The sequence below is a fragment of the Rattus norvegicus genome, chromosome 6 (assembly GCF_036323735.1).
Source record: "Rattus norvegicus strain BN/NHsdMcwi chromosome 6, GRCr8, whole genome shotgun sequence".
In the NCBI taxonomy this organism is placed as follows: Eukaryota; Metazoa; Chordata; class Mammalia; order Rodentia; family Muridae; genus Rattus; species Rattus norvegicus.
The window spans coordinates 137841886-137902833 of NC_086024.1; the positions used below are offsets into that span (position 1 = coordinate 137841886).

The 60948-nt window shown below is 50.6% G+C and overlaps 2 protein-coding genes across 7 annotated transcripts; one reads left to right on the top strand and one right to left on the bottom strand.

Moving 5' to 3' along the window:
- Positions 1–12169: 12169 nt before the first annotated feature.
- Brf1 (BRF1, RNA polymerase III transcription initiation factor subunit) lies at positions 12170–60744 on the bottom strand. Of its 6 annotated transcripts, none has more exons than XM_039112104.2 (18): positions 60239–60737; positions 54333–54413; positions 49333–49506; positions 44059–44090; positions 40675–40747; positions 33612–33761; positions 32323–32416; positions 30281–30407; positions 29659–29698; positions 29482–29574; positions 25305–25568; positions 23956–24014; positions 23251–23332; positions 23118–23173; positions 22101–22357; positions 17898–17949; positions 17291–17462; positions 12170–16770 (listed from the first exon to the last, which is right to left on the bottom strand). In XM_039112104.2, the coding sequence occupies exons 1-18, from the start codon at positions 60420–60422 to the stop codon at positions 16733–16735; spliced, it is 2028 nt and encodes a 675-aa protein (XP_038968032.1). In that variant the 5' UTR covers positions 60423–60737; the 3' UTR covers positions 12170–16732. The 6 variants fall into 6 exon arrangements, with proteins under 6 accessions (XP_038968032.1, XP_017449601.1, XP_008763153.1 ...); NM_001399505.1 differs by having other exon boundaries at positions 13564–16770; positions 23956–24017; positions 60239–60501; XM_017594112.3 differs by lacking the exons at positions 44059–44090; positions 49333–49506; positions 54333–54413; positions 60239–60737 and adding exons at positions 47700–47784; positions 47899–49318 and having other exon boundaries at positions 23956–24017.
- Btbd6 (BTB domain containing 6) lies at positions 37317–39777 on the top strand. The gene is made up of 4 exons (NM_001077683.2): positions 37317–37780; positions 37857–37947; positions 38051–38169; positions 38318–39777. The coding sequence occupies exons 1-4, from the start codon at positions 37404–37406 to the stop codon at positions 39348–39350; spliced, it is 1620 nt and encodes a 539-aa protein (NP_001071151.2). The 5' UTR covers positions 37317–37403; the 3' UTR covers positions 39351–39777.
- Positions 60745–60948: the final 204 nt, after the last annotated feature.

Below are 60948 nucleotides of genomic sequence, written 5' to 3' on the forward strand. Positions count from 1 at the left end.
CTCTTCTGGTGTGTCTGAAGACAGCTACAGTGCACTCACAGACATAAAATAAATAAATGAATAAATAAATCTTAAAAGTTGCTCTCTAGGGGTTGGGGATTTAGCTCAGTGGTAGAGCACTTGCCTAGCAAGCACAAGGCCCTGGGTTCGGTCCCCAGCTCCGAAAAGAAAAAAAAAAAAAGAAAAAAAAAAGTTGCTCTCTGACCCCCACAGGCTGTATGACACCACCTCACCCCACCATCACACACATACCTGTGTGTATGGCCACGCATGCCCTCATAGTTGCTGGGGTCTTCCTATGGTCTATCTACCTTTTTTTTTTATCTTCCCTCCCACCCCAAGAGCTGCTGAGATTATAGATGTGTACCTGGCTGCTGTGTGGGTGCTGGGATCTGAACTCATGCTCGTGTAGGGAGCACTTTACCCACTGAGCCATCTCTTTAACCCCTCAGACAGGTTTTCAAGGGGGAGTAGACAGGCCCCTTACTACCAGCCTTGGCCTCAGCCTCCCTGAGCACGTCTCGGGTATGCGTGCATACTCTCAGACAGGCTTTATGAAGACTTGCAGCAAGCTTCCGAGAGTTAAGAGTGGAGGACGGAGAATCAGGATATTACACAGGTTTTCTGGCCCAAACAGCTGGTCGGAGGCCAGCGGAGCAAAAGCAGGTTGTGCCCTTCTACTCTGGGGTGGAGTCTGGGGCTTTGGCCTCTTCTGACTGTGAGGCATCTCAAGGGACATGGGTGTCTACGGCAAAAGAATGGAGTTGGAGCCTTCCCAGGCACCAAACACAAAATTGATTCAAATGGCTCAGAGGCTTGGACAAAAGAGCCGAGGTTAAAACTCAGGGGTGGGGGGAGGGTGGCGGGGAAGGACAGAAATTCATGACGTTTAACTTGTCAGTGACAACCGAAAGGAAAACAGGCGGACTGGACTTCATGAAAATGTAAACTGTTGGTGCACTGGGACGTGACCGTGAGTGGACGAGTGGGTAGACAGACGGGTGCTGGGTGCCACGGTCTATCGCTAGGCCTCACTGGGATGGCAACATAGGCAGTGCCATGTAGGAGGAGAATGAAATAAGCAGGCAGCAGAGCCATGCGCCTCCATCCATGGGAGGTCCCTGGAGTAGTAGCTTGGTAGATGCAGGAGACAGAATGGGGGAGGGGAGGTGCCTGGGGGAGGTGCTGGGAAGTCACAGATTGGGACGGTATTTTAGTTTGGGATGATTGCAGGGTTCTGGGAGTGAACACAATGACACCGAGCTTAATGCCACCGAACTGCACACTTATAAGTGTCTACAATGCCCAGGTCGGGTGGCACACCCCTTTCGTCCCAGCCCTTGGAGGCAGAGGCAGGCAAGTCTACAGGAAGGAGTTCAAGGTCAGCCTGCTCTTCATACCGAGTTCCAGGACAGCCAGGACTACACAGAGAAGCCCCGTCTTGAACCACCCCACCCCCAAAAGGGGGATTTAGGATGGAACCTGTAGTCCCACCCAGGAGGTGCAGCAGTTCAAAGCTAACACCTGCTATGTGAGACACTGTCTTAAAACAAACTTAAAAAGTGACTGTAATCGATGTTGGGTGTGCTTTAAAAAAAAAATAGTCTACAGTCCCAAGGAAACTCAGACCCTTGAATTTTCAGCAGTCCTCCTCCCTCTGAGTCCCAGGTTAAAGTGCTGGGGTAACAGGCGTGTGTCGCACAGGTGCCACCCATCAACGGTGAATGAGCCATGGAAGAAGTCGCCAGCTGTGTTTTTTTTACTGAGGACATAAAGCACTGCTTTTAGTTTTGCCGTGGCATGTATTACTTTCTCGATTAGAAAGAATCATTCTGAAACACTAAGACGACGAGCGCTGACTGGTGCGGCGTACGGCCATGGAGACATTGTGAGGCCGTGAGAGGTCCGTGGCTATTGTGTGGCAGGGTGGATTTTGTGTCAGAGGTGAAGCAGAAGATGGCAGGTGGCGGGGATCCCAGGGAGACCTAGGAGCGAGGTAGCAGGGAAGGGACGGAGCAACATGTTGGACCCCGGACACCTTAGCTGTGCCCTCCACTCCTAAGAGGTAAGATGAGGCCTCCCCATCATATCCCCCGGGGCATCGTAGCTGCTCTCACCCCTCCTAGTGTGTTCTAGAAGGCTCTCGTTGAACAAGTGCCCAGCTCTGGGCTCCTCCTTAGAGCCACCTCTCTTGGTGAATCTGTCCCAAAATGTCTAGTCTTCTAACCCATGCTGCTGCCCCCGGGTCCCTTTCAGGCCCCCCTCCAGCACACAGGGCATGGTCCTGCATTCGGCACTTGGCCCTGGCTCCCTCCAGCTGGCCACCTGTTTCCGTGAGCTGACCCCCCCCCCCACATGTCACAGTAGACTCTGGGTCTCCAGGAGACAGCTGTGTTGTGGACTCTGGAACCAGGAGCCCCACGTCTCTCTGCGTGCTCTCACCTGTCCTCATTGACGCTGTCTAAGGAAGTCTGGTGACACCAGAGGGGCCTGAGAGTGCAGGGGGTGCACCCATGTCGCATACACCGGCTGGGCCAAGCCTGGTGGTGCAAATGAACATGAGACCTGGGGGTACTGAAAGCTTTTTTTTTTTTTTAAAGATTTATTCATTTATTATATATAAGTACACTGTAGCTGTCTTCAGATACACCAGAAGAGGGCATCGGCTCTCTTTACAGGTGGTTGTGAGCCACCATGTGGTTGCTGGGAATTGAACTCAGGACCTCTGGAAGAGTAGTCGGGTACTCTTAACCGCTGAGCCATCTCTCCAGCCTGCTACTGATAGCTTTAACCTGCGGCTGAAGCAGGCCCAGGTTCTCCCTGGCCAGCTTCGGAGAGTCTACTGGTGGACCTCGGTGGTGTGGATATTGTAGACAGGTGGCCAGGATCTGGGCTTTACATGAAGCTTGGAGGATAGAGCTTGGAGAGGTGAAAACAGGGGTGTCCCTTTCCCTGCTGGGATGCCCAGACAGCCTGGGGCATACCCAGACAGAGTAGAGGTGCTGGGGGCAAGGGACCAGCCCACCTGGATCACTACTTAACTTCTACCCTGCACTGCTCTATGGGTGTTGACAGGGGGCGCCAGCATCCCCAACTTCCTTTGAGGCCTTGAGTCTTCTGCCGTCTGTAAGTTATCTCAGTCACAGGTGAGCATCCGAGGGCCAGGTGACAGCTACTCTACTCTGCCCCTCTCCACGTTAAGTTCCCTCCCCCATTCCACAGCTGTTTCAGGGTTACCCCTTGCCACAGGGACAGACGCAGAGCCCAAGTAAACAGAGGGCTGGGGTCTGCAAGACTTCCTGCAGCTACTGGACAAACCGCACAGTGTGGGGAACAGCTCCTGCTTCTCCTTCAATCCTGAGCTCCACTCCTGTGTGTAGGCAGCAAAGAGACCTAGGTGATCTAGCCCCCATCCCACAGGGCACCCTCCTTGTGGATGTGCTCCTGTTACCTCAGACTAGTGGCTGGACCAGGGCCCCACATTCCTAACCTCAAGGCGCCCCTGGGTCTCAAAGGGAAGCAGTTCAGCCCTGAGCGCTGGCCTGCTGGGTTCTGCAGGAGCCCACCCGGAAAGCACTGGTCGTGAACAATGCCTGTCTGAGACGGGCTTTCCCTCTGTGAGAGAAAATAGTTCCATAGAATGGCAGTTTCCTGCATTTGTGCCTGGGCCTGAAGGGGTGACTCATGCTGAGGCCTCCCAGAAAGAGATGGCCCCAGAGCCCCTCCCCACCCCCAGCTCCTAGGCAAAGCTAGGGCTCATTTCCCCCCTCCCCCCCCCCCGTAGTCCCTGCCTTCTTGGACTTTGACTCCCACCTCAGCACCATGAATGGGCCAGGCTAGCAGATGACATAGGGGCTTCCTAGTGGAAGCCTAGCTTCAAGTGCCAAGAGCTGGGTGAGGGTTGGTTTAGGGAGAGAGGCCAGTGACTCCAGCTCCTGGTTCTGATAAGGCCACTGGTTTTTGGACAGGGCCCTGGGATGAGGACTGGCTGTGTGGTCTGCATGGAAGAGAACAGGGCTCTAGGGGACACCCCTTGACGTGAGAAGGGTGAGCAGTGGCAGCCAATTAAGACTTCATGAAGGGTCAGGTCGAGCCACCCTGAGTGGCACTATACCCTGAGATGGTTTTCTGGAACACTGTGGGCAGCTTGAGAAGGGCTGACAGCTACTCTAGTTTAGGGTGACACAGGGGAGTCTTTCCAGACCAGATACCTGGCTCTTCTGGCCCACAGCTGTCACGTGGGCAGCAGGCTTCCTCTCCTGGCATACCATGTGCTCTAGGAGACCACTAGCTCTGGTTCAGTCCTCAACCCATCAGGCTGCCTTACCAGGTCTATTTCTAGTTTAGTGTAGTCTGTGGGAGAGCAAGGGGCTCATGCTACCCACCTCTAGCCCACTGTCTGGCCAGTTCTCCTTGATCACCTATCTCCCAGGTTCTCTGAAACCTCACCTTAGCCTTCCCTTTCTTCTTGCCCCTCTCCTAGGGGCACCATGGTACTCAGAATGGACGACTCCAATCTTTCCTGGGCTGACAGTGATCCTATGTCATGCTGCCTTTCCTCTCATTTCCAAGGTCCCTGGCTCTCCTCTCCTTCCCCCTCACCCCCTCTCCCTCTGACCTTTGACCCCCAGATGTTCACATTAAAAGTTTCTGTGCTCTATTTACAGGTAGGGCTTCCCTCCCCAGAGGGTCCAGGCCTTTGGGAGTACCAGCTGTTTGTGAAGGACCACCAGACACTGTTCTGTGGGGTACTGTGCCTTCTGTCAGTGCAAACTTCATATCAAGGCTAGAGATTCAGAGATGTAGACGAGACACGCCCGAGGGATAGAGAGATGGTTGGGTATGGTGAGGAGCTGTTTGGATAATTGTCAGCTCCCCTTGAGCATTCGCAGTCTCTGCACTGAGGTAAGTAGGGAGTCTCTTCTCATCCCTGGGAAGCCCGCCATCCCCAGCCATTTGCCGTCGTCTCTTGATATCCTGATGTCCAGGAGACTCCAGGACAAGGCAGTTGGACAGTCTGGCTTTCTGGACAGTAGGGCTCCACCCACTTGCCTCAGCCCGGTTGATGCCAACTCCTTGTATATTCGTGTGAGATCCTGACTTCCGACTGGGGACTGAGAAGAGAAATGCTTGGAGGGGAGGGTGAGAACTGTCTTGCTCTATAGTAGGTGGTCATGGGCAGCTGAGTCAGGACCACAGTGGACTGTGGACCAGAGAGCAGATGCCCCTCTTCCACCTGACTCATAGTCCAGGTGTGGGCCCTCGAAAGAAATGAGCTGTCTTGTCTGGCAGGCAGGACCAAGCCAGCCTAAGGATCCCCACAAGGCCCAGTAGAGGGAGCGACAAGAGGACTCAGTCCATGTCACAGTCCCTTTTCTAGTTGAGTCCCAGTGGTGTTTTCTTGCAGGGAAGGCAGTGGAAGTGGAGCTTCCACGCCTGGATATCTGAGTTCCATCCGAAACAGCGGTTCTTAACTTCTCTGAGCTGGTGACTCTGTGCCCTGAAAGAGCAGGAGGCAGCAGACTTGGAAGGGGCACCCAGTCTGGGGTCCTTCCTCGGCCCCTCCCCCAGCTCTATAGGCTCTGATCTCACGAACCCATCCTCCACTACCGCTTCTCCAGGAGGAGACATTCCGGCTCTCCCATCCACCTAACAGGCTGCGGACGGAGCCGAGCCCCCAAGACAGGACCCCAGGCAAGGCTGGCCTCCGCATTTCGGTTTCCTGCTGCCCGCCCCCTTCTCCGTCCTGCAGGAAGTGGCCGCCTCCTGAACAAAGGGGCCGGCGGACAATGGCCATTGAATTGGGCTGGGGCGCTCGTGCGGGGACAGGCCGCCAGATGCCCACGCTGATAAGAGCCTACGCGCCGGGCCCAGTACGACACGGAACCGTGCGCGCGTCTCTTCCCACCATGCGCTTCCACGATAGCCCCCAGAAACGCGGTGCGGCGGGAAGACCAAGGCTCACCGAGGCCTGAGCGTGGGTGGTTGGGGACCAATGGGGAGTCGGCGCGCCCCGCTTTCGGACCAATCTCGGGAGCGTACGGAGGAGCTGCCCCGCCCAAAGCCTGGCTTGGCTCGCAGCTTCGGTACCACCTCTGCTCGCTCCGCCCCTAGGGCCCGTAGTGACAGAATCCTCCGGTGCTGCCTGTTACCGCTGACCAACCCCTGGCTCCTGTGTGGTTCTTAATAGCTGGTGTGATGTTTTGAAATTTTTTTCTCCAAAAGTCGCAGACATCATCAGTGATGATGCGGGGAAACGTCCTCTCAGGGCTGCGCTCCTCACGTATTGTTTTGGGTGGTATGGGTGCCTGCGTGGCAGGCAGTATCATCTGGTTTTCCTCAAAGGTTGAGGAGTCATGCTGGCTGCAGAGACTCCAGGGATATGCGCAGCAGGCGCTATGCTGGAACAGCATCGGCCCCAGACAGACACTTCCTTTCCTTGCCACCTTTTACCCTTAACGTGAAACCAGGACCATCAGAAGCCAGGCCAGATTCCTGTTCCCAGTGACATTGAGGACTATCCAACATAGATGCTGTGAACTAGGTGACCGTATCTGGAAATCTCACCTCCTTGGTCCTTCTGCTTCGGAGGCCTCGACAGCTCACACTGGAGCCAACTCCAGAGGGGAGGCTCGGTTGAAACTGCGTTTGTCCAAGCCCCCAAACCCCATCCTAACCTAAGGTGGCTCTGAATGAGCCCAGAGAGCTGTGATTAGTATAAGTGGCAGGCATCTGTTGTAGTTGTCAGGAAGAGCTCAGCTGTCCCAGAGTTGACAGAACCATGGGGGAGGGACAGAGATGGCAGCTGTAGGGGCAAAGGCTGTAAATCTGGGGAAACTGAGAAATGACAGACCTCCATTTCTGAGTAGAATGAGATGGGATAATTTTCAGTCTTGGCAGACCTCGGGCAGATGGGACAGAGAAGGGGCTGCTTCCCTTGGCACTGTCCGGCCCACGGCATTTCCTGCTTCCCCTCCGAGAGTAAGCAGCCCCTCCCCTAACAAGTTCAAGCCTCTGGCTGCTTTACCCCTACACACACACACACACACACACACACACACACACACACACACACACACACACACATACACACACAGACACAAGACAAAAAAACTAGAGTGTGGGATGCAGTGGGTGGGGACACAGGGACCCTCAGAGTCTACTGAGACCTGAGAGGGCTTTAATTCAGCTCTGGTGATCAAGGAAGGTGTCCTGTCCAGCAGATGCAGCAGATGTAGCAGATGCAGCAGCAGATGCAGCAGCAGATGCAGCAGCAGCAGCAGCAACAGCAGAGACTGGGGTCAAGGAAGAGCCAGTGCTGGGGAAAGGGCAGCACACAGGAATGGCACGAGAGTGTTGGAGTGCTAGGGGTCTGACGAGACACTCTTAGCCCATCTGCTCTACTTTTTGTATTGTTTGAAGCCACTTTGTTGGCAACCCTGGGAGAAGGCCAGCCCGGTCACATGCCCATGTGACCACCTGCGAGGGCCCCCAGGAGCTGGGTAGGAGTGACTTAAGATATGCTGCCTATCAGACAGTGCTGGATGTGTGGCCCTGGTGATTTAAGGATCAGGCTAAGCAGTCCCTCTCTGGTTCTATCTGTGGGCATGGCAGAGTGCTGAGAATTCAGGGGTTACACTCATTGGCAGCTCTGAGAAGTCAGAATAGATAGGACTTTGGGTGGGGCTCAGGAGGCCTCGTCTGGAGTCACACCAAAGACTGGGTTACTGTACCCTTCTTGGGAGTGCCCCATCTCCTGGGTGCCTGAAGTAGCCTGGCTAGTTGAACACACCTGCTATAGTCTTTGTTTCCTTGGCCCAGCATTAGCTACTTCAATGCTGCCCCCGACTAGGACTCTTCTCCTGGCAGCTGTCTGAGATACCTCCCACCCATGAGTTCCTCTCGTCACACTATTCAAAGGTATAGCCAGGCAAGTCATAGAACAAATGTGTCCTGTTCTGTGAGACGTCTAGGCCAGGCTGTAAACACCTGGATCTGCAAAGGCAGATGCCCACAGGTCTCCTGGCCCTACTGCTCAGTCTGCAGGAAGTGGGAAGCCCTTGGCTTCCACCCCTGCCCTTTATCAGCCTTTGTGGCTTCCTGCCATAAAAGTGGCCTGCTCCCCCACCTTGGCGCCAGGACGTCGGGTCAGTGGTGACTCAGCCACTGCCCAGCATGAGGACGCCTTGGCCCCACGTCCTCCTACCCACCTTCACAGCACTTGTGCCTGACCATCAGGTCTCACATCAGCCTGGCTTCTCCAAGGCCCTCATAGCAGGGTACACCTCTGATTCTGGGCCATGAGCTTGCCTCTGCTAGTCTGTCCCATTCTGCACCTCCTACCCACAGAGATCCTTGCCACCCCTTGTCATGGGGTCTTGCCCACACACCCTACAGCTCCATTAGCCATATCCTCACGCGCTTTCTACTGTACCCGAGTCCCAGTATGTGGAGACCTGTCTCTTCTGGGTAAGACCTCTGTGCCCTGTTTTGCCTTGGCTCAATGTAACTCCTACATATATTCCACTCTAGGGCCTCAGGGAGTCTCTCTGAACCCTTTTCCACCCTGCGTGCTCCCATTCTATGGGCTTGTCTCTGAGCATTAGTGGACTGTTAGCAGTACCCTGAGGTATGCTGCCCCTGGGAAAACTGATCCTCCCCCTTCACTGAGGTACACCCTTTGCTCAGAATAGCTCAGGATTGTAAGGACCGTGTGTAAAGTTGGGAGATGCAGTTGGGAAGAAGACAGAGGTCCTTGGCCCCTACATCTAGAAGAAGGCTGTTGGCAAAGTGGGGAAGGACAGGATGTTTGAGTGGGCTTTTGCCTACAAGGGAAAGAAACATCTCTCTCCTTTGCACAGTACTTACATTCACCATAAAGCTCCTTGTTTATAAGAGGCACAATCCAGCTCTCGGGGCTTCCTGCCTCTGCCTGCTGAGCTGGAGTAGAGAAGGTGTGATGGCTGGTTGCTAACCTGACACAACCAGTCACCTAGGAAGAAGCAGTCTCCTCGGGTTTGGCCTGTTGGCATGTCTACTGGGCATCTTCCTGATTGATGTTTAATGTGGGAGGGCCCAGCCCATGGCAGGCCATGCCATCGTGGGAAAGCAGTACTGGATTATCTAAGGAAGAAGCTCAACAAGCTTTGGAGATACAATGGTGAGCAGGGGTCCTCCATGGTCCCTGCCCTAATCTCTTTCAGTGATGGACTGGACATGTAAGCCAAAAGAACCTTTTTCTCCCCCTCCCCACCCCCAAGGTTGGTTTGCTCAGCATTTTAGAATCACAGCCACAGGCTGGAGAGATGGCTCAAGGCTGAGATCACTTATTGCTCTTGCAGAGGACCCAGGTTCACTCCCCTGAACCCACATGGTGGTTCACAGTGATCTGCAACTCTTGTTCCAGGGACCTAATGCCCTCTTCTAACCTCTGCAGGCACCGGCACCGAGTACACACGTAGTACTCATGTATGCAGGCAAAACACATAAAAGTTAATAAATCTAAAAATTAAGTCACGTGAGAGCAAACTGCGGCAGATAGGGCATGTATGACACCCATGTCCCACCCTGCCTGAGCATGGCTCTATACCTCGTGAGCTTGTGGAAATTCTCCACGTTCTCAAGAGTCACTGTCAGTGGGCTGGCAAATCCTGTTCTTGAACAGCAAATTGTCCAGGACCAGGCACATTTGCCAGGAATATCCCCCCAGAAGCCTCCTTCCATAGTCTATAAGCCCCATTCCACCTCATCAGCCTAAATATTTGGTTTTTCAAGATGGCTTTTCTGTGTAGCCTTGGCTGTTCTGGAACTTGGTGTGTAGACCAGGCTGGTCTTGAACTCAGAAATCCATCTGCCTCTGACTCCCGAGTGCTAGAATTAGAGGCACAGGGCTCCATCCTGGGCTTTTCTGTTCAGAGACCCCTGTCCACCTTGCAGGCCCCTAAACATAACCCTAGCAGAACCCATTTCTCCACGTCCCCATGAACCTCTGTCCAGATCCTTACGTGGGAGCAGTCCTTGCTTTCTCCACCCCACATCCTGTGCTTGTGCAGGGTACCTCCCAGCTCTCTGGTCTATTCAATTATTCCCAGAGGAGGGCCAGCATGCTGGCACTCGGGTGCTGCCTGGCTGTCTAACATGGCCTCATTTCTCCCTCACTGGCCTCTGCAGAACTCCCCCCTTTTAGCTCTGTTTCAAACAGTCTCACTCTATAGCCTACACTGGCCTTGAATCTGATCCTCCTACCTCTGCTTCTAGCACCGTGCTGGCACCACAGACATATGCCACCACACCAGCTTGCTTGCTAGATTTCTCTGTGTCAGTGGATACATCTTGTGCGAATCTCTTCCATGAGCAGCCTGGAAGAGAAGGCTGTCTTCTGCTGTATCCCTGGCTTTACTCTGAGGCATCGCCAGTGTGTGCATCACTCAGGAATGGTTGAGAAACACACATCTTTGAGTCTTTTTTGTGGCGAGTGGGAGATGGAGGTGATTGGGGCCTCAGGTGATCTGAGTAGCCAATCCAGCCTCTCAGCTGAAGGGAGTGGGATGGACTTCGGCTTTTCTGTCACTGTCATTGAAGCCTCTGTGTATGCTGACAGGGAGACTGGAGAAAACCCTCTGAGGAACCTATTATTGTTTTTGGTTTGTTTGTTTTTGAGACAGGATTTCTCTGTTGTAGCCCCGGCCTTCCCAGATCTCACTGTAGACTAGGATGGGCTCAAACACAGAGATCCACCTGCCTTTGTCTCCCAACTACTAGCCCACTGCCCATTTACTTCTAGTGGGAGTACATGCCCTGCTGTGTAGGGCACTTCTCTCTGTGGGTACTGAGGGTAGTGGTGACTTGCTTCCCGGGAATTGGAAGGTAGCTCAGATCAGTTTCCGGAATCACCAACAAGCACTCCTTAGATGACTGCTTATTGGTGATGAAAGAAGCCTAAGCCACTTCTCAACACTCCCCCTGAAGAGAGTGCTGACCCTGCTTAACCTCTGTCTCACGGCCTGCACTCCATCCACTGAAGTATGACCCTTGCTCCTACCAACGCTAGGGCGTTTCTGCAAGGGTCTGCTCAGCTCATTCCCCAAGACATGCTGTGTGATCAGGCCGTGATGACGGCCCCAGGCTCTGCTGAGGCAGGCACCTGGCAGATAGCTAGCCTCAACTTTCATACTGGGGGACAGGAGTTCTACCTGCCCTCAGCTCACCAGGCTTAACTAGCCTTCTCTCCAGACTTCAACCTTGGATTATACTGGGGCCTCCTGGGCCTGCCAGGCCTCAACCTAAGCAGCAGGGCCAGGCTGGGAGCTCAGCTTTGCTGTTCAGGGGCCAGTGACACTCTCTGCTCTGCTGGGCACACAAGGTGCATTGTGCACTGCAGCCCTTGGAGAGGCCTGGGAGTTCCTCTATGCTCCTCCCTGGCCAGGGTCAGCAGGGAGGAGAGTATGGCAGGCAGGATGTGGCTCAGGACAGGCTAACTCCAAGGTCAGGTTGAGAACTTAAAAAGCGGGTGATGCTGGAGTTGGTTTGGGTCTCACCCTTTGGGGCCACTACCCCCAGGGGTCTTAGCCAGGCCCATTGTTTGGGGACAATAGCTCCCCTTAACTAGGTTCCTCTCCCAACAGGAAAACCATAAAAATCTGCCCATTAGCACTGCCCACGGCCACTTTGAAGGCTTGGGCAGGCCTCAGGTGCCAAATGCAGCTTGGAACCTGGCCCCAACCATTTGCCAACCTCCCCAAGCCCAGGCACCCTAGGGACTAGTTAGGCCTTCAGGCATGCAGCTCAGGGTGTAGACACAGGTTCTGACCGCCAGGGAAATGTGGCCCAGCTTACTAGGTAGAGCTCAGAAACATGTAGAGGGCTTAACCCCCTGTCCAAGAATCCTTCCAGAAACCCACAATGGGCTGGAGACCCTTATCTGCAGAGCTTACTCTCCACTGAATGGAGACCCCCCCTCCCCACAACCATTGTACCTAAAGCTGACTTGATACCTCAGTGTCCCCTGAGAGGCAAGGACACTCTGGAGAGTGGCTGAATCCTGTGAATAGGGTAGATAAGGGTTAGGGTTAGAGAATTGGTTCTCAACCTTCCTCATGCTGCAACCCTTTTATACAGCTCCTCATGTTCTGGTGACCCCCAGACATAAATTACACTCATTGATACTATATAGCTGTAACTTTGTAATGGTGTAATTTTGTAAATGTAAATTTTATAATTATGAATTGTAAACATCTCCATTTTCCGATGGTTTTAGGAGACCTGTGTGAAAGGTTCATTTCTTTCACCCCATAGTTCTGACCCACAGATTGAGAACCACTGGGTTAGAGGATGCTGACTGCAGGGTAAGAACCTAGGACTAGGGGTTGGGGATTTAGCTCAGTGGTAGAGCACTTGCCTAGAAAGCGCAAGGCCCTGGGTTCGATCCTCAGCTCCGGAAAAAAAAAGAAAGAAAAAGGGGTTGGGGATTTAGCTCAGTGGTAGAGCACTTGCCTAGAAAGCGCAAGGCCCTGGGTTCGATCCTCAGCTCCGGAAAAAAAAAGAAAGAAAAAGGGGTTGGGGATTTAGCTCAGTGGTAGAGCGCTTGCCTAGGAAGCGCAAGGCCCTGGGTTCGGTCCCCAGCTCCAAAAAAAAAGAACCCAAAAAAAAAAAAAAAAAAAAAAAAAAGCTAGGACTAGAGGAGCCTTAAAGATGTGTTGCTCCAGGAGTTGTGTACCAGCCCACATCTCTGCCAGTCCTCTCACTAAGCTTGGCTGGCTCAGGGGCACCCCCTATTTATGAGACTGCAGGGTAGGAGTGGGGTCAGTGATGGGGCCAATTTGCTGTACCACCCAAGCAGTGAAGCACCCAAGGTATGTCCAGCAAGGTCCTTCAGAAAGCAGTGCTGCATGCAGCCACCAGAGGGTGCAGCCCAAGTCAATCACTCAGGCTTGTGCCAAGCACACCAATTTGCTGCATGTAACTGATGTATCTATCGGTAAGTCCTGTACTGCTGAGGTTCAGTCCCAGTGTCTGGCTTCTCCTCCACTTCTCTGTGCCCCACCCACTTCAGCCCAGCTGCCACTCCCACCCCCAGTGGGGTTTACTGGCCTGAGGCAGTATAAGCTAAAGGCTTGTTAGCTGTGGGCTCTGGTCTATGACTCACAGAGCAATGGTATTGAATATTAAACTCCACCTAGGTCAAGACCACCAGGGGAGGCTCTGGCAGCCACTGTCTTAAGTGTACACTCTCTCACGAGTGACTAAACTCATGCTTGCCTGCCTCCAGGGAACACAACCTTATAGGTCATGTGAAAGCCCAGCCCTGACAGGGATAAGCAGATTTCCAGGACCTCAGGCAGCAGGCTACCTCCTCCAATGTGCTCCCAGCAGGGTTATCCAAGGCTTTTTTGAGTAAGCCTGTTGCCCTTGGCTGGGCCCCTGCACTCGTGGAGGATGCGGATATGGGTGCTGAGGGCCACACAAGCTTCAGAGGAGGCTTGTATCAGGTGCAGAGGAGGAGGACAGGGAGGAAGCCCCAACAGGTAAAAGTGGGGACACCCTCAACAGACAACGCAACAGGCATATGCAACACTAACCTGTACTGCATGTATGCCGCCACACTCCGGTGCAGCCACCCTCACTCATGGGGTACAGACTTCCTTGGTGCCATCCACCCCAGCAGCCACAGAAACTGGCTGGGCTGGGGAAAGCCAGGCAGGGGTTTGGTGCCAGGAATCATAAAGCTTCCTCTGTGCCCAAAAAAGGCCCAAGATTTGGGTTCCACCTCAAGGCTTGGGCAAATGAAGTCAGAAACTCCCCTCTACACTGACTGAGATAAGATGCTGGGGTAGGCCCAGAGCTTATAAGGATTGTGGAGGGGCTGCGGGCCTGCAGGGTGGTAGCCTGCAGCAAGTTCTGACCGCAGCAATCCAGTGGGGTCTAGGAGCTGATGCATCTCTTCACTGAAGTCAGGCTTTCCAGGGGCTGGCCCAGGCTTGGCTCCCTAGACTGGAAGGACTCCCACAAAACCACCCTAGACCCAGGTCCAGCTACTGTCTCAAACCCTTGGATCCTGCATTCTAGGCTGGCACCCTGTCTGGCGTGCACACCTGAGCACTCAGAGATCTACTGCTCTCTGCTGAGAAGAGAGCAATCAGAACCCAGGTTATCCATCATGCAGAAGCAACCTCCAGGGGGTACCCACCAGTCTCCTCCAATCCCCGTTCTTTACTTAACTCCTGTTCTATACCTCTTAGAAGGGAGGCCAGAGAGAAACGCTGGGTCTAACAGGTATTCTAAGATGCACATACCCCACTACTCTACTCCCTCATTAACACCCATGGAGGCCCTGCTTCTTTGGTCTCTGGAGTTTCTTGTAGGGTACCTGCCATCTAGCTAAACGTGGTGACAGGTACTTCAAACAGGCAAACATCTACCCAGCTGGACCCATACCCATCCCATGTATCCTCTCCCACTGCCAAGGTGTATCCGTCCCCTGGGTCCTCGACAGGTACTGAGCGAAGGACATGGCCAAACCTTGGTCTCCGCAGTCTAACTAGGCATAGGGAAGGGCTTACTTCACCCGTAGTATATGGCAGGAGAGAGCACCTGAATCAGAAAACCGGGGCCCAGGGTTGGCTGGAGAAGCTTCTCAATGGGCACAATTGCTCAGGAGGAACAGCTAAAGCGGAAACAGTGCCTGACAGCCTTGCATGGCTATAACCTCATTCTGTGGTCCAGCTCCTGAAAGCATCCCCTGGTTACCTCTAAAGCCAGGCACACACTCTGCCAAGCCTCAAATGTCTAGGTTTATCAGGAACCTTGCTGACTGCTACTGTATTCCCCAGTGATCACCCAGTTTGCAGAGGATGGTGGCAACCACTAAGTATTAGGTTCCTCAGTTTAGATGGCTGGCAAGAAACTTGGATGGTGCATCCTGCATGTAGTGTCCCTGGACCTCCCTCTCCCTGGCAGGAAGACAGAAGGCAGAGGAGACTGAAGTGTGCTATCCTGTCTGCTCAGCATGCAAGTGTGCATACCACACAGGGTCTCAGTCTAAAATGCAGGATCCAGTGGACTCCCTCGTCCCCTCCTTCCCTTTCCTAAGGTCCAGTGTGGTGAGGGCTGGTTCTGCTGCTCTACCCTCTGAGAAGACCCCAGGCAGGCAGATTCTGCTGTGATAATCCCAGTCAGAAAAAAGCGCATAGAAACGGACTAATTACAAGCACAGCGGGGTCATACAGACCCAGTGCCTCTTTGAGCCTCACACTAGTGCTGCTGGTAGCTCAGACACAAGGCTGTGAGCTCAGCTCAGAAGCATCTTGCCCACTTCACGGCTGCCCCCTACTGGGACCATCCTCCTCAGCACCTGGGTCTCCAACCATGTGACCCACATTTCAAGACAACCCCTCACCCTGACTTGGCTACTTCCCTATCTTCTAGGGATCATCCTCACTCAGTACTGTCCACCGCCCTCCACCTCAGCTTTCTACAGCCATCCTATCCTGCTTTCCTATCCGCTACCTGCTATCCACGGTAGTGAGCAACTAACTCAATTACCTCACAGGAGCACTCCAGCCTTCCTGGCCCCTGCTCATTTCCCAGCACTGGGCTCTCCTCCTGGGCAGACAAGACACACAGCTAGGGAGCAGGTCACAGTCCTCCTCTTCTCACCCTTCACTCTGTACTCTCTCCACGACACAGGCAAGTCTTGCTGTATAAAAACATCCTAAAATACTTTCCCTTCCATGCTCTGACCATGGTTCCACACTCCCCTTTGGGACATAGAGTCCCAAAGCATCTTGCAGTCTTTCATCAAATCACTTCCTACCTGTCCGACTCATTCCCTCATCTGTAGCTGCCCCAACTCATCACCCCAAGCCTGGCCCCCACCTCTTGATCTGAAAGCCAAGTAGTCTGCATCCAGGGTTGCATCCAGGGAGGCTGGAGTTAAATGAACGGAGGGAACTCTGTGGGCCCTCTCATGAAGAGGCCAGGAGATAGCTTGCAGGCTTCTTTGCAGAGGGTTCTGTTCAGGAGTACGAAAGGTCCATTTTAAGTGATGGAGCACATGGTCTGCTGGTCTTCGCTTTCTGGGTGCTGCAGATAAATCTGACTAACAAGCTACTGGGTGCCTCAAGGACGAGTCCTAGGCAGGAGGCTGAGGCCTACGATGCTCCTGGTGGTCCAAGACAGGGAGTGGACACTGGAATGGTGGGGAGCATCCTGCCCGCAGGAAGCTGGTGTTGAGGTTAAAGGCAGAGACTGCAGACTGTGGTGGCCTAGTATAGAGCAATGACTGACACGTCTCAGGCAAGGACAGGGCAGAGAACAAACAGCAGGTTCAGAGCAGGGCTCTTCTACACTGAGGCTCTTGTGCTTCAATCTCCCTATGACTAGAGGGCACAGGGTCTGCCTGAGGATCCCTGGTAAACAGTGACTAGTAGGTGAGGCATGACGTGGTTCCAGACCCGGCTACTCTCTGACCATGTTTCATTACACATAACACACAGCTCGTTTCCCTTGCAGGGCAAAAAATATCCCTTGCATTGCTCAAAACATGATTCCCAATAGTAAGTACAATGGTCCACAGTGCGGCCATGGGAAGAGAGCTTCAAATAAGTGGGGCAGTGCTTGACTGGTCGAGTCTCAGAAATCATGCCTGTGAGCCGTGGCCCAAGGCCCATCTGACACCTATAAACAGATACACTTGGAGTCCAGCACCGGGATGCTGCCTGGTCTTGAGTTCCACTCAGTAGCCATCATCCTCGTCACCATCACAGCCATAATCTGCAAAACAGAGGACAGTGGTGGTTGTTCAGCCACCAGCTCCCAGCTCCAACCCCACTGCTCACCTCACAGGCCCCACCAACTGAAAACACTTCAATCTATCCCAGATGCCTTTAGGGATGGTGGACTGGCGTGTGCCCTGTGGGGAGGCCTTGGCTCCTTGCTGGGCACTACAAATAGCATGGCTAACCATAACACTTCTCTACTGGCTGAGCAGCTCCCTGCTGACTCCCAACAAGCCCAGAAAGCATGGCCTGATTCACAGCTGATGCCTCACTTCCCTGTGAGCTGGTCCCTGGCCTTTGCCTAGTTCCTCCTAGCATATTCAAGGGCCTCGGAATCAGGGTGGCCAATTTGCAGTTCCTAGTTAATCAAATTCCTTCTTTTGCAGAGAGAAACTTAAGTTTGTAGCCAATAGGCTCATATTTAGAAATTACTCAGGTAAATGGCTATGTCTTTTTGTCTCAGATACCCCTTCAAAGTTCCTCCACCCGGCCCAAACCATGTGGGCCCTACCCACCATTGCCTCCCATCATCTGCAGAGCACTGACGCAGGGCTCTCCATCCTCTTCCTCGGCGTCCTCCTCATCTGCATCCTCCTCAGGATGGTATGACACAGGGCCACTCTCCACCAAGACTGCCGATGGCTTGACAGGCTCAGCTCCCAAGGCAGGGGAATTTAAGAGCAAGGCCTGAGAGAGAGGGCAGGACTCTGGGATAAAAGCAGAGTGGGTGCCACCCTCCTGACTATAAAGGACTCTCAGGTTCTCTCAGTCTGGGCATGGGTACTCTTCAAAGTACCTAACCACATCGGAGCTAGGCTATGAAGTCCCCACCCTCCTTTCCCCAAAGTTATCAACAGAGGGAGTGAGCTGTGGTATGGAATCTAGCCTTTGCCCACTCTAGTCCACAGTGGGGATCAGCCTCAGAACAGCAGTGTATAACTGGCCCTTACCATCTGCCTGTTCCATTTCTGTGACCCAGAAGCCCTCACCCTCTGACCTTCGGGATTCTGTCCTGGAGCCTGGCCAGCACTGGAGCAACAACCAGATGGGCCTCTCTCCCTGCCAAGCTTGATGGCAGCCTGTGATCTGGAGACCCTGCTCTAGGTGTGCAGGACAACATACCTCTCCCACAGCTGCCTTCTTAGCGGGCTGAGCAGACACCAAAGGCCTCAACCTGAGAGAAAGTATAGAAGCAGCTTCAGGTCAGTCTGGTATGGAAGTGAGAGACTGTGTCTCTGTGTGTGTATGTGCGTGTGCACGCATGTACATACCACAGGGGACTGAGGAGCTGTCCAGGCAAGCTCACAGTCTATAGCCTCAGTTCATGCCTGCTTCCTGACCATCGCTGACTGGCAGGACTGAGGGCCTTGACCAGGCAGTTATACAATGGGACCGTGCCACTCTAGAGGAATACCTTCCCAGAGACACAGAAGTCTCATGTTCTGCTAGCTTCTCACCATGGTAGCTTGGCATCTATTCAGGGCGCACAAAGAAGACCTCAGTGTACTTACTATCCACGTACCTAACAGTGCAGCTTCGTGCAGTGTGCCCTGAGGAGCCCCGAGGAGCACGGCTCATCTCTCCTGACTGGGTCTTTGTCCACTCCAACACATCTACCATGGCACCTTACCCCAGTCTCTCTTCCTACCCTCAGGCCTCCTGCTGGCCTTGGGTCTCACCTGTTTCTCAGTTTGCGACCTGGAACCCCATTACTGCTGTGTCCATCCTGACCTACCCTGCTGTATTTGCATTCATCAGTGCCTGCCATCATTCTGTCATAGGTGGGAGCTATATAAACAATATAAAAAGGCAAGCTCTACCAGGCCATATGGCGGGTACCCCAAGGTCAGGGCTCTGGACTGCCTTCCCTCCCTCTTTAGAAAGACATGTGAGGCCATGGGATGTGACCTTGAGCAGAACTCCATGGCACCTCTTACTGGTCAGCCTGTAGCCCCTGAGAAAACTGAGGACAAGGCATAGACAGTTATGAAGAGGAGAAAAGCGGTGGACAAACCCACACCTGCCCCCACCTACTACACACGGCCACCTTATTACTTTGACCAGCAGGAACTCCACCCTGAGCCTGCCGTCCACATCTTCTAGGCTTCCTGAACACAAAACCACCTTTGACATCTATGTTAACAAGAAACAGAAAGGAAGACAAGTCACCCACACCAGAGGAAAGAGGAACAGTGTCATCCAGGCCAGTTTAAGTAGGCTCTGGGTGTGGTGAGGGTCAAGACTCCTTCCTTCTAGGGCACAAACGATGGAGGTAGGCAATGGCCTCGAGTCATGTTCTGCTGCTGGGTCCTCTGAGGCCCAGTCCTGCCCAGCTGTGAAGTACTAGGTAGCCTCTGATGACACCAGGATGGGAATCTCAGAGCGGGCAGACAGTACCAAACACCTCAGCTAGGAAGCTGAAGCCTTCATGCAGGTGCTCATGGCCTTTCTAGGACCATGCAGACCCACAGCCAGTTGGTCAGGCCTCACTGAAGGTCTGTGACTGCCGGGAGAATATGTTCAGCACCATGGCACTCAGATCACAGTTTTCAGGCTAGTCCCTACCAGCCACAGGCCCAGGGAAGCTCACTGATGCCAATCTCCCAGCCGCGACCATAAGTGTTACATTTTTACAGATGCCATGGCTGCTGATCTCTAACCAGGACACTTCCTGAAGGACAGCCACATGGCAGGTGGGGGATCCATGTGGGGTCTGGGCACTGCCTCTACTAAACTGAACAGTCTGAGCCTGACCTGGGAAACCCAGGAGCCTTTGAGCATACCTGGAGACACGAGGTCCACTAGAGTAACATCTTCCCAGAGGGAGATGCTGAGCGCTATGGCACCCTCTACAGCCGCACTGTGCTAGAAGGGGCTGCCTCAGGCAGTGCATGACATCTCAGATCCTAGAGCCACATGGTCTTTCTCCTGTCCCTGGAGTTGCCCGAGCTGGCCATTCTGAGTAAGGATGTAAACACGACTGCATGGAACAGAGGCCCTCCAGCCCTGAGGCCTTCATAACCCTGTCAGGACATTAGAGATTTACAAACTCCAACTCCATCAGGCGTCCCATCTAGCTGGCCACATGACTACCAAGGATTGATCCTGAGTCACTCACTAGGACATGACACTCCAGAACTGACAGCAGTGGCCTAGTTGAGCTTCAACTTGAACCCATGAGTGCTCAGAGCCATCAGACTCTCTGTGTCTGCTTCTGGCTGCAGTTAGACAGATAAAGATAGGGATACAGTAAGCAGGATAATAAGCAGAACTGAGAATGCCTTCTGGGCAACCAAGACAGGACAGGAGGTTAGGGAGGGCCAAGCCCTGGTTTCTGCTCCATCTGGTCTACCATATGTGCAAGGAAGAGCTACAGTGGGATTCTCCCCACATCTCTCTACTTAGTAATCTCAAAAAGAGAGGTTCTATGACCACACAGGGACCAAGGGCAGCTGAAAAAGTCAACTCCCTCCTGAGGAAGCTACCTCATGCTGACTCTCCTAGTACATAGTATAAGCCAGCGCTGATGAGTGACAGAATAGCCAACCTAGGGCACCAGGAGGTCAAGGGAAGGGCTTGTAAACAAGAGGTGGCGCCCCACGGGTTCTGGGAACACAGCGGACAGAGGGAAATTAAGGGCCTACCCATATACGGAAACAGCTGAGGGAGTGAGAGAAAGACCCTACAGAGGACAAGACGATGACAACTGTCCCCAGCACCCGAGGACAGCTAGGGAAGAAGTGCAAGGACATCCCTGCACCCATAAAGTGGTGAGAGTGGCAGATATCTCATTCTTGGTTCATGGAAAAAAAGCAGGCCTCATACAAAAATGTTCTCACAAGTTGGCCCCAGCAAACATCACCGGGCTACACAGAGTACAGCAAATAAGTGCCTGGTGATGGCTGAGGTCACCTGAGTCAACTGTAGATCAGCGTCAGGGACAGACACTGTTAGGAACTTGAGAGTGGCCTTCATTTTACTCCTTTGCCAAAGTAAGTTCCAGCTGGATCGGACTTATGATGTAAAAAGGTCAGAGCTGGAGTGGTGGGGCATGCCTATAATTCTAGCACTCACGAGGGGAGGGGTCAACACACATGTGTGCACATATCACTTAGAGTGGCTCCTCTTCTTCTTCCTCCTCTCCCTCCCCTCCCCTTCTCCTCCTCTTTTTTTGGGTGGATGTTAGGCTTAAAAGCCCTGTTTCATCCTCTTCTTAAGACATGGTCTCATCACATGGCCTAACTGGCCTAGAATTCACTATGTAAACAAGGCTGGTCTTGAACTCACAGATCCATCTGCCTCTGCCCTCTATGTGTGAAGATTAAAGGTGTGAGCCACCATTCCCTGGTGCTCTCTTGCCCTCCCCCCATACTTACTTTTATGTGTGTGTGTGTGGGGGTGAGGTTGGGAGGGGAAGTTATGCCAAGCATGTATGGGTGCTTGTGAAGCCCAAGAGAACATCAGAGCTCCTGGAGTTACAGGAGCTGACTGACGTGGGGGGTAGGAGCAGAACTTGGGTATCTCTTAACCACTGAGCCAGCTTTTGATGATCTGGGAACTGGGGATGTCTCACTATGTAGCTATGGTTGGTCTTGACTCCACCATCTTCCTGCAATGACCATATCACTAAGTAAACAGGATCCTACCAACAGCAAAAGGGAAGTGACAGTACAGAGACAGACAGATAATTGCTCCACCAGGATACATGAAAGCTTTTAGGCTTTCCTCCTTGGACAAACTATGGCGAATTCAAACATGAAGGCATGGAGCAGGCAGCACCTCACAGCAGGCTCAGGGCAGGGAGATGCTAACCACACTGGGTATGTAGCCCATCTCTGGAGCTCAGGAGATGAGCTATCCTGGGACTTTATAGGGAAAGCTGGCAGCTTCCACCCAAGATTAAGTCATAAGGAGCTGAACACGAAGATGAACAGCCCCAAACACCCCCTGGTCAAGCTGCAGAGCAACACTGACCCAGCCCACTGAGGCTGCTCTATGCTGGCCCCACAGGGGGGTCACTGTGGCTGCTTCTTCCCTCCCAGCAGAGACAATGTGCAGCACGTAGGGTGTAAAAGCCATTCCACTCAGTGTCCAACTGCTCTCTGGGGATGGGGGAGGCCCTGCAGCCACCAAAAGCCTGGCAACACTGGCACCCAGTATTGGGGGTTGAGGGAGTCCAGACACCCACATCCGGAGACGGCTTGTTAGCCTTCAGCACACAGTGGGCCAAGTGTGGCTCTTGAAGCTCTGGCTGGAAAACAACAGCCCAGATGGGAGCCTAGTGTTGACAGCAGACACCTCCTAGTCCAAGGGGCAGGACAGTACCTCTTCCCCATGCTTGTCCCAGGATCAGCACTGTTCCTGGTAGCTGCTCTTTTCCTCCGTGACAGCTTCTTGGTGCTGGTGTGCTCTGGAGGCTGTGAGTCGTCCCTGGGCGGGCTGCCCCCACCCTTGCTGTTAAGGTCCCGCAGCACACTGTAGTTGATCTTGCTGGAGATTTTCTTCTGTTCCAGCATCTTCTCAATGGCCTCCCCGGCTGTGCTGGCTAGGATTGGCTCCCGGCGTTTGCAAGACTTCTTGGGCTGAATGAAACACAAAAGTAACTTCTCCTGTCATGTGCTAGCTTCACAACTATAGTCAATTCTTGAGCCACAGCTGTGACCCATTGAGGGGCACAGGAAGCTAGCTTGCTCACCTTGGCAGCAACAGCCATGGCACCTGCTAACCTCACTTTCTGTGTATGTACCTTCCAGCTAAGCCTTTTTTGTGGAGAGAAAAGGAAAGTGTCTCACACAGCATAGAACATGATGCCTGGTTGCATGGACTTTTGGGACCCACTTCCCTGCCCAAGTTTCTGGTCCTCCTTTGAGGCAGGTACCACTTATTCTCTGGGCCTCCATCCTGGACCCCAAGAAGTTTTGCTAGCATCATGCCTTTTTCTCATTGGCTCCTAAAAGGTTTAGCCCCTTCCTAATAGGATAACACTTGGAGGATGAAACCCCAAAGGGAGCAACGGAGCCAAGTAACCAAATCGACGTGCCTGTTATCATAGAATACAGGCACAGGATAAGGGCTTTCCTGTGTTCAACAAGGAACTCAAGTGCAAGGTCCCGAGTCCAGCCCTGTATCTCATTTCCATCTGCCTTAACACCTGTGCTGGATACCTCACTCCAAAGCTGGGTGGCACAAACTATCAGTGAGGGAGCATGAAACCAACATAGCAAGCTGCAGTCAGGGATAGGAGTCCTATGGCTTCCACTGCCTGTCCCAGGCAGGCTCCTATGGACACAGGGGAGAGGTGTTCCCACAATTCTTTCTCCTAGGCTGTCAAGAAGTACCCACCTTGTGCTCCTTATAGATGCCAAGCTCCTTCTCCTTCGCTATTCTTGCTTCTTTCTCTGTAAGGTGAACAAAATGGCTGGTCTTAGCAAGGGCCATGTCCTGGGACCTGGGCAGGTGGATGGATGGTCCTTACCTTTCTGTTCCCGCAGGTACTCAGCATTCTCCCGCATCCACAACTCAGCCTTTACCCGGGCTTCTGACTCGTTCAGGATGTACTGTGGGAAGCACAGTGAGGTGACTTCAGCTCTGAGGTTGAGCTCTCAAGTATTCCAAGATCTCTCAGCAACTAGCTTCCTATTTATAAGCTTAAACTGCTAAAGAAAGGATGTGGGAGGCCTCCCTTCAGCATAGTAACCTGTCACTCCTTCGTCCCTCTCTGCCAACTTCCCTCTGCAGCCTGAGCCAGTATTGATAGGTCCTGGGCCTTGGTAGGCAGAGCCCTGAGATACACAGGCAGGTGTTAGTGTACAGTTTGGTACCCCTGATATTTGGCAATTTAGAGATGTACCACATACTTGTGATACAATGGGAACCAAGGCCAGGTGCAGAACTCAGGGCCTTTCCAACATGGTCCTGGTGGGGTTGCTTGGGGTTCCAGAAGAAAGGCCCCTCAACGCTGAGGCTACCTTGGAGTGGAGTTTGGAGGAGGAAGCCCAGTGGATGTCTGAACTACAGGCACTATGCCTGGAGACCACTCATTCATCAGGGATGTCTAAGGGAGCACAAGGCTCAGAGAGGCCGAAGGTGAGTGACAGGCTTGAAGCTATCAGTCCAGCCCCACTTTAGCCTCCTTAAATCCCAACCACCACTGGGGACAAGGGAGCCCACGCTTACTTACTCTGTCAATCTCAAGGTCATCGATGCCGCTGAGGTCCAGCTCCCCATCCCCTGAAGAGTCTTCTAGAGAGAAGAATCCCAATCAATGTCACCGAGGCTGCCCCAGCAGACACTGCAATCAGTGTCACTGAGGCTACCTAGCGGATACTGCTCACCATAGGCTGGAGCAAAGGGGCAGCCCACACAGCTAGGATGTCTGAGGTGTCTTTTTCAGGTCTTAAGGCTGAGTCCTCGGGTTGTCAGACCAGCTCTCAAGGCTCTCTGAAGTCTGCCCCACTCTCCTTGCTTTCTGCCCTGGGCTGCCTGGGCTCAGATGCCAAGTTCCTTTGTATTGCTTTGAGGCAGCTGCTCCCTCAAAAGCAGATACCCAACTGCCTTCTGTGTACTTGGCCCATTCTGCTTCCCCAACTGAGAGGTCTAACCTCATACAAGGCCCCAGCTTTCAACAGTTCCACCCATATGAGAGGCCCCACCCTCTTGAGAAGGCCAAATCCTTACCTGGTCAGGGTCCAGAAACACATTACAGAGATGGGACCAGTTACCCTTCCAGAACCATTGGTGTCCTAGCCCTTCTTCAAAATGACTTATTTTACTTATTTATTTAATTTTGTGTGTATGCCTGTGCAACACATGTGTGCAGTGCCCCCAGAAGCCAGAAAAGAGCATCAGATCTGGAATTAGAGTCATCATGTGGGTGCTGGATATCAAACTCATGGTTTGAAACCATGGCTCCAGCCTATGCCAGACTCCTTCTTAGTCATTCAGTTGGACTAGAGGGAGCTCACAATGGTAACAGGCCAGCGGCACCTCAGTATGCTGGCATACACCCAACTCTCTACCCTGTGTGATGTGACTTTTAGACTCAACTTGCCACCATTTACAGTCTCCTGGGAAGGGTCTCAGTGGAACAAGTATCTTTCTCAGGTTTGCCTGAGGGCAAGTATGTCGGGTGCCAGGTTGAATACTAATTGATACAGACAGACCCAGCTCATCGTGGTGGCATGGTGCCCTAATAGGGAGTCAGTCATGCACTAGGTAAGACGGGATGAAGCTACGTGGGAGCAAGCGAGCAGTGACGTGCTCCTTTCCTTGTGGCTTCTGTCTGCATGTGAGTCATTTTACGCCTCTATGTCCTGCCTTGGCTCCCTGGAATGAGGGACCGTGACCTGGGACTGTGAGCCAGAGCTTTGCCCACAGCTGCCTCTGACAGGGGCTTTACCACAGTAAGATAATGGACACTTGACTCTTGTACAGAGGCCTAGCAGTGCCTCACCCCAGCCCATCGTACTTCTGGTCCAATCCACGAGAGAAACCATTCAGACTGTAACTTCCCTGGTCCCGGGCACTCACTGGGGTCTCCACTGGGGGAGGAGATGCACTCTCGGATGGAGTCTGAGATACCCAGGCTGGCTGCTGTGGGCAGGGGACCAAGCAGGGACTCCAGGGCGAGGGGTCTGCTGCCCCCATCAGCGTCTTCTGCTGCCTCCGAGCCGCCATCAGCCCCCAGGAGCTCTCGGTAAAAGTCCTTGTTCATGTGGCTGGCAGCAGCCTCGAGCTCCTCATCCTCAGTGTCTTCCTCACAGAACGGGCTGGATGTGGCGTCCTCACCGGAGCCTAGGGACACACGATTCGCACACCACCTGTCAACCAGGCAGAAAGCCAGAGAGAACCCACTTTTGTAACAGAAACATTTCTGCAAAGCTGCAAAATAACCAAGAACACAAAAACTACCAAAAAGCCTTTTTATGCAGCAGAGAAAGCAGGGTCCTGCCAGCAAACGGTGTTGGCTGCCCACGTGCAAGAATAGCCTGGCTTATTCCTCGTGCTCTGTGCAAAAGCTGGCTTAAACATGGTATCTGAGAGTGTAAGAATATTCAGGAAAGACAAATAAAATGTTTGTGATCCAGAGTTAGGCAAAAAACAGCTCAACAACACTAAAACAGAACCCATAAAGCACAGATAAATAGATTTTGAAAGAATCATGATTTTAGAAAAAAAAAAAAAAAAAGAATTACAATGCCCGCCTTGTGAAAGACAAAGATGAGCCACAGCTTCTGAGCCACAGGTAATGTCTGAGAGGACAGTGTGACACGGAAAAGTGCCTACGCTCAGCAAACCCAGAGCCCAAATAAAACAGGAGCAAAAAAAAAAAAAAACTAACACAGAGAAGGCTCGAAACGCCTTCTAAAGGGCAGAAGAGTGAGAGTCGGTACAGCCATGCTCCAAGTAGACCAAGTCAGAGCACGAGCGCTGCTTCTACTGTGTCAGGCTGCTGGGAACTTACACCACACATACTGGTGACATCATCAGAGAGGAAGGAGAGAAAACAGGGACTGGCTGCATACGTGCTGACGGTGGGAGAACAGTGCTGGCTGCATACGTGCAGACTATTTGCCGACATCACCTCCACCCAGACCCCACAATTCCATCTGCCCAATACCTAGGAATGTGTCTCCAATGAGAGGTATGGAGGATTATCTGGGACTGATGCAGATGAGGTAACAGGAGTGCTACGCTCCTCACCACGCTTACAGCAACTGCCAAAACAAAGGGCCACGCTGCCAACGGACAGCATAAAAATCACGCTGGGGAAAGCCAAGGGAATACACTGTGTGTCTACAAAAGATTTCTGCACACACACAGTCTAAAAAAGACCACTAATTCAGTGACAGAAAGCAGCCAGTGGCAGCCTGGAGTGGGGAGGAAAAGGGGGTGTCATTACACAAAGACAGTGGCAGGGACAGATCTGCAACACAGTCACTGTGGTGCTGGCCTCACCTGACACCAGGGATGTCCACGGTCAATGCTCAAAAGCCAAAGGTGCTTTAGACCCATACACAGCCCACAGCGTGTACCTCCTGCCTTCTGGGATTTGCTCTGAAAGGCACAGCTGCCCCCAGCCTGTGTGACCTGACCCAGAATGCCCAGCTAGTTGTTTTATGGTGTGCTCCAAAACCATGATGTGTGCAAGAGGAACACAGTATGGTTCAAGAAAAAGAGGAATAAAAAAAATTATACGAAGGATGTTAGAACAGATGGCTAAGACCAAGAGAACGCCGCTCGAAAGGCTTATTGAGTAGAGGAGCTTACTTCAAATCGCTAAAGAAAAAGAATGCTTCGGATTGAGTCAAGACACCAAACACGTTCTCTATGGTGTTGGAGAAGTCCCCCAGTGGACATAAAGTGAAAGAGAAGGACAAGCAGAGACTTGGTGACACCCTGCCTGTGGGTGCCCCGAGGGATAGTGAAAGATAAGCCTTAGGAATCATAACAAGGCAGTGGCTATCTCTCTATGTGAGGAGGAAGTGAGGGAGGACCAGAGCTCTGAAGGAGAGCCACTATGTGACAGGTTCTCTAAATCTATCAATAGTGATAATGGGCCAGCCTCACCTCTGGGCCCATAACACAAGGTAGCCCTGTGCAGTGTCCACAGATCAGCAACACTGCCTGATCACTGTACAACACAAGCAGCAGCAGTTAGTAACCGTATTGGAACACACCTTACCCCAAGAATTTCCAGCTCCCTCACATGTGGAAGAGAGACTAAGAAACTGTAAACAGGGGCTGGAAGGATGGCTCAGTGGTTAAGAGCACCCGACTGCTCTTCAGAGGTCATGAGTTCAATTCCCAGCAACCACATGGTGGCTCACAACCATCTGTAAAGAGATCCGATGCCCTCTTCTGGTGTATCTGAAGACAGCAACAGTGTACTTATATATAATAAATAAATAAATCTTTAAAAAAAAAAAAAAAAAGAAACTGTAAACAGGACAGTTCCCAGCAGACTCAGAACAGAGAAGTCAGGCAGGTGACCTGGAAGGTGGAGTAAGATTGGAAGGATGAAGCCAGGCAGAAGTGAAGCCAAGTAAACAGAAGGAATGGACATGCAAAAGATGCTATTTAACAATCAATAATCTAGGTACAAAACAAGACTACAGTAAGTCAAGAGAAGAGCACAAAGGAAACAGTACACAGAGAAATTCAAAGTAGTAACCAACTCTGCAACAGAACCAAAGCCCTGGATGGGTGTGAGTGTGGCAGCTACCGAGGCCCAAATGATGCCTTCCAGGAATGACGGGGAACCCAATGGTGTGACTGTCAGGACAATGGGTCATATTCACCCACTGCAGGATCTCCTGTGGTATCCAGAGATACCGTGGCCCTCTGAAACCCTCATTTTCACAGAGATAAAAACAAACTCTTGACAGCAATGTGTGGGTGGGCATTAACTCACCATGGCAGATGAACAGATGAAGGGACAATGTGCCCAGTGCCTGCATCGTAGTCCATAGGAGCTCAAGGGAGGATAAACTACTGCCCCAGATCAGCAAGACGCTGTGGGGTCAGGCAGACTTAAGAGAGGAATTAAGAGCAGGTAGAGGGGCTGGGGATTTAGCTCAGTGGTAGAGCGCTTACCTAGGAAGCGCAAGGCCCTGGGTTCGGTCCCCAGCTCCGAAAAAAAAAAAAAAAAAAAAAAAGAGCAGGTAGAGAAGAGCAGTAGGATCACTATGTGTAGATGACAGAATTGAGTACATGGAAAACCTAATGGCAAAATGACAGAAAACTAGCACAGGTGACGAGAGAGTTCACACTGCACAGGAGCAGTCAGTACACAGAAGTCAACACCATTGTCAAGCTCTAAGTTGCCATGGGAACCATGGGAGGAAAGATGCTACTTACAACAGCCACATGGAAGGCAGCAGCATGGTACTAGCACAGGAGCAAAGCCTAGGCAGAACAGAAACTAGAGAAGGACAGAAAGACAAGCCCCATAGCTTCCCCCACGCTGGCAAGTGAGGCAGCGTGTGGGCTGGAGTGGTGTAGACAAGGTGATCCTAATGTAGACATGGAACATAAGCACATGTCTGCAAACACTGAAGGGACACAAAAAGGACATTTGCATTTGCCTGGCGTGGCTCAGGACGTTAGCACAATGCCAGTGTGATGGGCAGAGAGCACAGGAGAACCATCATAGGAATGCCCAGTGAAGGAGGCAAGGTGCCAAGGAAGGAGGCAGGCACTTAAGCCTTCATTCTGCACAGTCCAGAGGAGAGCTATGTGGCAACACAAACGGTTATAGCACCTCTGAAGAGCCACACTGAAAAGCCCCCAGCAAACAGCACAGGGCACAGTAAGAGCTTCCCTACAAGGGGCTGGGGATTTAGCTCAGTGGTAGAGCGCTTACCTAGGAAGCGCAAGGCCCTGGGTTCGGTCCCCAGCTCCGAAAAAAAAGAACCAAAAAAAAAAAAAAAAAAAAAAAAGAGCTTCCCTACAGCCATGGCCTTGCACCTTGAACAGCTTGAATGGACAGCAGGCTTCCCTGTGCGGCTCATGCGAGGCTGAAGCTCCTCCACAGCCAGTGAATGGCTAGGCGGGGAAAGGTGTCCCAGGAGTAACTCCATATGCAAGTCAGTGCTTCAGTGTAAGGAGTGACAGCAGCCAGGGGTGAGGCCATGGATCGGTGAGTAGGGAAGGTCAGGGGTGCTGGCCTAGGGCCCTCACGGCCAGAATGGCAGGGAGGACTTACCATCCTTTGACAAGTTGGCGAGAGCCCCTTTAGCCTTTGGCCGACTGTTTTCTAGCTCAATTTCAATGGCATCTTGGTAAGTGGATATCTCACCTACAGCAACACATGAAAGCAGCAGTGAGTGAGCCCTTCCTTTTCTGACCGAGAAGGAAGCATGTGTGAGGACTGGTTACTTACCTTCAACTTCTTCTAGCTTTTTGGACAGGACCTGTTCCAGCTGAAAGACAAAGGGGTCCTTGGTAAGGAGTCAAATATTCAACGTCTCACTGTTGACAGGCTGGGGGATGCCAGAGCTCATCAGAATAGAGTTGTAGGCCTGGCTCTCTCCTTCCAAACAACATGAATGTTGCTCTGGACAGAAGCAGCCTTTCTAAAGGCCCAAGACCTTAAAAACTAACCCTCCCAACCAAGCCGACTTGACTGGGCAGGGTCAAGTTTGTCCTATCTCCAGAACATACCCCCTATAGTCCCCAAAACTCAGCTGCAACCCCCCTCTGGCCCTCTGCCTTCCCCTGCTGAGTGCAGTTTTGTATGAGAGCAAAGTCATGATGATGAAAGGCTGGCTGGCTGCAGTGGCAGCTGCCTCAGATGGTAAGGAACAAAGCCTGGCTGTGGGATGGCTCAATGGGCAGTGAGCCTCATGTGGACAGTACTAGGAGGTTCCACATGTAGCACATCCCCAAGTCTCATCCTCAAGGCCCAAGGAAGACCAAGCTAGCAGCCCAGAGAGCTCACAATGTGAGGGGTTCGAGAGCAAATGCTCCTAGAAACCAGAGTGCTAATGGAGGTACGCAGCCACCTGCTTCATGCGCAGCTTCCTCTGTCCAGCGGTGTATGAGGGCGGGTCACACTCCTCCTCCAGGTCAATCTTCATAAACTCGTCAATAGTGAGCTGACTGGTTGGAGTGTCTTCAAATTCTGTGAGCCTAAGACAGAAAAGCAGAAGAGCCTGACGCCCTCACTGCTTGCACAACTCGGGGTCCTAGTGGAAGAGTCTCAGGAGATCCTACAGGAAGGTCCAGCTCTACCTGACCAACAACTTGAGCAAGAGGTACTTCTGTGACAGCCAACACATTTAAATCTTTTTTTTTTTTTTTTTTTTGGTTCTTTTTTCGGAGCTGGGGACCGAACCCAGGGCCTTGCGCTTCCTAGGTAAGCGCTCTACCACTGAGCTAAATCCCCAGCCCCAACACATTTAAATCTCATCAACTTGTCTGTGTTTTCTTTAAAAAGTTTAGTGCAGATTGAACTCAGGCCTGGCAGTAAAGGCGAGAGGGTTGACCTGCTGAGCATTCTCATGGCCCAGCCTTGGATTCTCACCTTCACAATCACCATGAGTATGAGCGCATACTAGTGGATAACATGTTTGCTTTGGGTTTTTTTCTTTTAGAGTCTCATGTAGCCCAGGCTGGCTTTGAAGTCACCATGTAGCTGAGGATGACTTGAACTCTTGATCCTCCTGCCTTAAAGTCTCTAGAGCTGGAGTTACGAAAGTGCTTGGCTGCAATTAGTAATAAAATAATAAAATGGAAGTTTAAGTTTAACAAGACAGACCAGCAGGTAAGAGTGCTAGCTGACGCCTGCCAGCTGAGTTTGAACCCTGGCCTCCACAGTCAGTGAAGGGGAGCGACACTGGCAGGTTGTCTCTGACCCCCACAGCCACACCTGCATACACTATTTTTTTTAAATGTATTAATTTAAAAAAGAGAGGGAGGTGCTAGAGAGATGGCTTAATAGTTAAGAACACTGGCTGCTCTTCCAGAAGACCTGAGTTCAATTCTCAGCACCACAGGACAGCTCCCAACTGCCTATAACTCCAGTTCCAGCGGTCTGATGCCCAGACACAGACATATATGCAGTCAAAACACCAATGCAGGGCTGGGGATTTAGCTCAGTGGTAGAGCGCTTACCTAGGAAGCGCAAGGCCCTGGGTTCGGTCCCCAGCTCCGAAAAAAAGAACCAAAAAAAAACAACAACAACAAAAAAAAAACAACACCAATGCACATAAATAAAAATTAAAGAAATTAAAGGCTGTGTAGTAGCACTTGGGAGGCAAAGGCAGAAGGATCTCTGTGAATTCAAGGGCAGCCTCATCCACATAGAAAGCTCTAGGTTGGCCAGGACTACATAAAGAGGAGGTTGTGAGATTGGATTAACAATGTAAAGGACCTGCTGCCAGCCTGAAGACCCGAGAACGCCGAGCAGAAGGAAAGAACTGACCTCTGCCACTGCCACACCGTCCTGATCGCCTCTCGTGTGTGCCGTAGCTTGTGTGCACATGTGCATACATGCACGCAAAAAAATAAATGTAATAGAAACTTTTGAAAGTACGTTTAAAGACACCAGAGGCAAAATACTTAAAACAATTTTCCAATTGCTTCTAGAAGGTATTATAGCAGATTCTGTCAGCAGAAATGGTCAGTAAGCACTAAAACTTGTGATATGTCAGCAAGGATAGCAATGGGTTCCCAACAAGTCCTCAGCATGTTCATGCTGCCCAGGTTATCCAGATGAGCTGGGAACAACCTGCTGAGAGGTAGGCATAGAGCCTATGGCCTGTGAGAGACATGGGGAGGTTTAATCAACTCTAGCAAGAAGTCAGTTGGACCTGCAAGCCCAGAACGGACCACACCAAATGGGATGAACTCTGGTGCTGTTCCAAAGCAGCTTTTCTGCCTGTTCTAGTCTGTAAGGTGGGAAGTCTCTACATGTGACATCTACTAAACTCAAGAGGTACTAGGGTAGAACGCTAAAGGGCAGGGTACCCGGGGCAGAAGTAACTCCAGCACAGACTGGCAGTGTGAACCGGAATGCCCGCCGTGAACCAGAATGCCCCCTCACCTCTTCCGCAATGTGGACTCACATACTTTGACCACGCTGATGACTTCTTTGACGGTTCTCCGGAAGTCATGCATTCTGGCTGCAACCAGAAGTGCTAGGGAAGAAACACGAAAGATCATCAGAAAACTCAACTGGAAATGAAAGCAAGCACAGTGCTGCCTGAACCTAACTAGTGACAGCCGAACAAGTGTGTGCAGGAGGCGTCTGCCCTCCCTACACAGACCGACGGTGCAGTCTTGGGCAATGATAGTCCCCTTCTTATTTTGGGTTGAGGCTATACTGCATTCTACTTTTAAACATAAGGGAGATTGAAACAGGAAACTCAAGAATTTCTTAAAACTTCTCAAAGCACATGAATTAACTTTGAGCTGTGTTAATACATGAAACCTCCCAGTTATGAGAGCAGAGGGTTCTGAGAATGTAGTAAAGCTAAGAAAGGCTGGCCAGAGCTACTGTCTGACAAGTGTGAATTACGGTAATAGTGAGTGAAGGCCCTAGAATCTGCAGTGTAAATGTGGAATCAGGTTTCAGATGCAAGCAGTCCCAGGTGGCATCACACTCTGCTGGCTTGAGTGCAGAGAGATAAGCAGATGGATGCTACGGAGGAACAGGCCCCTGCTGTCCCCCGCTGTCCCCCGCTGTCCTGGGGCTCTTCCTCAGTGGGGACTTAGTCTCTCTGGGCCACACTCAGCACCTGGACCTTACATATACCTCCAGAACAGCTATGCTGCTGAGCTAGCAAACGCTCAGTGTCTTGGTGAGAGGCCACATTACTAACCAGGCTGAAAGAGGCAATTTGCCACGAGTGGACAGCCTGGGGTGGAACTAGGGCTACCACTGTCGTCTCGCCCTTGAGGTGTTTTATTTCGGAACCTGCAGAGGCCAACAAAGGAGGAAATACCAGAGTCTATAAAGAGTAAAACCAAGAAGGCCAGTCCTGGGGTTTAAGACAGCTCTTTTTTTTTTCCCCCATTTTTTTATTTAATATGAGTGCCCTGCTGCATATACATCCACCTGCCTGAAGAGGGCACCAGATCCCATTACAGAGGGTTGTGAGTCACTGTGTGGTTGCTGGGAATTGAATTCAGATAGACTCAGGTAGACTCAAACTACAACCAATAACTCATGGGCTCGACTGCTTAAAGGCTCAAGACATGACTACAGTTCAACTTACCTACTATGCACGGAGCCCTAAATTTGACTGCAATTACCCTCCCACACATATGTGTGAACTTATGAAGTATCAGGATAGAAGACGCTACCCGAGTGCCATATGTCCCACACTGTACCTGCTCCACAGAGGCCAGAGGGGCGCCGGCCTGTGTGCATCCAATCCCTTTTCATCCTCTGCAGAAGCCTCAGGGCCGTCATGGATACCTCATGGTTCTTCTCCCCAAATTCCAGTAGATGCGCAAATCGTGGAATGTACAAGCATGGGTCTGCACAGTAGATACAACACGACAGCGTCTGTGCATGTGTGTACACACAGCACTAAGTAACACCTGCAGTTGGGTGGCTTTACCCACTTCTCCATGTACACTGGCTCGTTGGGGTTGCCTCCCCTGAAGCACAGCTTCTCTGACCCTTAGCAGTGCAGCTGTGTTTACTGTACTTGGAAAACTGCTGCCCTCACATAGCGCAGTTCTGAGCATGTAGGACAAAGGGGCGGGCGGGGGCAACTTCCACATTCTCTCGGAGGGCGATGAGCGGTCGGAGAACAGGACAGATGTGAGCTCCTTACACACAGCGCCCTCTGAATTCCCTCAATGTCCTGGCATGTCAGCTCAGCATCTTACAGAATGCCCACAGTGGCACACAGGTCGCACATGTGTGTGCTCACCATTGTTTCTTCTGAGTGCCTGGCACTCTGCAGAGCACTGACATTTCAGTCAAAGGTTTATGAGCTCCCAAATGGGGCAGCAAGAACAACCAAGACACTTGAGGAATTCAGTCCATCATTTCCATGCCATTAGTGCACTGACAGCAGTCACTAACTAGGGGACAAAGGAGATCTCGGGGCTTATCTAAGAAAAGCCACTTATGGGGTTGGGGATTTAGCTCAGTGGTAGAGCGCTTGCCTCATAAGCGCAAGGCCCTGGGTTCGGTCCTCAGCTCCGAAAAAAAGGAAAAAAAAAAGAAAAAAGAAAAGCCACTTATGCTCAGGCCTGAGAAGCAGCCGCTTGGAGAACACTAGCAGCTAACAACAAAGGGGGGTTGGGTTAGCTCACAGAGTCTTGGAGAAACCGAGGGAAGGAGTCAGTGAGTTCATCTTGTCGTTCCAGACAGAGGGAAGGGAAGGGAAGGGAAGGGAAGGGAAGGGAAGGGAAGGGAAGGGAAGGGAAGGGAAGGGAAGGGTGTCAGCTGACCTTTACAAAGTGACTCCATGAGACCATTTACACAAGGACCCACTCCAGCTCACACAAAGACTCAAGAGAAGAAAGCTGACACTCTGGCTTATAATTGTACCTAAGCCACTGGGAAGATGAATAGGAAGGACCCTCAGGTTCTGGAATTTGAGGCCAGCCTAGACAACAGAGAGCCCAAGAAGTACAGAAGGACTTAGGAAGATTTAAGAGGACAAAGAAGACGAAGGTCCTGAAGCAGTCTGCTCTATCTTCTGTAAGTAGTGGGGTCTGTCTGCACATGGAGCAGAGCTGGAGTCCTACCATCAGGAAACACTGGAAATGCACATCTAAACCAAAAGAAGGGAAGAAGATGAAATCTGGAAAAGACTAAGGTGGAGACACATCACCAGACTACATTTACTAAATAAATAGACTTTAAATTCTCTGCCTCGCAAACTAATCCTTTCACAGGGTCTGTGGGAGTTATGAAAACGGCACATGTATCAAAGAACAAAGAAACCAAGACAGGCCTGATGACTCGTGCTTGTAATCCCAGCACTGGGGAGGCAGAGGCACACAGATCTGTGAGCTCAAGGCCAGCCTGGTCTGCAGAGGGACAGCTGGTCTTCCAGGACAGCCAGGGCTACAGAAGGAAACCCTGTCTTGAAAAAACAAAACAAACAAACAAAGGAAGACACAAAGGAACAAGTACAAGTGTGAGTGTGATGTCTTCACCACTGGTCCAACTGTTAGGTTTTGTTTGCCAGTTTATCCGGCCGGTGGGGGGACTGACTCCAGAGAGGGCTCCATATCCCAGCTGTGATGACCATAGGAAGGCAACTTATCCCTTCCTGACCCTAACTGTAACTTTTTGGGTTTTACCCAAAAGTGAGATGATTGGATAAAATGGTCTTTCTTCATTTACCATTTTTATTTTGTGTTTTTATTTTATGTATATGTTTTGCCTACGCATGTCTCTGTATACCACGTGTGCCTGGTGTTTGCGAAGGCCAGAAGAGGGAGGGTGTTGGATCTCCTGGGACTGGAGATACAATGGCTATAAAACGTGAGCTGTGTGTACATGTGTACTGGGTCTTCTGCAAGAGCGGTAAGCACTCTTAAGCACAGAGGTGGGTCCCCCACACCCCCTTTTAAAGTTTTTTTGGAGACAGGGTTTTTAGTGTGGCCCTGGCAGTCCTGGAACTCAGACTCAGATCTGTCTGCCCGTGTCTCCTGAGTTCTGGGATTAAATGTGTACACCATCACTGCCCAGCTCCATTTACTTTTCTGAGCAAACTTTGCAATGGCCTTTTTTAATGGTTGTATTATTTTTTCAATCTTTCACAGTGTGCAGACTCTTTTCTCTATCATGGCTAAACCTTGTTGTAACATTCTGGGTTTTACAGAGGTTATGCTAGTGGCTGAGGTGGGATCTTGATTGTTGATATCAAACAGCTTGCCATGTTTCTTGGTCATCTGTGTGTCTTCTTGAAAGAAGCATCTGCTCAAGTCACTTGTCCATTGTCTAATCCATTTGCTTTTCTACACTGCGCTCTTTAGATATTTTCTCCCTTCTTTGTGGTGGCCTTGTCTGTGGACAAGCTCCTTTGCTATGCTGATTCTTTGAAGTCTGAAGTTATCGTGTCTACTTTCACCTATGTTGAATCATTGCTCTGTGTGCCCCATGGTTTTGCTATTATTTTCGTTGTTGTCTTTTTATTTATTTAATGTATACGAGTACACTGTAGCTGTCTTCAGAACACCAGACCTCATTACAGATGTTGTGAGCCACCATATGGTTGCTGGGAATTGAACTCAGGACCTCTGGAAGAGCAGTCGGAGCTCTTAACCGCTGAGCCATCTCTCCAGCCCCGCTGTTGTCTTTTTAATGTGTACACCTTTAGTTTGGTCATAGTTCTACATGTAACAGTAAACCTTGTTTTCCCAGCCTGTATTACCTTTACTTCTAGGTAAAACCCAAAGAATTGCAATTAGGGTCTGGAAAGGATAACTTGCCTTTCTATGGTCATCACAGCTGGGATATGGAACCCACTCTGGAGTCAGTCCCCCCACTGGCTGGATAAACTGGCAAATAAAACGTAACACATTGGAATAATCAACTTAAAAAGGAAGGTCTACATACAGAGTTTGAAGCCACACAGAGGCACATGAGGTCCGGATTCGTGAAAGAAAAAGAAATTCTGACATACTAAAATGTCTACTGCCCTTGACTTTATGCTTTGTTAAAGAAGCTAGACACACGGGGCTGGGGATTTAGCTCAGTGGTAGAGCGCTTACCTAGGAAGCGCAAGGCCCTGGGTTCGGTCCCCAGCTCCGAAAAAAAGAACAACAACAACAACAACAAAAAAGAAGCTAGACACAAAAGGGGAAGATTAAGCCTTGCGTCTAAGACTCATTTCGTCCACGGAGAAAAGCTGGCTGGGTCAAGTTCTTTTTCAAAACCTGAGCTGTTGGATAAATCTCATTTCAGAGTCAGAACATGCTACTACACAATCCACCCTTAAACCTAGGCACCCGGGCGGGGCTTCAGCACTCCCTCCCCTCCCCCGGGGGGCGGGGCCCTGGAACGAGGAGCCGCGTCTCGACGCACAGTGACGAGAGACGCCGGCGCCGCAGCAAAGGGTACGGGCGGGACGGCGCCCCCTGCGGCCCGGCCGCGGGCTCGGTGCGGGGTGTGGGGTGCGGGTGGGCGGCGGGCAGGGCCAGCGCGGCCCCATGCTGCTGCCGCTCGCCTGCCTGCATGGGCGGGTGGCGCAGTGCCTAACCTCCCTGCTGGTGCTCGCAGAGCCGCTTCCCAGGCCCCGTCGCGGGGCGAAGGCGCGCGGCGCAGTACTGACCAGTGCGGAGGCCGCCCCGGCAGGAGCGAAGATGGCCGCGGAACTGTACCCGCCTGCCGGTGCCTCTGCAGCTACTGCCACCGACATCGCCAACAGCAACGCGGCGGGCGCGGCCGAAAGCACGAAGGTTGGCCTTTGCTGCCCACCCTGCCTGGCGCCCGCCCCGCTGCCACCCTTGCCCGCGCCGCCCTTGCCAGACAACAACAATCCCGAGAGCCCCAACTGGCAGTCATTCCACCCTACGCTGCGCGAGAGGTGAGCCGCCGCCCGCCCCCGGGCCTTGGAGCCTGGGCGCGCGCCGTTCCAGCCCGTGTGCCTCTGCCCTTTGCAGGAATGCGCTCATGTTCAACAACGAGCTGATGGCCGACGTCCATTTCATCGTGGGGGCCCTGGGGGCAGCCAGGCGTGTGCCCGCCCACAAGGTGGGTAGAGGAGCAGCCCTGTCCCCTGGTGAGCCTGGCTAGGGGCGTCTCCCTGGGCCTTCTTTACTGCCCTGTTGCTCAGGTGGTTTTCTTTCATCCACAGTATGTCTTAGCTGTCGGCAGCTCGGTCTTCTATGCTATGTTCTACGGGGATCTTGCAGAAGTCAAGTCCGAAATCCACATTCCTGATGTGGAGCCTGCTGCCTTCCTGGTCTTGTTAAAGTAAGTGCTGTGCTCTGGGTCTGGAAGGATGGGGTGGTTACCTTCCAATGTTCCCCTTCATGTTTGCTACAACCCAAGAGGTTGTGCAGGGGAGCCCATGAGCTCCTCAGCCCTTGCAGCTCCCCAGGAGAGTCCCTGCCTTACCCAGGTACATGTACAGCGATGAGATTGATCTGGAGGCCGACACAGTGCTTGCCACTCTGTATGCTGCTAAGAAGTACATTGTGCCTGCCCTAGCCAAGGCCTGTGTCAACTTTCTGGAAACAAGTCTGGAAGCCAAAAACGCCTGTGTCCTGCTGTCCCAGAGCCGACTGTTTGAGGAGCCTGAACTGACCCAGCGATGCTGGGAAGTCATTGATGCACAGGCTGAAATGGCCCTGAGGTCTGAAGGCTTCTGTGAAATTGACCGGCAGACACTGGAGATCATTGTGACCAGGGAGGCCCTCAATACCAAGGAGGCTGTGGTCTTCGAGGCTGTCCTGAACTGGGCTGAAGCAGAGTGCAAGAGACAGGGCCTCCCAGTCACTCCTCATAACAAGAGGCATGTTTTGGGACGAGCCCTCTACTTGGTTCGAATTCCAACTATGACACTAGAGGAGTTTGCTAATGGTCCTGCCCAGTCAGATATCCTGACTTTAGAAGAGACCCACAACATCTTCCTTTGGTACACTGCTGCCAAAAAACCCCCCCTTGACTTCCCCCTGACCAAGAGGAAGGGCCTTGTTCCACAGAGGTGCCACCGCTTCCAGTCTTCTGCCTACCGAAGTAACCAGTGGAGGTACCGTGGGCGCTGTGACAGCATCCAGTTTGCAGTGGACAGAAGGGTGTTCATTGCTGGGCTGGGCTTATATGGGTCCAGTTCTGGGAAGGCTGAGTACAGCGTGAAGATTGAACTCAAGCGGCTAGGGATGGTCCTGGCTCAGAACCTCACCAAGTTTGTTTCAGATGGATCCAGCAACACATTCCCTGTCTGGTTTGAGCACCCAGTCCAGGTGGAGCAGGACACCTTCTACACTGCCAGTGCTGTCCTGGATGGCAGTGAGCTCAGCTACTTTGGGCAAGAAGGAATGACAGAGGTGCAGTGTGGAAAGGTGGCCTTCCAGTTCCAGTGCTCCTCGGACAGTACCAATGGAACTGGAGTTCAGGGTGGACAGATTCCAGAGCTCATCTTCTATGCCTGAGGCCTAAGGATTGCAGTGGCTGCCACCAGGCTCTTCTTCCATGGAGTCCACCCAGTAAGTGCAGTGGAGGTGCAGGACACTGTCAACTGCTTTACTGCTACCATTAAAGGTTTGGCTTACTATATCAGCCACAGTGTGAAACTTGACTTTTCCCAGCCAGAGCCTGGGAACTGAACTGCCAATGTCCGCTGACCCTAGATGGCATTCCACAGGTGGAAGACAGACTTGGGTCCAAGGTAGTCCCAGATCCCTGCCCAGTGATACCCAAGCTTCAGGACCCTTGGATTTTCCTCCCTCTTTTGGATTCTAAGTGGTTCCAGCCTATATTGAGGTCTCCCATTCAAGCCACAGATTGCTGAAAAGTCACTTAAAATAGTTGCATCCTATTTAAGTGAATTTTCGTAATAAAGGTTTCACAGAACAAGAACCACATGTAGATACATGACTGTAGGAGTTAACTGGGGTGCTCTTTCTTCCTCTCTCCCTCTCCCTCTCAATTCTACTGAAAAGAACATCTTGTCTGTATGAGTTTCCAGTGCAGAGCTGTTAAAATTAAACTGTATCTTAGGGGAGCTCCTCTATTCCCAAGATGCCTGTGGCTTCTGGGCTGTCTTCTCAAGGGCTGTAGAACTCTGCAGAAGGGCATTTCATTCATTAAAAGTGCCTCAGGTCTATTATAGGAGTCAGATTTAAAGAGTGGGCTGTGTGCTCTGCTGCCTGCTTGCTGTGAGCTGCTCTGTGTGGGTAAAGCAGGATCTCTAGGACCCAAGCCTCCATCCTCTCTTGCCATTGTTTTGTCCTGGAAAAGCAGATGACCTTCCAAGGCAGGGCAAATACTCTGAGGAGACAGTATGCACTTTAGCCCAGTGTGCCAAACACTAGAACCTTGTGCTCGTTAGGACTCAAACCTTTACTCCCAGACTCTGCTCTAGCCCTGTGCAGTACCTCTTTACCATGAGTTGATGGTTCAGAAACCATAAACCCCATCTTTGTGTATGGCAAGGACCATAGCTAGAGGGCTCCTGTTCTTGGAGCTTCCCTCAGTTGTGAGGAGGCCCTGCCTTTCTCAAAGCTCCTGCTTCAGACAGTACAGGTTCCTAACATGAAGCACTATCTATGCTCTTTTTCTCTTTGTGTACTGGGCCACATGTGACAGCCATTGGTAGTAGGCCTTCTGAGTCTGTACCAGAAGTAAAACCCTACTGGCTGTATTTACCACAAAGTTTAGGAGACTCCTCTTTACCTCTGGTGTTCTGTACTTTGACCTCATGTCCTCTACTTTGAGAACCTTAGCATGTTAGTTTCCTACCTGAGCCCAACCTACCTATAGCTGGTGCGTTGATGCAAAGCTCCCTCGCCAAGAGCAGGAAGGTCTTTCCCAGCACATACACGTTAACCTATGGCAAGAGAACACGGGAATCAGGATTCAAGAAAACATTTGCTGCTTTTTCCTTTCTTTTTAAATAACTTCTGTTGTTTGTTCAAGACAGGGTTTCTCTGGGTAGCCCTGGCTGCCCTGGATCAGGCTGGCCTCTAACCCAGAGATCCGTCTGCCTCTACACCTCCTGTCTGCTGGGTAAACACGCGCGAGCACCACCACAGCCAACTCAGCTGCTGTTTTCTCAAAGTGCCTGTTTCACTGTTCAGTCTTCACAGAACCCATTGCCACAGACCCCTGCTAGGCTATGGCCTACCTCCTTCTTATATGGCTGCCCAGGCTCCCCTAATCTCTTCAATGTTGCTTAGGAAAGTCGTGGGCATCCACTAGAGTATGGTAGGTAATGCAGTAGAGTTATACTTAATTCTGAACCAGTACAAGACTGGTGCACAACACAGTGGCCACTCTTCCTCTACCTTATGGTCCCAGGGGTCTGTTTCTGGCTGGAATCCCAATTGTTTCCTCCAGTACCCTCACCTCAAGTCCTTATCTGCCATGAAGCCTCCTGCCCAGATTGGGCCACCTGCCATAGCTCTCTTCTCTGCTACAGGAGGTAAGTAGTGGCAGTAAGTCCATCCTAGAAGGGATGTCGCAAGGGTTGTAGTGGTAGGAGCGCCATCAGTTGTCAGGGAATCAAAGGTTTATCCAGTGTACAGAACCCCTGACATGCAGTTCAGTATATCAATGCAACACTAGATTGACCTGGGACAGTCAGGCCTGCCCCAACCCTAAGAGGCCTCTCCCATCCTCAGCTCCCTGAAAATCCCACTACACTCAGGCTAGACCACTCCTGGGATTCCTGGGCCTTACAGATGTGACTGGTCTAGCCTTCTGCCTCTGGCCTCCTGAAAGAAGTTCCTTACCTGATCAGTCCCAGCCCATGGGCCTTTGCTAAGCCTCGTTTCCTGGAATGATGGTGATACCCAATAGATGTTTGCAAGACACAGTCTAAGGGATGATACACAACGGTGTCTTCATTTACATGCAGGACTAAAGGGGAGGGTTTGTGACCTGTCAGCTTAATGAGTCAACCCAGCTGAGAAGGCCCGGTTTAGCCACCATAGCCAGTCAGCAGCGGGTTGGTCACCGTCCACCCTGGCTGGACACAGGTACTGTCTTCCTGAGGTCGTCACAAGGACTGGTGGCTTACAGAGCACTTTCTAAAGTTACCTTCCTGAAGACTCAAGAGTTGTCTACAAAACTATGGTATTCGTGACAACATGGCCTATGTGAATATACATATAAATGGTATGTAAGCATGCAGGAATGTGTGATGTAAGTACATGCGTGTGATGTTAAGCATGTGGTATGTAGTCTGTGTTCAAGTATGCAAGTAAAGTGTGCTCCCACTTTTCCTGAGCATCCTCTCAGGCTCCTCTAGATATCCAGGCACCGACAGACATGGTTCTCAGTACGACCTGAATACTACAAGAGTTCTCTCAGTACACTTCAGGTATAAATTCAAATTTAATACCACGTCCAGGGGTCAGAGCGAGTGCTCAATGGCAAAGAGCACATGCTTCTCTTGCAGAGGCCTCGGGTTTGGTTCCCTGCACTCCCATGCTGGCTCACAACCGTTTGTACCTCCAGCTCCATAGGGTCCAACACTCTCTTCTGTCCTCTGTGAGTACCAGGTACGCAGGAGGTCCACACACATACATGGGCAGATGCTCATACAAATAACAATATTTAGAAATGCTTTCTAGAGAGGGCTTGGTGCGCCCTGACCTGGCTTCCAGGCACTGACATTACTTTACACAGTGCCACACTGGCAGCACATTCTGGGCTGTGGGTGAAAGCCGCCTGCCCTTGCCAGAGGTGGAACCAGGCAAAGGGAGGGTTTACATACAGGGTCTTTGCCACCTCTGCTTTCACTTACTTCTTCAAAGCAGCCAGCCCCATTAGAGCCTTCATGGACATGGGTGTGCACCGCATGCACATCAGAGCAAAACTGTCCGTCTGTCTTTAGGTCAGGCAAGGCCTGGCACCCAGGGCAGGGACAACCTTTCATGGTCCTCCCCTGCAGTCTCCCTCAGACCCCATTTTGCCAGTAGAGAGTAGTCTGTAGTCACCCTTGGCTGCACAGCTGGCCAGACCTCAGCCCTTCCTGGTGGCATGCCATCCTCTGTCCTGACAGACTGGACTCTTTTCCCATTTCTGAAGCTGTAAGCCAAAGCAGACTGACTAAGTAACCTCTGTTTTCCTCTAAGAGGTGTCCAAGCTACTGCTGGAAATGCTGGCCCCGGCTCCAGCCCCCATCTTTCCTGGGAGGCTGGACATAGACATGTGAGCATGCTTTGAACTGAGCACAACACATTCTAAGGTGGAGTCAGTGGATTATCACAATTTCAACAGGTTATTTTTAGCTTGAACAAAAAAATTTTTTTTCTGTAATAGCTGCTGAGAGATGCCATTCATAAAGACAGCTGGAAGGACAGAAATACAAGGCACCCTCTGACTGGAATCTAAACTTAGTCCCTTTGTGGGCACTGATGCATAAGCAAACAGAAGCAAGAATCAGGCCTATCGGCTCTCAGACCCCTGGCAGGTACCCAGATCAGTATTTCCCTTCAGGGCAAAACTTTCAGGCATTCTACTTCCTACTCCACAGTATCTGAGTGAACCTCACAGCCTCACTCTCTCAGGGTGTGGCCTGGAGACTGCCATCTGGCACAGCACCATCAGTGGGTGACAGTGCACTCTTGATGTCTTGCCCGCCCTCCTTCACCGCCTAGGAGGTCCCTCGCTGCAGCCTGCCATGATGTTCAGTTATTTAGAAGTGAGCAGTGCACCGTCACTTAGTCCCGCGCTTCAGAGGCAAGCACATCTCTCGTTCCCAGCCAACCAGGGCTACATGAGACCTGGTACTGCACAAACACAAGCAGTGCAACAAAAACCCACGTTATCTGGATCCAGAAAAGTCATGACCCTACAGACAGCGCTTATAAGGATTCTCCATAGTCTGAAATGCATGCATGGGCCCAATACTCCCTTTTTAAAAAGAATTCCCTTTACCTTGGACTAAGTTTTCCAAGAGTTTCCCCAAGCAGTTCTAAGGCTGAGACACCAGGCTCTAGACAATGCTGTGCTTGTGAGCGGCCCTCTCCTGCTGGGTCCCAAGCTCTGCCACACAAAACTCATCACCCTCAACACGAAGGCTGCCTGCTGTACGGCAGGCAGCACAGACTGACTTCCAGGTGTGTGGAAGCATAGGCTATGCCTCTGTAATGCCCTCCGGCCAGGAAAGACTTAAGAAGGAGAGAGATCTACCTGGAGCAGGTCGCTGAGGTCGAGGAGCATGTCTGCAGCTGGAGTTAAGGAGTGTTTGCATGGAGGCCACCAGGGCTGCATACCCAAGTGCAGGACCTCATCTGTCCAGTCCAAGCTCATCACGTGCCCAGTCCCTCATTGAAAGGCAGAGGGAGACCTCTCAGAATCTACCTCAAGGACAGAAAGCTACAAGAAGGAGTGGAGAACAGGGTCAGGGAAATGAGAAACGGATCTTTAGCTGTCTACTGCACAATGTCCTCCTCAGGATATGATCTACAGACACTAACTGGCCTCAAAGCCAAACAGAACAGATGCTGTGGGCAGTTTCTAATGACTCAGGGAACTGCTGCTGTCCTGTTGTCCATCTCCACTGGGCTGGTCCTAGCTGCACCTGCAACCACCATACACCTCAGACAACAGAATATCAACATAGCATGGCACTGCCAACATGCTGCCTCAAAAGCTCGGCCTTGAGGACTGAGCCTCCTCTCACCAGTCATCTGTTCAGTCGATACTGGTTCATCTGCTGCCAAGGTCAGCTGTTAGCTGAGGTAGGAAAGCTGGTATCACTGCCCTTCTACTCCCAAGGGCATCGGAGCTCTGCAGAGCAAAGGCAGGAACACAGCAGTCCAGTACTTACACACCTAGCCAGGAGTACAGAATTTGAAAGTCAATGATCGGGCTGGGGATTTAGCTCAGTGGTAGAGCGCTTACCTAGGAAGCGCAAGGCCCTGGGTTCGGTCCCCAGCTCCGAAAAAAAGAACAAAAAAAAAAAAAAAAAAAAAAAAAAAAAAAAGTCAATGATCTTTCAACAACCAGATTGAGGTATCAAGTTGCCCAAAGAAAAGGCAGCCACTTGAAGTGAGTCTACCCAGTGTGCACAGGATCCTTTAAGGCAGCAGCCAACCTGAGCAGCCCCAGTGCTGAGGCTGTGGGCCACAAGGCTACCAATAGGAACACTGGCAGAGAGCTAAGTCCTTGTGATGGAAAAGCACCGTGAAGCAAGCAGCTAAGCACTCTAGAGTCCTTAGAGACCAGGACGCCCTGTGCCCAGGCTGCTGCACAACTAGCCTTGCCTGCCTCAGGCAGGGAAAAACACTTAATGTCTCTTTGATTTCCCGATAAACACTCAACAAAACAAAATAAACACCCAAGTGTGAAAATGAAGGAAGGGGAGAAACAACCAGAAGAGACCAAACTACTGGGCTTGAGAGACTCATACACATCTAGGATGCGATGAAGAATAGCACCAAGAGAAGGAACTCCACAAAGGGGAGGAAACCTACTGATTTCCACACATGAGCCTCGGCACCCATGTGCATGCCCATGCTCACAAGCACATGAAAGTAGTAATAACTTAAAAAATTGTCATTATTACTTTTTGGAAAAGAAGATGACTTATACTTAGATAAAACTTGCTTTAATTTTGAAAAATATTCAGAATGGTTCTGAAAACAGCATCTGAGGTCTCATAAAGTAAGTTAACGTAACCTTTAATAGTAACCTTTCTTTTACTATACAATTAAATGCTCAGCTAAAAATTATATTCATTAAGCTTTAGTGATTTTTTTTTTAAATATATGTGATGAGCACTCTGTCACTGTCTTCACACACACCAGAAGAGGGCATTACAGATGGTTGTGAGCCACCATGTGGTTGCTGGGATTTGAACTCAGGACCTCTGGAAGAGCAGTCAGTGCTCTTAACTGCTGAGCCATCTCTCCAGTCCTTCAGTGATCTTTTTAGAGAAACCCTTAGGGGAGGGAAGGGGCTGGAGAAACAGCTTAGCAGTTAAAAGCACGAGCTGCTCTTGCAGAGGATCTGAGTTCTATTCCTAGCACACATGGCGTGGTTGCTAATAACTGTGTAACTTCTGTTGCAGGGAATCTGATGCCCTCTTCTGACTTCTCCTGGACTTCACTCACATAGACAGCACACATACACATAAATTTCCTCTATAACCTGGCTGTCCTGGAACTCATTATGAAGACAAGGCTAAATTAAAAACTCACATAGCGGGGTTGGGGATTTAGCTCAGTGGTAGAGCACTTGCCTAGCAAGCGCAAGGCCCTGGGTTCAGTCCCCAGCTTCGAAAAAAAACAAAAACAAAAACTCACATAGCTACCTACTTCTGCCACCAACCCTGGTTTAAATTAAATCCCCAAAAAGGGCATGATCTACATAGTGAGCTCCAGGACAGCTAGAGCTACAGAGTTAAGACCCTGTCTCAAAATAATCAGACAAGCGAGGCATTGTGGCACGTGCCTTTAATTCAACTCTCAGGATGCAGGAGGATCTCTGAGTTTGAGGCCAGCCTGGTCTACAAAGTGTGTTCCAGAGCTACACAGAGATATTGTATCATGAAAAAGAAAAAAAAAAAAAAAAAAAAAGACAGACAATAGGTATCTTTTGGCAAACTGCTTAAGCCCACTGTCCTGAGGAGTGACGGGTAGTGGTTGATGTCCCGGCAGACTTGGATCAGGGAGTCTAGGAGAGTTTGTCCATCATTTTCAGCAAACCATATAATTGGACACCCAGAACTTTTAAGGTGGAAGGAAGGGAGGGAGGGAGGGAGGGAGGGAGGGAGGGAGGGAGGGAGGGAGGGAGGGAGGGAGGGAGGGAGGAAGGAAATCCTGAACACTGCTTCAGGCCTACAGATCTTGTTGCTGACATAACTGCACAAGATCTATCCATAGCACATGGCTAAGAGGCCTCTCCAGTGTAGTTGAGGATGCACGCAGAAGCCAGTCAGCTCTGGAATAGACCCTGGGCAGGTCAGTACTGCCACACAGAACCATGTAGACTCCTTGGCCTTCTCCCCCTGGGTATCAGCTGTAAGTGTGGGTTCCTGGTTTAGATCCACGGCCTGGGACCCCTCTGAGGTCACTGGTCACATGTAAATCTACTGTAACAGCTTGAGTTTTCCACATAAAGACAGCTGCAAGCAAAATCATCCTCTTCCATGAATGTATCTCACACAAATCCTACAGTATCAAATCTGGACATATAACTCAAATCTCCTGACAAAAGCAGTTCTCCTTGTATCTGACAATTCTACCATTACATCTAGCTGCTGCCTGAAATAGGTCAGGCCCTTCCCAGCCTTGCTACCCCCACAACCTTCCTCTACCCTATGAAGAGAATTTAGCCCTGGCTCCTACACAGACTCAGTAGGTCTCAGTCCCCCTAGGGGTCAGGGATTAGAGGTGCAGGCTGGCAGGCCTGAAGCAAGGTTCCTGAGTGAAAGGCCCCAGCATAACCTGCTTTCTGGGTCATAGAAGACACAATTTTGAGATGGGCAAGATGGCGAAAATGAGTTTGAGTATATAATAAGCCCTGTCCTTCTTCATGGGACATCTTGTGATTGGTCCCACACCCAGGATTCCACTTTTGCTAGTGGGTTAATAGAATGACAAGAGAATCGCAAAGGGGCCTCAGCATCATGACCCAGCACAGGACTCTTCCAAGTACCACCTAAGGAAATCGCTAAGGGCTGGGATGGGGGAATGCCAGGCATCCCACAGGCAGCATGGATGAGACAGAGGAGATAAATGCCTACAAGCACAGATGCCTGTGCATTGCCACATAAGAAAAGAATGTCAGGACCACTAGGCCACAACAGGCCAACAGAGGGAACTGACCTAAGAGCCCAAGCACCACAGCACCACTTCCCAGGAAGCCGGGAGATGACATCTGCACAGAAACACATGAAGCACATAAAGTGCACTAAGAAGAAACAGGAGAGAAAAGTTAGACAACTCTGAGCTTGGGGAGATTCTCAGTATGTAAAGTGGCTGCTACACAAGCATGAGGACCCAAGTTCAGAACCCCAGTACTTACATAGAAGCAGGGTGTGGACGTGAACATCTGCAGCCCCAGCACTGGAGGGCATGAGTGGAGAGCACATCCTGGGCCTGCTCAACAGCTATCCAGACAAAATGACAAACTTCAGTCAAATACTCTGACTCAAAAATGAAGTGGAGAGGCCACGGCGACGACTCTGACTAAAGGTGCTCCACCAAACCGGACAACCTGAATTTGGTTCCTGGGACTTAAACAGTACAAGAGGAGAACTGACTCTCTTAAGTGGTCCTCTTAACCTGACATGTAGCTGTATGTGTAGCATGTGTGTGCCACACACCCCAATCAAAAATAAAAGGACTATGTTGAAAAATAAAAGTCTGGGAACTATCTCAAGTCAAAAGGGTGAGTAGATGGATAGGAAAGAAGCAAAGGTTACCTAACAAACAGGTGGGACAGGCAGAGGAAAAGGTGACCTAAGGCAGGTTCAAGGTGGGAAGTGGCCAGAAGGAGGGACCTACTGGAGAGAAGACGCCTGGTGTTTACAGACAGACCAAGGTCGCTGGAATGAGGAGAGAGTAACGGTAAGCAGTATGTGTGTAACAGGAACGATGGCTGGTGGTGCCAGAGGAGCCAGGCAGTACTAAAGGGTGAAGGATGGATCCCTGGTGTATGAGCACCAGGTGTATGAGCACCAGGTGTATGAGCACCTGGTGTATGAGCACCTGGTGTATGAGCACCTGGTGTATAAGCACGCCTGTAGAGCTTAGCGCTAGTCTGCCTGGGGAGTGCATGGGAGAAGCAGACCTGAAACAGAGCTGCAAAGGAAAGAGGCAAATCCAGAAGTCATGCACTATCCTCTTCTGCTGCTGCTGCCAAAAGTGACAGGGACTTAAGAGGCTAGCCCCACTACCCACTTTGGCAGCACTGCTAGTTTGAATAAAAATGGCTCCACAGACTCACAGGGAGTGGTATTATTAGAGGTGTGGCCTTTTTGAAGGAAGTTTGTCACTAGGGGCAGTTTCAGCAGCTCCAACTAGACCCAGTGTCACTCTCTTCCTGGTGACAACTGATCCAGTCTCTGTTCCTTCTCTAGCACCATGTCTGCCTGAATGCTGCCATGCTCCCCACCATGATGATAGTGGATCAAACCTTTAAACCATAACCCAGGCCCAATTAAATGTTTTCCCTTATAAGAGTTGCTTGGGGGGTTGTGGATTTAGCTCAGTGGTAGAGCGCTTGCCTAGCAAGCGCAAGGCCCTGGGTTCGGTCCCCAGCTCCACAAAAAAAAAAAAAAAAAAAAAAAAAAAAGAGTAGCTTGGTCATGGTGTCTCTTCTCCAACTGAAACAGCAGCTTAGAGACAGAGCCCTCATCAGCTGGGATGAGACATCCAATAGGGACCTGTTGGCAGCATCAACACCAATTCCTACAACTCCTATGTCAGCATTTGAGAATCATCCAACAAAGGATACGAGGTGTGCCTTCCGTTCGGCAAACCAAGTAGAGGCAGGCAGCAATCACATGGGCCATTTTCCGTCCTCGGGTAAGATGCTTGCTTACAGCCATCTTGAAGAAGTTGAAGGCTGTGTCCAGGCAGTGCTGGTTCAGTTGCAACTGGCTCCCCAGGTGGTGGATGTGGCGCCGCCCTGTGACAAAATACAAAATGCCTGTTGGTCGCAACTTTCAATTTAAAATTAAGTATCACAGGTCTACCTTACAAAGTAAGACTTGAGCAAAGCCTGTTAGTGCAAACATATAACTTCACTCAGTTTAGAGACTGAGGCAGGAGGACCACTATTTCAAGACTAGCCTGGGCCAGGCATGACAAATGCCTTTAATCCCAGCAGAGGCAGGCAGATCTCTGTGAGTGCAAGTCAGCTTGGTCTGCAAGTGAGTTCTAGGACAACCAGTGTTACTTAGCGACTCTGTTTCAAAGGAACAAACCCTGGGCTACAGAATGAGTTCAAAGCCAGCCTGGAAAACTTGTTGAGTTTAAAAAGTCAAACTAGGGACCAGAGAGATGTCTCAGAGACTAAGAGTACTGGCTGTTCTTCCGTACAACTTGGATTCGATTTCCAGCACCCACACGGTACACAGACATACACAGAAGCAAAAAAAAAAAAAAAAAAAAAAAAAAATTACACATATAAAGTAAGGATCTTTTTTTAAGTAAAATGAAGTTTGGAGATGGAGCTCAATGGTAAAGGACTTGCTTAGAACATACGGGGTATTAGGTTTAATACTCAGTAATCCAAAAATCAGACAGACAAACAGACAGAAGTGATAGATTATCTTTACCCTAAGCTTTTAATTTAGTCTGTACATTCCAATCAGTTTTCATTATGAATGCCAAAATCTTAGTTTCCTGGTTTCTTACACCATAAAACCCTGTTCCTGAATCACTGCATTTTGGCTTAGAGCAATCCACAGTGGTGGCAGCTCTTCTAGAGATTCCGAGGCCTGGGGTGTCTGGCAGGAATGGGTCTCCCACAGCCCAAGACTCATACTTTACAGAAAGGCTTCTCTACCTAGTCCAGGCCTGGATAACCCCTAGCCAAGCTTCCCTCAAGAGCCAGCTTCTTGGCTAGACAAGTGGAGAGCGTAACGAACTGTTCCTGCATACCTGCAGAAGGAGCAGCAATGGCAAAGTCAAGCACACTACCAGGGGATCTGAGAGTCCCAGGCCTTCTAGGGACTGCGGAAGCTCCTGCTGCCAGGAGGCTGTGTCTGTAGTCACTGGGAGACTCCAGGTCTCTGCCTACATGTGCAAATACAGAGCAGCCACCCCAAAGCCCAGCAGTGTAGATCTAAGAGAGAGCTGCTGATACCAACTCTCAGGGCAGACCAATGGGTAGGCACCAGAGATTGAGAGATACAAGATATATCCTAGGACATGCATAGGACATGTAGATGGTAAGGACTGTCACAAACATGTCTAGTCCTACTGGCATCTTCAGGACCTCAATGCACTCCTCTGACACTGTAGGCAACCTCCACCTCATCCATAAATGTTAAATACTGGTTTCTCTGATTCTCTGATAAGAACTGAAGGCTAGCACACTACTCATGGCCAACAGTAACAATGACACGTTTCAGGGCATGACCGACATGCCTGACCAACTGCACAAGACTCAGCTCCTCTTTCTCATCAGCACAGTAACATGCCAGAGGCAGCAAAGGCAGTTCTGGGCCCAGAAACTGACACCAACAACCTGCAGACAGCAGACTACACTGAGCTGGAACCTGTGACCAATTAGTGTTTGGAAAATTCCATAATTAAGGCAAGATAGGGTCTTCTTTAGGGTCCCCTGCTCAAGGCTAGACCAATTCTAAAGCCCTACCCCCAGGCTAGGGTTTGCCAGCATCCCACAAACAGAATCCATATGATCACTGTAGTTGGTACTAAGCAGCAAGTGACACACTTAATGACAGCATTCCTAAGAGCAAACACTGATCCTTTCACACAGATAAGCAATGAACCAAGCCTCCCTAGTCTCAGCAATTCTGGGAGCCTAGGAACATATGACCAAAGATGAAGCCCAGCTTTGAGAATAAGTGCAAAGAACAGTGGGAAGCGAGGACCAGTAACGTCTGCTCATAGCATGTGTGGTTGCTACAATAAGAAACTCAATACAAGTTCGCAGTTTTTAGGTCAACATATTAAGTTCCTATAATTTGATCTACAGATTCAATGTAATCCTAACCAGAATCTGGGCAGATTTCCCTTAGAAAAATTAACAAAATAACTCCAAAATGAAACTCTGAAGACTCAAATCAATGAAAAAAAACCCCAGAAGACTCAGTGCATTCAAGTAACCATAACCCCACAATGAGCTACAGACTACAATCCCCTCAAAAATCCCAGCTGATTGCCTGGCAGAAATTGGAGACAAACAGACTCTAAGTTCATACTGAAATTATGGAATATGGTGATGTAGGCCTTGTAAGCCCAGCACTGGGTAAGGCAAAGGGGATTGTGAGCTTTAGGCTAGCCTGGGCTACACAAAGGGGATCATGAGCTTTAGGCTAGCCTGGACTATACAAAGCAAGACTGCTCAAAAAATGGAAGGAAGTAAGCAACACAGATCAAGTCAGAAGATGTAGAAGATTCAGCACAGCACTCCAAAGAAAGAATTCTTAGAAAGGATACACACTTCCTAATCTCAAACTTACCACAAGGCTAGGAATCAAACAAAAGCACAGCATACACAGACCAGCAGAACAGAACAGAGAGGGTCTGGAAATGATTCTCAACAAGGGAGGGTGCCAACTGGGAAAATCCAATCTTGTCCACACAAACACTGGGAATGTACATGAGATGAAGCTGGGGAGCTGGAGAGATGGCTTAGTGGTTAAGAGCATTGACTGCTCTTCCAGAGGTCCTGAGTTCAATTCCCAGCAACCACATGGTGGCTCACAACCATCTGTAATGAGACCTGATGCCCTCTTCTGGTGTGCATGAAGACAGCTACAGTGTATACATATACATATACATACATACACACGCACACACACATATATATATATCATATATATATATATCACACACACACACACACACACACACACACACACACACAGAGGGAGGGAGGGAGGGAGGGAGGGAGGGAGGGAGGGAGGGAGGGAGGGAGGGAGGGAGAGTGATAATTCTTTTTTTTTCCCCCCCTGGAGCTGGGGACCGAACCCAGAGAGTGATAATTCTTTAACAGGAAACTCAGATGATCAACCCCAGAGAACAGAAGATCAGAAGATATAAGCAACAATTTGGGGAGCAGGGTATTTGGGGAGCAGGATGTGTGGTACATGTGTGTATGTGGTGTGTGTGTGTGTGGTGTGTGTGTGAGTGGTGTGTGTGGTGTGTGTGTGATGCATGTGGGGGTGGGGTGGGAGGGGTGTGTGTGTGTGTGTGTGTGTGTGTGTGTGTGTGTGTGTGTGTGTGTGGTGTGCATGCCCATGCACATCTATGATCACACCTGTGGAGGCAGTATTAGATAGACACTGGTGACCTCTATTGATCTGCACTTTATCTTTCTGAGACAGTATCTCACTAATCCTGGATATTCTAATCTTTGTCAGAGTGGTTATGCACTGAGGTCCTAGAATCTGTGTCTCTGCCTCTCCAGTGCTAGAGTTACAACAGGCTCACGGCCCCATGCTTAGCCTTTTACAATCTCAACTGGGGACCCTAACTCAGTCGTATACACAGTGGGCACTTTATCCCTCCAGCCCCTTGAGCATCAGTGACTGACCAGATAAAGCATAAGATAAGCTAGGCACTGTCTGAATGAAAAAATGTGCCTCAAACAACAGCACCATGGCGCTGGAGCGATGGTGCAGCTGCTTAGTGCTCTCGCAGAGGACCTAGGTTCAGTTCCTATCTAGTGCCTACATGGCAGCCCACAACTATCTGTAATGCCAGTTCTAGATCTGAAACTAGATCTCTGCTCATGCTCCCAACACTAGACACATGCACGGTACACATACATACATGTAGATAAAACACCCATATACATTCTAGAATAATTTTTTTCTATTTTATAACATCAAGTCATGAGAAAATAGTTAAAGGTCAGCTCATGAAACAGGAAAATTTTTTCTGTATCATATATCTGGTTAAAAAAAATTCATAGAGGGTGGCAAGATAGCTCAGTGGTTAAAGACACTTACTGCCAAGACAAATTCCAAGTTCAATCCCCAGAACTCACACAGAGGAAGGAGAGAACCATCTCCTGCAAGTTGGCCACAAATGTGGCATGGTAAACACATACACACATATAAATAAATGTGTGTGTATAATATGTATACATTTTATCTGTATATGTGTGTGGTATATATACATGTATATGTGTATCTATATATATGTGTGTGTGTATATATACATGTATATATGTATGTATATATACACACTCTTAAAAACTTATAGCTAAAATGAGGTGTATTGGTGTACACCCTTAATCTCAAAACTTGGGAAGCAGAAACAAAACAAACAAAAACAACCACAACAAAACCCCCTTGTATAAAATACATAGGGAACCTTTTCAATTCAGTAAAGGCACATGACCTAGTTAAGAACAAACAAAGGATCAGAACAGATATTCTCTACTCTGATGCTTTTGTAAAACAACGAAATGCCAATGTCACTTTTGCATGTCACGCTTGCTGGTTCTATGCCTATTTCCAAGATAGCAGGAATGAGGAGCTATCGGCTGGCACCGTCTGAAGGCCCTTCACTAAAGGACCCTACCAGGATCTGTAGGATGGCTGGAAGAAGGGGCACATTCAGGATCCATTCCTCCCAGAGTCCTACTGGCCCTCGGTTGTAAGGGTGGCAAAAAGTACAGGTCACAAGGTAAGACACAGGCAGGGCCATGGGTTTTGCAAAGCAGAGGTAGCAAGTGAGGACTGGTCTGCTCTTACCCCACCCCAGCATCCTGTCCCACCCCATGGTCAGCAAGGATGAAGTAGAGAATACCATTCTGTAGGGTCTGTGCTCTTGATTCCTTTCCCAAGTTCACATGAAAGCCGCCGCCTAGGGTTGGGGTTTTCCCCGCACCTGGAAATATAAAAAAGAGAGGTTAGCCAGAGGCTGGAGAGAAGCCCACAGCCCCTTCCACTGACTGAGCAAAGCTGGACCCAACATTCCCACAAGGAACAGTAACAGCTAACTTTGCTCTGCCTAGCCAACAGATGTGGCCTTGACCAGAGGTATCCCAAACCTTTAAAAAATAAACAATAGGGGTTGGGGATTTAGCTCAGTGGTAGAGCGCTTGCCTAGGAAGCGCAAGGCCCTGGGTTCGGTCCCCAGCTCCGGAAAAAAAAAAAAAAAAAAAAAGAGATGAATTTCAAAAAATAAACAATAGGGGCTGATGAAATGAGTGAGTACCTAGGAGCTCTTGTCTTCGTGCCTGATGACTGGGACCCATACAGAAGGGATGAACTGATTCTACAACTGTCAACTCCACACATGCACCAGGACCCTCACCCCACCCCATAAATAAATGTAATAAAAAATGGACAAGTTATCCTGCTGCTCTAATTGAAGTAGATCTGTGCTTTTAGTACAAGTCAACCATAGCATCTGGAGAGATGTGTCAACAGTTAAGAGAAGGTATGGCTCTTAAAGAGGACCCAAGGTTGGTCCCAGTCAGATAGTCCTCAGCCACTTGAGTCCAGTTGGAAGGACAGCTGACACCTCTGGCCACTGTGGCACATGTACTAATGTGCACATGGCCACACACAGATGTACACATAATTCAGAATAAGAAAAGTAAGATCTTAAAGACATATGAATCCACTACATTAAAACCATGTGGTATCAGCCATGCTGAGCGCGGTGGAGCAGGTCTGTAGCTAGGTGGACATGATCAGGAGCTGCAAGCCAATGTGAGACAGAGCAGGACCTTGTCTCACTCTCTTACTCCTACCCCAACCCCCAAGAGCGAAGACTTCCTCTTCCGTTGAAACCTGGCTGCCACCTTTGCACTCCTCCGCTCCAGGTCCATCCACAGAGCACACTGCAAAGTCACCAATCACTGCCACGTCCACAGACACAGCCCACTTCCCATGCTGGGAGCCCCGCACTTTTGCTTGGACAGTTCCACCTGCATGAGCCCTGGGAGCTGCCTTCTGACTCTGTTCCTGCCACCCCTGTACAAACAAAGTGCTTAATCAACAAATGTCACGCCAGGTTAAGGTGCTAGCTTACTCAGGCATCCCTCAAGTGTGAAATAAGAAAGGCCAAATACGACCTCTAGATAGGACTGCCAATCTCAAATTCACCTAGACCTTCAAACTTCAAAGATGTGCTCTGCTTGTAAAAACACTGGGCATTTTGCTTTTCTTCCATTCCTTCCAGATAAGGTTTTACTATGTATCACCAGCTGACTTACAACTTTGCCTTCCAAGTGCTGGGATTACAGATGTGTGCCACCATGCCCAGAAGACATTTGGTATTTTCTACAAGTTTCTATAACAAAAAAACACAAGCTGGAAGTATAGCGCAGAAGGGCTTTGAAGAGTCCACCCCCTCAAGGACAATGGAGAAGGATTATAGAAGCACAGGCCACTTGGGGCAGAGCCTGAGTTAGCAAAGGGCAGGGGAGACGAGCCCAAGACAGCAGAGTATAAATGGACTAAAAATGCTTTGGGGCAGAAAATGGCACCCTCACTCACTTGCTGAACCAGACCTAAGAGGGCCAAGAGACCTGAGTGCCCAGAAAGGCCTCCCCAGAGCACTGTCCTTCATTTTTCTCACAGAGTATCCAGAATAGATAGTCTTTATAACTGTGTTGGTTTGACATAGAAGGCTAGAGATTCTAAGGCCAGCCTGGGCTAGATAGCAACACCCATCCTTAAAAGAAAAATTCTAGAGCAGGTGAGATGGCTTAATAGCTAAAGAAACTTGCTATGAAGCCTGACCACCTGAGTTTGATCCCCAAGAACCTACATGGTGGAAGGAGAGAACCAACTTCCAAAAGTTGTCCTCTGAATTCTATACGTGCAGAATGGCATGTACATACACATATAAATGTAATAAAAATTTAGGTTCTGATCAAGCAGGCTAGGAGTACCTACCCAGCAGGCCCTGGATTCCACCATCAAAACCATAAGCAATTCTGATTATTGGAACCTCAGGGAGGTTCCCAACCTACCAATGAGGTTTGCTGCTCCCAGGATTGAGGAGAATGAACACTGAGAAGGCAGGTGCCACAAGTTGCCTGGTGTATGCTCTCTCTCTGCAATTCTCAGCATAGTTCCAAGTCTTGAAAAGCATTTTAAGAGTAGTTTTAAGGGTAGTCTTGAGAAGGATGCAGAGGCACAGAGGTCACCATGCACTGACAAAGGGAGGGAGGCCTCAGAACAATGGCACGTGCTGTGGTGGAGAGTGCACTACGGGGGACTCTGCTCTGTCCCTGCCACCCGTGTTCAGAAGGGAAGCCCAGACTCTCATGGTGGGGCTCAGATCCCACTTCCCCAGCTACCCACTGCCTTGCATTTGGAATCTAAGCCTGGGGTCCTCATGCCCGCTACTTCCCTTGGCACAAACTACTTGAAAAGACCTCTAAAACCTGACTGATCACAAGTATAAGGTTGTAAGTTTCCATAGCCAGGAAGCTCTGCCACAGGACCCCCATCACTCACCTTGGTGTATTAGGCACATACTCTAGAGTACTGTTAAGTGTCCAGCTTAGGTTGCTATAAGCAAAGACACCTTGGAAAAAAGACAGCACTAACAAGAAAACAGAGCCTTACAGTGAAGCTGGAGGAAGGACGAGAAGACCTATGACAGTCTTGGGACAAACCATCTGTCTCCAGTCCATGTGGGCATGCTGACTGCAGTGGAGGGTAGGCAGGTAGCCACCTTCTGAGAGATGGCTGTTCAAAGCAACTGACACCTCCCTCCTGTATAACCCATGCTTTCTACCCAGGTTAACAATTCATGGCTTCACGATGGATTCCCCAGGGCACCGAGGGCTGGTTGCTGGAGTGCTTCTCTCTGGAGAGATGCCAACTGAGCTTCTGCTCAGTGCCTCTGAGCATGAGTTCCCAGGATATATGGTGAGGCCTCACTCCACCATGGCTCACGCTGTTCTCCCTGACGTTAGGAGGGCACAGTGAGCATAGTACACTGTCGCCAAGCCCTGGATGCACCTAGGAAAAGACTTCCCATGGAAAGCCCTAGACATCTGCCCCAGCAATGACCTGCTGTTACTGCTCTAATCACTCCGGCAGGCATCGGCATCTTGGCAACTCTTTAGGAGGGTATGACAATGTGTGGTAGAACCACCATCATAGCAGTCCTGCAAACACCCTTGGGAAGTCACCTACAGAGAGTAAGAATTTATGTGACATGTGAAACACACCACAGGAACGGAAATGCAGAAGGGAAAAGTCAACCCAAAGTCAAATTTTTGGAAATATCAACAAAACTGGTGAAGCAGCCAGAAAGGCAAAAACACAAGACACCAACATCCAAAGAGAAAAGGGACTTCACACAGTCCCTTGCAGACATATAGAACATAGGGGTAAAGCTCAGCTGCAGACAATTTGCTTAACACATGAGTCCCACAACTAGATGACCCATTCCAAGAATAAGTCAGAAACTATCTGAAATGTAACTACAGCCATTACTATGACAGAGGCTGGAAAAGAAAACCTAAGTCCAGCTGGCTGCATTAGAGACGTCTACCTAATATTTAAGGAAGAAGTGGCAGGCACACACCTACACTCCTGCTGGGAAGAAGACTGAAGTCAGAGCATCATGTGTTTAAGGCCAGGTTGGTTACACAGTGAAACTAGGAAAGAGAAAAAGAGCAGCGTGCATTGTTTGTACATAGTCCCTTCCAGAAAGTCAGGGAGCTGGGGAGGGCAGGGGACGTGGCTCACTTGTTTCAGGAGTGCGATACCTCCACATCCAAGGCTGACAGATGTTGGGTTACAGACCAACACCCCATGTAACAGAGATGAAAACCCACCAGCATTTCCGAAGGACAATACCCCAGATGAGCTTACTTCTGGAACCCACAGCAGATTCAAGAACCTGCCACATGGGCTGGGAAGGTGGACGGTCCCCTGGGTTAAATGTTTGCTGTGGAGGCATGACTAAAGTTCAGATTCCCAGAACCCACAGAAAAGCATGTCAGGTGTGTTAGCCACATAACCACAGCAATTGGGAGGCTGAGAGTGGGAATCCCTTGGGCAAACTGGCTAGCTAGAGTGGCCAGGAATCAGGAGCTCCAAGTTCAGCAAGAGACCCTGACTTGGTGAAGTGTAGATTATCGACTACATCAACCCCTGATGCCAACTACTTTGGGTCTCCTTACCCATGTGCCCACACATACATACATGTATGCCTACACACATGTGCATCCATGTACACACACACACACACACACACACACACACACACACACTCAGCCACACAGGGCATGGTGGTGCATGCTTGTAATCCCAGCACTTAGGAGACAGAGGCAGGGGAAACTGCTAAAAGTTCAAGGCCGGCCAGTTTACACAGGGACACCTTATCTCAAAAAAAAAAACAAAAAAAAAACAAAAAAAAACATTGTCTCAAAAGCAAGCAAGCAAGCAAACAAACAAACAAACAAAAGTTGGGTTTGGTAGTACAGGCTCATAATGGAACTACTTAGGAGGCCGAGGCAGAAGGACTTCAAGTTCAATGCTTACCTGGGTTACTAAGTTCAAAGTCAGCCTGGACAACTTGTCAAAAACCCTAACTCAAATTAAAATGTAAAAAGCCAGGCATTTAGCTCACTGGCAGAGAGAGCACTTGCTCAGTGTGAGGAAAACCTGCTCCAGAGCCACACACACAATACAAATATGCAAATGCAGTTACTCTACAACCCAAGGGAAAGAGATTACAGACAATTCTAAAAAGGAAGGCAAAGGCTGGTTGGCTCACAAGTCTCATCTCGAAACATTAAATGTAAACAAAAGGTAAGGATGAATGCAAGACAGAACCAGGGAGCAGACTCGCAAAGGGGGCGGGGCACACAAGGATCTCTGCTGAGGAACAATGGTAACTCCACGCCAAAAAAAAAAAAAAAAAAGAAAGAAAGAAAGAAAAGAAAGAAAAAAGAATCCTTTCAGCAAATTGTGTGGGGAAAATGGTACCTCCACGGGCAAGAAAGGAGCCTAAATCTGCACATCGCACTTCCCACAGGCTTAACTCAAAATACGGAAGGACTAGGCTTCCAACGGCATACGGATTTGGGAACTCTTTAGTGTGCCAGAGTCCCCTGGGTTAGATCTCCATTACTCAGAAAATAAAAACAAAACTACATAAAAGGGTAAACGTTAACTTTTAGAAGACAAATGTGGTAATTCAAACGAAGACATTTTACATTACTGACAAAAGAAACAGGCGCCAAACTGGAGAATGCTTCAAAATGTAAAACCTTCGCTCAAATGAGTAACTTTTGTTTCGTGAATCATATATACAAAGAAAGACTTGGAAGTATAACTCACTAAAGACTCGACACTCAACCGTTAGGAAACAAACCCTTCTTCTAGCCCTTAGGGCAAATGACACCTGTCAGAGTGACCAACCGGATAAACGGAACCTGCATCAGGCGCGAGCTTGAAAGCTGTGCCTGCCAGATTTCAGGCCAGCCGGACGAACCTCCGTTGGACCAGACCGCGACGCTTGGACCCGGCGGATCGCGAAGCTCATGTCAGCGTACAGGACACGGAGGGGACCTGGCTGCAAATTCGCGGCCGGGCCCTGCCTCAGTTTCCCTGTCCGACTACCCACGGTCCGTCGCAGGGCGATCTGCTTCCGTTTCCCCGCTAGCTTCGACTTCCTACCCATCTTGCACACTCAGACCTGCCCGTCCCCCTCCCCCGAGCTGCAGAACACACCGTCCAGCGACACGAACTGGCCGACTGCCGACGAGCCGCCGCCGCTGTTCTCCACGAACTGCACCTCGGACACGATGATGTTGTCCTCGAGCACCGAACCGCAGCCCGTGCACACCGCGTCGCCGCGCGCCGCATCCAACTCGATGTCCGTGCCGCCGCAACCGCGGCAGACGCGGCCCGTCATGTTGGAGCCGCGGGGCCCCACCGGCCCCCTGCCGCTCACCAACCCGCTCTCCGCCCGCGGCCCTCAGCCCGCAAGGCCCGTCGCACCGCCTCCGTCTGTGCCGCACTCTCGCGAGGCCGCCGGCGCCACGCCCGCCGATTCGTAGCGGCAGATTCGCCACGCGCGTGCGGGCCGCGCCGCCTCCAACGGCCGCGCCCGCGGGACCAATAAAGGAACTCCAGAATCACTGGGACGCTGGGACCGAACCGCCGACCTTCCGGGCGGCCGGAAGCGAAGCTCCAAACCAGGAGCCCGTAGGCCTCGCGGGCCACAAGCCAAGGAACGGGGCGGGGCTTGCGGGCGGGCGAGAAGGGCGGGGCGAGGCAAGGAGCGCTGCCCGGGACCGGACCAGAGCCGTGGGAGGAGCCTGGGAAGAGACCGGGGCCGTGGGAGGAGCCTGGGGAGGGGCAGGGCTTGGCCGATGGGCGGAGCCGGGGAAGAGTCCCAAGAGGTATGGGAGGAGCCTGGAGGCGGGGCCGAGGCGGAG

What these genes read in the sequence shown, in the direction of transcription:
- Btbd6 (NM_001077683.2), top strand. Translation starts at nt 37,404, where the DNA reads ATGCTGCTGCCGCTCGCCTGCCTGCATGGGCGGGTGGCGCAGTGCCTA. An exon ending in CACCCTACGCTGCGCGAGAG is followed by an intron (nt 37,781 to 37,856) that starts GTGAGCCGCCGC and finishes TGCCCTTTGCAG; the next exon opens with GAATGCGCTCATGTTCAACA. An exon ending in GGCGTGTGCCCGCCCACAAG is followed by an intron (nt 37,948 to 38,050) that starts GTGGGTAGAGGA and finishes TTTCATCCACAG; the next exon opens with TATGTCTTAGCTGTCGGCAG.
- Brf1 (NM_001399505.1), bottom strand. Translation starts at nt 60,422, where the DNA reads ATGACGGGCCGCGTCTGCCGCGGTTGCGGCGGCACGGACATCGAGTTG. An exon ending in ACCTCAGCGACCTGCTCCAG is followed by an intron (nt 40,748 to 44,058) that starts GTAGATCTCTCT and finishes CTCTTGCCATAG; the next exon opens with GTTAACGTGTATGTGCTGGG. An exon ending in GGAAGCTGCGCATGAAGCAG is followed by an intron (nt 29,699 to 30,280) that starts GTGGCTGCGTAC and finishes TTTGTCTTTCAG; the next exon opens with CTGGAACAGGTCCTGTCCAA.